Source organism: Sapajus apella, unplaced genomic scaffold (assembly GCF_009761245.1).
Source record: "Sapajus apella isolate SASKATOON/1434 unplaced genomic scaffold, GSC_monkey_1.0 scaffold122, whole genome shotgun sequence".
Classification (NCBI taxonomy): domain Eukaryota; kingdom Metazoa; phylum Chordata; class Mammalia; order Primates; family Cebidae; genus Sapajus; species Sapajus apella.
Window position 1 is genome coordinate 8,737,749 of NW_022437062.1, and position 71,032 is coordinate 8,808,780.

At 44.0% G+C, this 71,032-nt stretch overlaps 2 protein-coding genes, 8 non-coding genes and 1 pseudogene across 10 annotated transcripts; 3 read left to right on the plus strand and 8 right to left on the minus strand.

Moving 5' to 3' along the window:
• Positions 1-4,980: 4,980 nt before the first annotated feature.
• On the minus strand, positions 4,981-8,231 carry RNASE12 (ribonuclease A family member 12 (inactive)). Its single transcript, XM_032261121.1, has 2 exons — positions 7,578-8,231; positions 4,981-5,043 (listed from the first exon to the last, which is right to left on the minus strand). Exon 1 carries the CDS (start codon positions 8,138-8,140, stop codon positions 7,697-7,699), a length of 444 nt encoding a protein of 147 aa, XP_032117012.1. The 5' UTR covers positions 8,141-8,231; the 3' UTR covers positions 4,981-5,043; positions 7,578-7,696.
• Positions 8,232-19,457: 11,226 nt separating this feature from the next.
• On the minus strand, positions 19,458-19,529 carry TRNAP-AGG. The gene has a single exon. It is a non-coding gene; the product is annotated as a tRNA-Pro (tRNA).
• Positions 19,530-20,211: 682 nt separating this feature from the next.
• TRNAL-AAG lies at positions 20,212-20,293 on the plus strand. Its single transcript has one exon. It is a non-coding gene; the product is annotated as a tRNA-Leu (tRNA).
• A 3,258-nt stretch (positions 20,294-23,551) lies between these two features.
• On the minus strand, positions 23,552-23,623 carry TRNAP-AGG. The gene has a single exon. It is a non-coding gene; the product is annotated as a tRNA-Pro (tRNA).
• Positions 23,624-23,910: 287 nt separating this feature from the next.
• Positions 23,911-23,983, minus strand: TRNAT-UGU. Its single transcript has one exon. It is a non-coding gene; the product is annotated as a tRNA-Thr (tRNA).
• An 11,343-nt stretch (positions 23,984-35,326) lies between these two features.
• Positions 35,327-35,408, plus strand: TRNAL-UAG. The gene has a single exon. It is a non-coding gene; the product is annotated as a tRNA-Leu (tRNA).
• Positions 35,409-38,976: 3,568 nt separating this feature from the next.
• On the minus strand, positions 38,977-39,638 carry LOC116538806 (annotated as a pseudogene).
• Positions 39,639-41,768: 2,130 nt separating this feature from the next.
• TRNAY-GUA lies at positions 41,769-41,859 on the minus strand. Its single transcript is given in 2 exon segments — positions 41,769-41,804; positions 41,823-41,859. It is a non-coding gene; the product is annotated as a tRNA-Tyr (tRNA).
• A 612-nt stretch (positions 41,860-42,471) lies between these two features.
• TRNAT-UGU lies at positions 42,472-42,544 on the minus strand. The gene has a single exon. It is a non-coding gene; the product is annotated as a tRNA-Thr (tRNA).
• A 1,779-nt stretch (positions 42,545-44,323) lies between these two features.
• TRNAP-UGG lies at positions 44,324-44,395 on the plus strand. Its single transcript has one exon. It is a non-coding gene; the product is annotated as a tRNA-Pro (tRNA).
• An 18,457-nt stretch (positions 44,396-62,852) lies between these two features.
• On the minus strand, positions 62,853-64,250 carry LOC116538811 (olfactory receptor 6S1). The gene has a single exon (XM_032261355.1). The coding sequence runs from the start codon at positions 63,846-63,848 to the stop codon at positions 62,853-62,855; it is 996 nt and encodes a 331-aa protein (XP_032117246.1). The 5' UTR covers positions 63,849-64,250.
• Between the last annotated feature and the right edge of the window lie 6,782 nt (positions 64,251-71,032).

A 71,032-nucleotide genomic window follows, 5' to 3' on the forward strand; every position in this document is an offset into this window, starting at 1 on the left:
GTGCAACTTTAAAATAGGCAAAGTATTTTAACAGACATTTCAAAAAAGAAGATGTATGAATGGCAAACACATAAAAAAGATGCTCAAAATCATTAGTTTTTAGGGAAATGCAACTTAAAATCACAATGTGATACCAATAGGCACCTATCAGAATGGGTAAAATTAAAATGACCGACTTTAGTAAGTATTGGTAAAAATGTTGAGGAACTGGATTTCTCCTAGATCGCTGGTAGAATTGTAAATGGTAAACCAAATTGGGAAGCAGTCTGGCAATTTTTACAAAAAAGATAAACAACATCCACAATGAGATCCAGCCATTCCCTCCTAGGTATTTCCTCAAGAGAAAATAAAATTTTCTGCAGGCACTTTCTCACTTAGAGATTAAAAAAATAAAAATAAATAAATAAAATAAAATTTATGTCCATATAAAGACTTTTACATGAACACAGACAGTATTTTTATTTGTAATTGCCAAAACCTGGAAACACCCCAGATTTTTACCATTTATTCATTTATTCAGGTAGATGAATAAATAAATAGTGATATAGCCATTTAATGAAATATCACTCAGCAATAAAAAAGGAATGAATTATTGATACACACAACAACATAAATGAATCTCAGAATGATTAAGTGGAGTGGAAGAAGCCAGACAAAAAAATAGTATGTAGCATATTATTAGTCAATTTCTATAAAATGGGAGTTAACCTATAATGAAAAGAAAGTAAATTGGCCAGGAGCGGTGGGTGGCTCATGCCTGTAAGCCCAGCACTTTGGGAGGCCAAGGCAGGCGGATCACCTGAGGCAGGGAGTTCGAGACCAGCCTGACCAACATGGAGAAACCTCGTCTCTACTAGATATACAAAAAAAAAAAAAAAAAAAGTTCGCAGGGCATGGTGGTGCATGCCTGCAATCCCACCTACTCAGGAGGGTGAGTCAGGAGAATTGCTTGAACCTGGGAGGCAGAGGCTGCAATGAGCCGAGATCACACCATCACACTCCAGCCTGGGCAACAAGAGTGAAACTCCGTCTCAAAAAAAAAAAAAAAAAAAAAAAAAAAAGTAAATCAGTGGCATCAGTGGCTGCTTGGGGTGGGGACAGGAGGACTAACTCAAAGACATAAGGAAATTTTGTGGGTTTTGGATGTGTTGACTATACTGATTGCAGTTATGATTTAATGGGTATAGATATATGTGCTTTTGATATTAGACTATGTAAATATGTGCAGTTTATTGTATGTCAATTATACCTCAATAAAGCTTTTTAAATATCAAAATATGAAGCCATATAACAAATCTTGGGTGGTGATTTGCTGATCATTTGCCAAACTCTTAGAATTTTCAACTTGAAAGTCTTTGCCAGGGAGAGAAAACAAAGTCTTGGCCCCACAGAAGTTGAGGAGTTGGAAAAGGGATCACCATACAACTTGTGACTTTGAAAGATTTGAGGGCTGATCAAGAAAAAAAAAAATACATATACACACACACACATATATATATATATATACACACACACACATACACATATGACCACGATGTGGCAGTAGCACACAAGCTTTAGTTAGGTGGTGCTTGCATGAGTTTGCACATGAGTGAAGTCCCTCCCAGCAGATTTTCCAGTACTGGGGCACAGAGGGGACACTATTCAGAAGAGGGAAAGGGGAATCAGAGAGGACGATTATGTGTCTAGATGATGTCGCCCAGCAAAACAAAGTAGGCCCCCATGTTCCACAAGCCCTGCATTAGTGTGTGGACTATTCTCACAGGGGCTGAAACCAAGACTCATTGAATATTGGCCTTTAAATGAAAGTCTGATAATTGGCTTGGCTCCAGGAATCTGCCCAGCTTGTCACTTTATACCCAAACAGTGAGCGTAAATGCAGAAGACACACAGAAAAGAATACATAAAGTTGAATAGTGCAAAGCCTAAAAGGAAAATAAAATACGAAAGTCATGGCAGTGCACACAAGGGAGCTGTGTATTGAGGGCACAATCTAGTCAAGAGAAGAGAGCATGGAAATTGGATGAGGAAGGGATATAAAAGGACAAGAGGGAAAGGCAAAAATAGCTGGATGTGGTTGTGCGTGCCTGTGACCTCAGCTACTTGAAAGACTGAAGCGGCAGGGTTACCTGAGCATGGGGTCGAGCCTGCAGTGAGCTGTGTTTATGTCACTTCGCTCCAGCCTGGGGAGTAAAGTGAGACCCTGTCTCAAAAAAATAAAAAAGAAGAAGGTGAAAAGTATAAGGAAGGGGGAAGTGATCACACTTTGTGTGGGCAGGGTCAAGGGTTTATCTTCCCAACCCTGCCTAGAATCTCATATTCCTCCTCTAACAGGCATCTGTTTCCTGTACCCAGGAGAGATCTCCAAAAGGACATTTAATATGACAGGTCAGACAGCTCAGCCCACATTTCCATAGAGAACATGGGGTTCCTGGAACAGCCTGAGCTGAGGAGGATGAGGATAACACATGCATAGCAGCCTAGTCCAGAGCTCTCACATTCCCAGGCTCTGCCAGCTCTTGTGGCCATGTCCTCTGACCCTATGTGTGACAAGCCTCAAGGCCTGTTCAATCCTCCAATGAGGACATGAACTTAAAGACCAACCAAGTTGACTGAGGCAAGCCTCTTACCTAAAGAAGGTTTAGCTGCCGGGCGCGGTGGCTCACGCCTGTAATCCCAGCACTTTGGGAGGCCGAGGCGGGAGGATCACGAGGTCAAGAGATCAAGACCATCCTGGCCAACATGGTGAAACCCCGTCTCTACTAAAAACACAAAAAAATTAGCTGAGCGTGGTGGCACTCGCCTGTAGTCCCAGCTACTCGGGAGGCTGAGGCAGGAGAATTGCTTGAACCTGGGAGGTGGAGGTTGCAGTGAGCCGAGATCGAGCCACTGCACTCCAGCCTGGCGCCTGGTGACAGAGTGAGACTCTGTCTCAAAAAAAAAAAAAAAAAAAAAGGGTTTAAGAGGAGAGGGGAGTGTCAACAAGGAGGCAAAGCAGTTAGATGTGCAGAGGCCTGGAAACTAGAGTGGGGCTTAGCTCACATTGCTCTCGGGAAAGACAGCAAATGTACCAATTTGCTTTCCTGAGGGGAGTGCATGAGAATGTCCCCTTCCTGTACCTCTGCCCCTACTACGTTATATTTTTTATCTTATTTTTGTGGATTGGGTAGGTAAATATGATAGCCCATCGTTTAAATTTATATTACATTTACATCTTTTTCTTATTAAACTGATGACCTGTTTATATATTAAAGATATAGATCCTTTTGACATATTGAATTCTTTTCAATTATCTGCTTAGCACAGTGTCCTTATCGAGTCATAATTAAAATAATCATAATGGTTTACCATTTAATCCTGAAAACAATCCTGTCAGGTAGAATTTCTTCAGGAGCATTCTACCTTTATTTTTCTGCATGGTTATAAGCAAGTTTGCTTTTTTCCATCAAATAAAGATGAGTAGCTAAAAGTGTGGCCTACAGAATCAGACTGTCCTCGTTGTTCCTGGGGGCCCACCTATTATACATGTGACCTTGTACATTGCTCTAATCTCAATCTGCCTTTCAAGATTTATCTGCCATTATTTTGCTGTACAAACCTGCCCTAGTCAGTCAGTGTGACTGTCTCTTTTTTAAATATACCCTATGCCATTTCTCCCATTTAGCTTCTTTCTTGAATGGCTGTACTTTTCTGCCTCTTGAAACCCTTCAAAGCCCAGTTCAGATCTCATTCTTTATTTTACACATTTCATCACTGCTTAAGTCTACTAAATCCATTTCCAACTTCTCTGAGCTTCTTAGCATTCCCTTATTATACTTTTTATTTGATGTTATTATGTATAAACTTTTTAAAAATTAGATTTGAATTTAAAATGTCTATGTGAGAAACTAGAGCAAAAACCTAGCACCAAGAATACATAAGCTTTAATTGGGTTGATGGATTACTGATAGATTATTAAGAATTAAGTATATGTGTTCATGTGTGTACCTGAGGGTGCCTTGACCAAAGACGTGATGCATTTTGAAGGGAGAAAGTATGAGGGATTTATAGAGAATTGATTTTGTTTCATAAACTTCTATATCCTATATCATTGACATCAATCGTGAGGTAGTAATAGGGAAACAGAAAGACCAGGAGGAGAAAAATAAATAGAAGAGCAGGGCAGAGATTTCCAGTCTTTCTGAAACATGTATTTCAAGTGGGCAGCATTCACAGTTGCCTGGGTTTTATTTCAAACTGCTAAGAGGTGCCCGTTAAAAAATATATATACCTGGCCAGGCACAGTCACTCATGCCTATAGTCTCAGTGCTTTGGGAGGTCAAGGTGGGAGGATCACTTGAGGTCAGAAGTTCAAGACCTGCCTAGGCAACATACTGAGAATCCACCTCTATGACAACAACAACAACAACAACAACAACAAGCCAATTGTGGTGGCACATGCCTATAGTCCCAGCTACTCAGGAGGCTGAGGAGAGAGAATTTCTTGAGCCCAAAAGTTTAAGACTGCAGTAAGTTATGATCACATCACTGTACTTCATCCTGGGCAACAGAATGAGACTCTGATTTGGTATATCTGTAATATATATATATATTACATATTTAGATACAGATAGATAGATATAGATACACACACATACCCAAACTACAAATGTCCAAAATGTCACAATTCATTTGAATTTAGTGTTGATCCCTATTGAATGAAATTACTCTGAGGATAGATCCTATTGTTCCATCTCAGTTCTACTTTTATCTGCAAGATTTTATTTTTAATTAGAAAAGAGGAGGTTGGGGAAGGAAGGGAAGGAAAAGCACTGAAAAGGAAAGAAAAGACAGCAAAACTTAGGAAGAGGGATAGGAAAAGGAACCAGAATTCAGAAAATAGATGTAGAAACCTAAAGGATACATTTCACCCACTTCCAGGTTTTGCCCAGAAAATGATGTTACCAAGACCTAACAAATCATATGCTAGGGACCACCTACCTGTTCCTGTTCAGTTTCTATTCAGATGCTGAGGGCTCAGTTTACCTGGTAACACCCAAAATTCTATGAAGACAACAATGACCACAGAATTACCACAGAGAACTAGAAAATGAAATTCAGCTGAAAAATAGCCACCTAAGATGGAAGAAGCCATGAGATGGGTAAGCTTTGCCTACTCACAAGGTTGCAAAGTGCCCTTCACTTATGATTATACCCCACCCCCCTCCTAAATCTGATCAATCAGATAGAGCTTGATGGTTACAAAAGACAAAGCTAAAAAACTAGTATAGGCCAGGCGTGGTGACTCATGCCTGTAGTCCCAGCACTTTGGGAGGCTGAGGCAGGCTGATCACGAGGTCAAGAGATCGCGACCATCTTGGCCAACGTGTGAAACCCCGTCTCTAGTAAAAAACACAAAAATTAGCTGGGCGTGGTGGCCCGCGCCTATAGTCCCAGCTACTCAGGAAGCTGAGGCAGGAGAATTGCTTGAACCCAGGAGGCAGAGATTGCAATGAGTGGAGATTGCGCCACTGCACTCCAGCCTGGTGCCTGGCGACAGAGCAAGACTCTGTCTCAAAAAAAAAAAAACAAAAACCTAGTATAAGTGCACCTTCTTCTTTGATATGACCTTGAACTTCGTCCAAATAAGCAACGAACAGCTGAAGTCTCTCAACTGAAAAGATCAGGACAGAGAGTGCTCTCTAAAGCTTGTGACCCACTCATGCCTGCTCCAGGTCACTGGATGAGTCTCTGGCTCTCACTTCCAGGATTGAAATGCCATAGCTCAGAATTAGTGATGACATAATCTGGCCTCTACTTTCCAAGTACCCCTTATTTGTTACTATTTCACAATACAAATTCTCCCCTCCAACATTGGCTATAATATAGCCATTTTCTTTACTACCTAAGAAATAGAATTACAGACTAATAGACTTGGAAAGAACTTGAAAGATTACCTAATTCAAGATCCTCACTTTACCAATGAGAAAACTAATGAACAGAGAAAAAGAAGACTTCATGAAATCACCAGAATTAGGAGCCTCTCTTTCTTTTCCTTCTCCTTCTAGCTGTAAGGATACTACACCCATAGCTGAATGTGGGGAAACTAAGCAATAAGTTCAATTCTAAGAACTAAAAAGAGAAAGGAGTTAGTAGTCTGGCTCAAAGTCCTCTCTGTTCCTTCTAGAGATGCAAAGAGGAGATCATTGAGCTCTGAGAGTCTCAATCCCCTGGGAAATCCTTATCCATGCTGCTTTAAAGTCTTGAAGGGAAACAGTTTCAGACCAATCAGGCTCCTTGCTTTATTTCAAGACACAAAAATAGCTGCTGAACAGGAACAAATGCAGCTTGAGTTGTATATGCCATCTTTTAAAAAGACCCTAAGAGGTGTTCCCAGTTGCTTCTCCAGCTAGGAGCAGGGCTAGGATTAGGCTGAGGTTAATGAGACACTCATTCCAAGGCCAAAATTTAAGAGAGTACCACAAAACTCAATAATCAAGATAAATAATATTTTAATGCAACATTTTTAGAAAATAAATTTTGATTGATTTATTTATTTTGAGACACACTCTTGCTCTGTTGTCCAGGCTGGAGTGCAGTGGCATAATCTTGGCTCACTACAACCTCCACCTCCTGGGTTCAAGCAATCCTCCTGCATCGGCCTCCCAAATAGCTTGGATTACAGGCATGCACCACCACACCTGACTAATTTTTGCATTTTTGGTAGAGACAAGGTTTCACCATGTTGGCCAAGCTGGTCTTGAACTCCTGATCTCAAGTGAACCACCCACCAATCTCCCAAAGTGCTGGGATGACAGGTGTGAGCCACCACATCTGGCCAGAAAATAAATATAACACAAAAAAATACCTGATGAACAAATGCTAAAATTTTAAATACCAGGATCTGACCCTGCACTAGTAAAACTCATGTAAATCATCTTACCCTAATCCTAGCCTTGTCAGATTGGATCTTCAAAATTTTGTGATAGATATTTTGAGCATCCAAGATTTTTGCATTAATTTTGATTATTTAAAAATACTGAAATCAAGTCCAGGTGTGGTAGCTCATGCATGTAATCCCAGCATTTTGGGAGGCTGAGGCAGGTGGATCACCCGACATTAAAAGTTCGACACTAACCTGACCAACATGAAGAAATCCCATCTCTACTAAAAATACAAAATTAGTCAAGCATGGTGGTGCATGCCTGTAATCACAGCTACTTGGGAGGCTGAGGCAGAGAATCACTTGAACCCAGGAGACAGAGGTTGCAGTGAGCTGAGATTATGCCATTGCACTCCAGCCTGAGCAATAAGAGTGAAACTCCATCTCAAAAAAAAAAAAAAAAAAGAAATCAATTATATTTATCTAGGTTACTAGGTTTTTGGTTTTTTGGTACCCTCTTAAATTTTACACCTCAAGTGAGTATCTCACTTACTTTGTCTTAATCCCAGTTCTGTCTCTCATGAAATGACCAGAGACAAGAGACAAACAAATTAAAACACATGTAGAATTTATGGTTTAATTCAGTAAAGATTCTTTTATTGAAGCAGAATAAAACAACCCCAACTCAGCAGTACAGGAAGGATAAATTCCTTACCAGTGACTTCCCCTTCCACTCAAGGCATTGCCCCATGTCCATGTTCAGGTCTGCCTCAGGGACAGCCAGCTCCAATGCCATTGAGAAAAGAGAGCTCAATCTCCGGCACTGATCTTGAGTTATTTAACATAGCCCTGGAAACTCTCTGGCCCCAACTCATCACAAGTGATAAGAACAAACCCCTCTGTGGGGAAATAGCGGTAACTACAGGCAGGGTATCTTGTTCCTTCAATGAGCTGACAGACTGTCATTTTGAATTTTGTCTCACTCTGAAAGCAGAAAGTGGCCGAAAGGTTTTGACAAGCTACCTTCTTGGGAGAAGTGCAAAGACCATTGATTTTTCGAGGCCTCTCATGGATGAAGACATGCTCCTTTTTACAAGTGTGGTCGGGCTCCCTGATGATTCTTTGTATGATCATGTGGTTGCAGTACCTTGCCGGAACGGGAACACCTTCCTGAGGGTAGTCCACATGCAAGTGTTCTAAGGTTGATATCATTACTTCATTATTCACCTGATTTTCCCAGAACAGAAGCACCAAGAAAATGATCACCATTATTACCATCACGGGTGAGAGTGCCTTCACATCTTTGGCTTTAACTGCTGTTGAGTAAGACAAGACAGAAAGTAGCAAAGGACAGTCAGATTCCTCCTGCTCCAACTTCTGGCTGCTCCCCCATTTTTGGAATATTTTATTTCCTTCTCTCTGCTAAATAAAATCACGCTGACCTTGCAAGATCCAGCTAGAGGCATAGTTCCCCAAGAAAGCCCTTTCTGACCATTTCAGCTCTCAGACTTTGAAACTGAGCTGTTCTCTAAATTATTCCTGTTGTGTTTGTTTTGTTTCTACAAGTTCTTTGACAGCAGATACCACATCTCTTATTTCTCAAATCCTTCAAAGTACTCAACATAGAGCTGGACATATAGAAGGTGGTCAAGGTTATTCAAATTCCTGAATAACCTTCTTTCCCATTATTTTCTCAACCCTAACTCCACCCAATTGCACATGAATTTAGTACCTTCTACTTATCTGTTCTTCCCAATTCCTTCCAAGTCCCTCCCTCTGTCAGTCCTGCTTGGCTCGGTGCTAGCTCTCTCACCTGTCATTTTTCTGGTGGTTCTCACAGGTAACATAGCCTTTTGATCATGAATTTGAGAAAATCGCTTGTGTCTTGCTGTTCCCTGAAGATAACTGATAGAGAGCCAGTTGAATATGGGGAGGGCCAAAGTAGAAAGAGCAGAAAGGAGGGACCTGCAGAGGGTGTGCTTAGGCACCACTGTGGAGGAAGAGAAGTTACCTTCAGCAGGAGAGTCAGGTAAGGAAGGTCCTGAATGTGTCCTCATTAAACAAGTGTGGACTTTTCAGAACATTTAGTGAAGTCCAGTGTGTACCAGCCACAGTGCTGTCTGTTTTCTAAATTTTCAGTCAGTCCTTATGACAAATACATGAAAGTTTTCATTTCATTGACAAATAAATGAGCTGCAGAAAGGTTAAGGTGGAGATGGGAAGTGAGAAGGAAAGCAAGAGTCCCACCCTGTCAGTGCCAAACACTTGAATTCCAGTGTTAGCAAGTTTCTTTCCCACGTGGTGTCCAGGACAGGACAAAAGCAATTCCCTGGTAATAACATTAATCTTGATAAAGCCTTGGTCTTCTGAGGAGCATGGAAATAGTTCCCAAACTGCTGAACATTGGAATCAACTGGAGATTTTTTAAAAATTGTGGCTTCCACCTTGATACATTCTGCTTTAATTGATATTGTGGGTGACCTGGGTTGGGGATTCTTAAAGGATTCCCAAGTGATTCTAATATACAGCAAAATTTGGTAACCACTAAACCATGGTATACATGGGAAACCTACATGGGAGATTAGTGAATAGGGCTTAGTAAAAAGACAGTGGTTCAAGGTATTGAGACAAGAGAATTCTTTTTGTTGCTATCATCTCCCAGTGAGTTGATATAGGAATTGGCAAATGGACTGAGTTTTACTACTTCATGCCCTGAAGTCATTTCTCTACTGGACCAATAGCTACAAAATCTCCTCTGTGCATATCTGTATCTTTCTAATTGGTAATAAGAAAATGATTGCAGGGTAAAAAATTATTTAGGAAAAACAGAATCCTGGGGAAGCCTTCAAAGAATGCATCCCTTTCTATACAACAACGAAAGCAGAATTTCAAATTGTGCAAATGAGCAAAAATGTCCATTCTGGGTGTCCTTTCAGAATTCAGACTATCCTGTTTTGGATATGTGTTGCCCAGTGCTACGAAGTTATAAGTGCATGCTTAATTTTTGACATGATTTTCAATTAACAAAATTTGATTTTGTACATCTTGCAGTAACATTTCCAATGTATAAAGAGAAGTATATATGAACAGTAACAGGTTCATTATTTCCTGCCAGAACTTCCAAGTAGCTGAAGTACAGATGCTTTACTAAGTGTACAGGCAGAGAAGCAATCCCTGTTACAAAGATTTTCCCCAAAGGAGGCAACTAAACCTATCCCTAGAGTATTACACTGCAAAAGGAGTTGAGACTGAGTCCAAATGTTAACTAGTGTGGCAACTTGGAAGAAAATATTTGCAATATCTAAAGCCACCTAAGAATTAGTATCTACATATAAGGAGCTCCTTCATGTCAGTCCTAAAAAGACAGGAAACCCCAGGGGGAAAAAAATTCTCAGAGAAAAGCCAATTTCAGAAGATGAAGCCAAAATGGGTAATGAGCAATGCTCCACTTCATTAGTAATCAAAGAAATGGAAGGTAAAAAAACAAAGAGAGACTTTATAACCATCAGATTGAAAAAAAATGATTATCAAGAATTAAAAAAACAGATAATATCAAGTACTGGTAAAAACATTGCTGGGCATAGAAACTGGTGTGGCAATACTAGAAAGTAACCTGGAAATGTTTGGTAAAATTAAGAATTTGACCTGAGATCTTGTAATCCCACTCCTGGGTGTAGACTAAAACCAAACATCACAGTATTGCTTCTATACCAAATCAAAACAAATTCAGAATGGGTGCAGTAGCTAATGCCTGTAATCCCAGCACTCTGGGAGGCTGAAGCAGGCAGATTGCTTGAGGCCAGGAGTTTGAGACCAGCCTGGGCAACATGGTGAAACCCTGTCTCTATAAAAACACAAAAATTAGTGGGGTGTGGTGGTGCATGCCTGTAGTCCCAGCTACTCAGGAGGCTGAGGTGGGAGGATCACTTGAACCCAGGAGGTAGAGGCTGCAGTGAACCAAGATCATGCCACTGCACTACAGCACTGCACTTCAGGGTGACAGAGTGAGAGTTCATTCCACAAAAACAATTAAAACTAAGTTTGAGTCTTTTGGTTACTATATGTAGAGATGAAGTAGACAGACTAGGGCCTGTACTTTTCCAGAACAAGCTGCCCCTGATCTTGGGCAGGACATGTTCTGATGAAGCCATCAATCTCAGCCCTGTAGTTATAGCCCTGTGCTATGCACATGGGAGGTCCTGTTCCCCCTTGAGGGGTAAACAAGTCATTTCTTGCTTTATAACTTTCCTCCTGTGTCTGAAATGATTGCCGCCAGGCAATAGCCCAAGGAAGACCAGGCTAAGGGACCATTTCCTAAGCATGTCGTTCTAATAACTTCTGGGTAGGCCTGTGCCTTCAGTTTTCCACTTCTGAGACTACTTTGATCATAGCTTCTCCTGTGATCATAGCTTCTCCTTTGATCATAGCTTCTCCTGTGTGTCCCCAGGCTCAGCCCTCAACACTTCCCTTTGAATTCTCCTTGGGGAACAACCATTAGCCAGCCTTCCCCTATGGCACCTCCTAGACATTCACATCTTTCATCGCACTCCCAGGCTAGAAATAACGTGAATAATTGTACCCTGACCCCAAATAATCACGAAAGCTCTAAAGAACCCAGATGTGTTACAAACAGAAACTCACTTTTCAGAATCACCCAACTGGAGCAGAATGAGCAGTGAGCTGAGAGTCGTGAAAGCTGGATTCCTGGCTTGACACCGGTCCTGCCACTAACTAGCTCCATGACCCTGAGCTTCACCCCATGGGCCTCACTGGCTTCCTTTGAAAGTAGCCGGGAGTGGCAGAATTGGTGGGATGGAGGAGGTGAAAACAACTCACAGTTTTAGAGGTGAAAAACCACCTCAGACCGTACCATCCTCTGAAGCAGGGCTCTATGCCTGTGTATTGGAAAGCTGAAACATGGCTCCCAGGGGCTTACTGTCAACCTTACCTCACCACAGTCATCTTTTCAAAACACAGATCCAGTTACGTGCCTGTGACATCCCCTTTCTCCATCTAAAATGTGTCAATGACTTTTCATTAGTCTTAAGAAAATGACCACAGCTCTCACCTCTGCCTACCAGGCCTTGCATAGACAGCCCCACCACAAACCACTCTCCTTCTGTCTTCATATTCCTGCCACACACTCCTCTTTTTAGTTCCCTCAATTCCTCAGGCTTCCTTCCAACTCAAAGTTTTTGTTTGTTTTTGTTGCTGTCGTTTGTTGTTGTTTTGAGATGGAGTCTCGCTCTATTGCCCAGGCTGGAGTGCAGTGGCGTGATCCCAGTTCACTGCAACCTCCGCCTCCTCAGATCAAGCGATCCTCCCACCCCTCAGCTTTCCAGGTAGCTGGGATTACAAGTGTGCACCACCATGCCCAGATAATCTTTGTATTTTTACAAGAGATGAGGTTTCAACATGTTGACCAGGCTGGGCTCAAACTCTTGACCACAAGTGATCCACCCACCGTGGCCTCCCAAAGTGCTGGGATTACAGGCATGAGCCACCGGACCCAACCCAACTCAAGGTTTTTTCTTTTTTCTTTTTCCTTTCTTTCCTTCTCTTTCTTTTCTTTTTTTTTTTTTTTTTTTAACATATCTGGCTCTCTCACTATGGAGTGTTTCTTACTCCACTCACCTTCCCCATTCTGCCTGGGTGAACCTGTAAATCCTCCCTCCCTTCCTTTCCTTAGACGGGTCTTCCCAGAAAATCCAGAATAAGTGAAGTGAGGTCTGCTTTGCTTGCATAAAACCATGTAATTTCCCTTGTGGTCCTTGTCACTAACATAATAAATTTATTGTATTTCGTAGCTTTAAAAAATCATCTGACTGTTCCATGAGGGCAGAGACAACATCTGTCTGGTTTCCTGTAGAAATCTCTGTTCTAAGCACAGGCCTGGAATACAATAATTTGCTATTTGCTCAATAAATATTGAGTTCCTGAAATAATGTATTATGATGGCCTAAAAGAGCTATATTTTGCTCTTTATAATATCAGAGAGCTTTTCTTTACAAAACTCATTCATCTTTTTTGAAGTTACTTTAGTGGAACCAAATAGCTTCCTATGGACATAAGATCAGAAAGATCAATAAAAGGAAAGAAAAATGTAGATTAATTCCTCCTTACTATTCAAGGTCTTAAATCTAGTATTGTAGAATCTTTAACAGCTGAATCTCTTTTCAGCTGTTATAGACCCGGTCAGGACCGGGCGCGGTGGCTCATGCCTGTAATCCCAGCACTTTGGGAGGCCAAGACAGGCGGATCACAAGGTCAAGAGATGGAGACCATCCTGGCCAACACGGTGAAACCTCGTCTCTACTAAAAATACAACGTGCTGGCATGCACCTGTATTCTCAGCTACTCGGGAGGCTGAGGCAGGAGAATTGCTTGCACCTGGGAAGCAGAGGTTGCAGTGAGCCAAGATCGGGCCACTGCACTCCAGCCTGGTGCCTGGCAACAGAGCAAGACCCTGTCTCAAAAAGAAAAAAAAAACAAAAAAAACACAAAAAAACACAAGAGCCGGTCAGGAGTTTGGCCAGTGGCTGTCAGCTCTGCTCTGCTTTGCTTTGCTTCTATATCCATGAGATGCCATCTGCCTTCCTAAGCAGTTCAGCCTTGTTGCAGGAGCACCGCTTCCCTGGACAACAACACAGCTCTCTTTCGTAGCTCCATCCCCACCCTGTGCACACAGAGAATCAGCAAAAAGTAGTGAGGCCCCTGGAAATTGGCAATTTCATCTACAAACTCTCCGAGACCTTAAATGGAAGACCCACACAATACCTGCTTTATCCACAAGGGGCAGATTCCAGGTGAAGAGTGCCTAAAGCAGAAACTCTTGCCCTATTCACACATATTTTGTGACCTGTCCCTGTCCCATACATTCCTCCTTCTATCCTCCAAGCACACTAGCAATGTTTTCTTAGGACTCACACTTATCTTAGATGAATCTTGGGACTCATCACTTATAGTGACAGATCCATCATCACAAAACCCTGGTGAAGTGAGGTTGGTGAGGTCCTGTTGGGTTATCCATGCCCTTCCCCAGCCTTGGTTTTCCTCTTCCTCTCTTGTCTCCCTATTTGTGGGCTTTTGGTCCTCATCTTGTTAAGTCAGTTATCTGATAGATTCTTATGGAATGGCTCTGCTATGTGCAACCCCGCTGTGTGACCAAAAACACCATCGGGCTCACTGTTTGCTTAAAGTCCTAAGAGCCTGATGCAACCCCATACTTAAGCAGCTCTGCATACAGGAAGTTTGCACCAAGAGTCGTTGGCACTCATTCCCAGTTGACAGCTCTCGAAAGCCTACTTTGTGCCTTTTTATGTCCAGTTGGAAGAACTAGTTAGTGCTTCTTCAGGGCATTTATAGAGCCACGCTGTGGCTGGAAGGAGAGCTCCTGCAGAATAGCATCCAGGCATGCCCGTCCTCCCACGCCTTTCCCTGAAGGTGGTAGTTCCCACACAGCAAGAGCCCTCTGATGTCAAGCCCCCAATGCTTCCACACTCCTTATCTCCCCCAGTGTCCCCGATCAGTTCTCTCTTAAAAGCCTGTATAACTTTTCTATTTAAAACAATTCACACAATTCATTAACCAAATATTCATTGTGTATCTATTAGGTGCTAATAGCTTTTCCAGCCTCTGAGCCTTCAGCTGTAAACAAGACGCTGATCTAAAGGAGCTTCCTTTCTAGTGGTGGGGGAGGGAGACTTAACCACAGCAGCAGCAGCAGCAGCAGCAGCAGCAAAATTCAGGTGGTGGTATGTGCAATGAAGAATCAAAGTAGAGAAGGAGGGAATAGAGAGTGAAGTGGGTGGCTGCAATTTCATATGGAGTGGACCGAGAAACCATCTCTGATGGGTGGAATCTGAGCAGAGATCTTATAGAAGTGAAGGACTGACTCTTGCAAATATGGGAGAGATAAGACTCAAGGCAGAGGGAAGAGCAAATACAATGGCACCGTAGTGAGTATTTCTGAGGGCAGCAGAGGCTAATGTAGTTGGAATGGAGTGAGCAAAGGGAGACAATAGCAGGAGATAAGGTTAGGGAAGTGAAGAATCCAAGAGGTGGCAAAATCACGTAGGGATTTTTCTAAGCCATGGCAAGGGGTTTCAATCTTAGGCCGAGAGAAATTATGCTGATTGAAGTAGAGATTGTAAGGAACATGGCTGTGCTGCAGTCAGGCAGGCATAGGGCAGCAGGCATGGCCGAGGTAAACAGCCTGGATGACTCAGCGGGATTGGGGCGCAAGCGCACAGTCCCATGTCTTATATAATTATAGCCATGTGGACACAACATAGAGAAGCTCCCCACTTGGCTCTCAGCCACTATTGTCTTTGTAGTGTGTAAATGCAACACTGACCCTGTGAAGGGGCTGCTGACTGAAGCCATGTCTCATTTACCTTCTGTCTTTTGAGTGTTCTTCCAGGTCCCTGCCCCATGTCCACCCACTCCCCTCATCCCTCAGCTGGGGCTGGAAACTAACCCTTAGCATGGCAGAGATGCACAGAGCGTTGTAAGCAGAGAAACAATGAGCTCCTAGGATCTGACAGGATCATTCTGACTACTTTGTGGAAAATAGATTTAAGGGCACAGGACAAAACAGAGAGAAAAAACAGAGACCTGCTAAAGGCTGCTGCAATAGGGCAGGTGAGAAGTGGTCACAGCGTTGACTACGCGGTGGCGGTGGAGGTGGTGAGAAGTGTTTGAATTCTGGAAATAGTCTGATGATAGAGCCAACATCATTATTTAAGGGATTGAACATAAATTGTAAGAGAGAGGAATAAAGGATAATTCTAAGATTATTTGTTTCATAGTTCTTCTAAATATCTGAAGAGGTATCAGAAGTTAAATACTCAACAGTGTCGCTAGGAGTGAGGTGAAAAATACCTGTGATTTCTAGCTCTTGTTCATCAGATGAGTCAGGACACATCTGGCTGAACTGTAGGATGTAAACACTGAATATCCCACTGGTAGTGGGAGAACGGAGATGAAGAGGGTGTTCTGAGGGTCTAGCCATTGTGTAGAAAGTGAAAGCCCTCCTCCCCCCAACACACACAGCCACATACCCCTCTCAAACAAGCGGGATGAACCACTAGGTTGTCTTTTTCCTCTTTGAGTTTCCTGCTTGTAGGGTAGTCCATTTCTGTGGCTTGGGAAATTAAGGAGGATTGCAGAGCTAAAATAATTTGGCACACAGTTGTACCCAAAAGAAAACATAATTAGGGAAGATCAGGTACTGTCTGGAAGCGGGTGATTCTGAGGAACACAAAGTAGGACGCAGGCAGCCTAGATGTAGTTAACACAAGTAACCATGCAGGGCATGATCTCCAGCTGTGGCTTGTAGAGCAACTTGGTAGCATCTGTAGCTCCCAGGGCAATTCCAATTACATCTTGGGAGCTTTTGAAAAATCACCATTCCCAGGCTGGGCAAAGTGGTCACGCCTATAATCTCAGCACTTTGGGAGACTGAAGCGGGTGGATCACCTGAGATCAGGAGTTTGAGACCAGCCTGGCAGCATGGTGAAACCCTGTCTCTACTAAAAATGCAGAAATTAGCCAGGCATGGTGGTGCATGCCTATAATCCCTGCTACATGTGAGGCTGAGGCAGGAGAATCACTCGAACCCAGGAAGCCGAGGTTCCAGTGAGTCGAGATTGTGCCACTGCACTCCAGCCTGAGCAACAAGAGCAAAACTCAAGGAAGAGAAGAGCCAAGGGAGAGCGCTTAAAACACTGGTACGAGTGTCTGAAAAATAAAGACAAGAAGATCAAGCGCTGGCACCAGCTACAGAATGAGAACCATGTGTCAAGCAATTAGGCTAGTGCCCAAGTCCCCAACTCCATGTCCTGCCCCAGCTGCCCACCGCACCCTGGTCTCTCTTATCTATGCCTACCTCCCCCCATCCCCTGCTGCTCTCCCTGAGCCTGCCTTTGAGCCCCCCGTCATGTTGGGCACTGCTGCCAAAGACTCCCTGCTCCCTGATGCTGGGATGTGGGCTCTGAATACAGCTCCTCTCTGGTCCCTGGGATGGAGCAGTGGGGATGGGGATGGGGAGATGTTTACAAAGAGGTTGCTCATTTAATAACCCCTCAGTTTGGGTAAATTACAAAGATTCATCATTTAGGACTGTTTTTAGACCTTCCTGGCCTTGAACACGCATACGCGCACACACACCCTTTCGTTCCCTGTGTCGTGTCTCTGTGTACCCTCAGTTGTCAGCAGACCCGGACAATGCTGTGAGGACCAGCATTGGGGCAGAAACAGAGGCTCCAGGCTCCCACTGCCCCCTGAGACACACACCCTAATTTACAGGAAAACAGACCACTGTGTTCAGGAACACACCCCGCCCCCGGCTGGTTCCAAGTGCACCAAGACACAAAGGCACAGAATTCACCAAGGGGCTTGGACACTCTCCTCTTTCCGAATGTCACCTGTGTGCTTCCTAGCAAAACAAAAACAAACAACAGCAAAAAACCCTTCCTCTGTCACCTTTTCTCCCCCTCCCTCTTCTTTTCCTTTCATCACAGTAGATTCTCCCTTTCTCAGCCTCTCCCCTCTTCTTTCTCTCCCTGCCTCTCTCCCCTTTGCCTTTCTCTCTCTCTCAAGCAGTAACACAGCAAAAACAACAGCAAAAAAGTGTATCTTAACCCAGCCTAACCTGTTCACCTCCTGCCACCAGCCTGACCAGGAAACTGAGAAACAGGCCCAAACCTGAGGTTCCATTTGGGCCCGCATTTCTTAAGTGAGCCACTTCTCCTGTTGGCAGAGCGAGATGTTCCCAGGCCTTGGACCAGTGGCTGGCACTGCCCTGGGTGCACGGCAGCATCCCTCGAGCTGTGTAGATGCCCGTAGAGGGGCTCTCTCATCCACGGGCTCCCCAGGTGGGCACAGGAGGCACTTAGAAGACCAGGGCATATGGGTCTGAAGGAGCCTCATCTAAAGCCCCCAGCCTTTCTCCTTTCTCTGCTCTTAGGCAAATGAACATGCTACCCCCTCCCCCAATGCCCTTTGACTCCGTTTCATTGACTCTCTTGCATCCTGTCTCTTACTCAGAACCACCTGTATTCTCTCTCTCATCGTCTCTCTGTCCCCTTCACTCTCTTTACTGAGCTTCCTGGGAGAATCAAATAACATCATGGCTATGAAACAGTAGAGTGACAGGCTCTGATGTCGGAGGCTTTGGGTTCATCATCAATCTTTCACTAAAAAAAAAGAAAATAATAATAATTTTAAAAAGGGGTAAAAGGCAATGTGGGCAAACATTACAAACTTGAGGTTGAGGTCAGGCGGTCTTCAGTGCCCTGTGAGAAAGGTTTGATTTTCCCAATTTCGATGAAGTCTTCCCTCATGAAAACCACCCCAAGTCATCCCAACCCCCCAACATTCTCTGCAGAAGCATCAGACAGATACTCAAGCTCTCACTTTCCCCCAAATCACATCTCTTAACTTTTCAATGCCCTCGGCTCCCTGCACAATTCATGGGAGGACTCATTTCTTGCCTTGAATACCATTTTCTAAACATCAAGCTCTTTGTCTTCCCCAAGGTGGCCAACAGCTTCCTGGCCGCCATCTTTCCTTTTGACCCCCTCTTTCCCCATTAGTCCCTGGTGGCACCTACCCTCAGCCCACCTCCCTCCCACAGTTTCCCCTTAGGAGAGAGCATGCTGGCTGTGTCGCCCAAGCCTGATGCTGGTGTAGGTGCTGGAATCAGCATGCAGCAAGCTCACAGTGCCCCTCGTCGGGGTGCACGCTCTCCCCAACAAATGTAGCCGCCTCCCTCACGTCCTCCGGTGCATGCACAACCACCCAGCATCTTTCTTTGTGATGATGTAGCCAAAAATAAAGTAGGAACATTCAGGAAAAAAAAAAAAAAGAGAGAGAGAGAGCGCGAGAGCGAGAGCCATTCCCAGGATCCCATCCTCAGAGGTTACAGTATGATTGTTCTGGGATTGGACCCAGCAGTGAATGGTTAAAAAGTTTCACAGGTGAGTCTAACATGCAGATACGATGGCAAATCTCTGGTGAGAAGTTCATTCCCAAGACGCTACACCACCTGAGAGTTCCCCACCCCCATGCACACGCCACCTGAGAGTTCCCCACCCCCATGCACACACAGAAGGGCTCAGTGAGCTCAGGCTTGAACGAGGGAGCCTAGCCTTTATTATGTGACAAGACCTTCACCACATCTGCTACCTTCTGCGCTTACAATAGAGGAAAAGTGAGGGTTATGTGAAATCTTAAAATATATCTGTCCTGAATAACAATTCCTGGATAATAACTAAGAACTGCAAAAGAGAAAAGCTGGTTGATTTAAAATAATGATTATGTAAAAGAAATACTACATTTGTGATAGCACCTGGTATTTATCCTCCTAATGTAATACCATGACAAAGCATTTTTGCCTAAAGAGTAAATACATATATTTGAAATAATGAAGCATTAGATGGTATTCACATACTAATAGTAACTACATAAGGTGCTAACTTTGTGCGATGGCGTTTAACATGAATAAAGTTGTGGTCTCATTGGGGTGTGCACTGACAGAAAATCTGATTTTATGGGGGCCGGCTGACTGCGCGAAAGAAAAACCGGGCCACCTGGGCTCGTCCGGGATTTGAACCCGGGACCTCTCGCACCCTAAGCGAGAATCATACCCCTAGACCAACGAGCCACCCGTGAAGAGTGCTTGGGTTACTAAACTTCAATAAGGAAAGTTTTAGCCACGTCTACAGTTGGTCACTGTCTTTTATAATTATGGGCATGGGTGACACCTAGTGGATAAAGTAAATCACTGCAGGCTTTCTCACCCCGATTCCGGAAGGCGGCGCCTCAAGACTGTAGATCTCTTTCAGGCGTCAGCGGGAATCCTTTAGCTGCGTGTTTTCACTTCCGAGTGAGCCAAAGGTGCTGCAGGACAGAGGGCGGGCAAATCAGGGACCGTCCCGAGTTATCCGGTGGCCGGAAGGCATCTCGTTTGTACAGGTACCGACCGCCGTGCCCGCGGCCCGCCTGGGGAAAGCTCCGCCGCAGGGCGCCCTCGGTGGAGAGACCCCGAGGCCGCAGAGGGCCCCGAAGCTGCTGGATCACCCGCCTGTGCCTGGCACGGGACTGGAGCTCCGAACCGTTAGACCTGACAAGGTTGCCCTCCCTCTCTCGGGACACCTTGCAAAACCCGTATTATAACTCTTTCCACCAATCTCAAATATTGCAGCTCAAAAGAGGAAGGAGAGGTAAACAAACCAGAAAGAAAAGAAAAAATCCAATAAAACTACAAATATAAGGTCATGAAGTTGGCGGGTGAGGAGGGCAAAAGAGGAAAGGGTAGAAAATATGCTTCCCGGTGGTAACCGGTGGGTAGCGTGGCCGAGCGGTCTAAGGCGCTGGATTAAGGCTCCAGTCTCTTCGGGGGCGTGGGTTCGAATCCCACCGCTGCCACATATGCTTTTTTTTTTTTTTTTTCCCCCTTCTCTTTTCTTGAACCATCCTTGTATCACGAAGACTGTACTGGCGCTACCACGTTAACACAGTCTCTTCACCTTTCTCTAGCACCCAATCTCTTCTCTCCAGTTGGTAAAGAAAGTAGCTGGGTGCTATTTTGGAGCGTCTCTTATTTCTGAGTCTTTCATAATGTGAAGTACTTCATAAAGACAGTAAAACCCTCTCAAGATCATAAAGATGCTGTTGAATCCATGGTTTCCAGAAGAAGGGAAAGTGCTAGGACATTAATATCATTAACGCGTAGCCTTCACTTTGCCTTGAAGTGGACGAGCATATGATAAGCGCGTTGCAAAGGCAAAAATAAACGAGCTTAATTTGCACTGTTGTTGAGGAGTACAGAAAGATGAATAAAATAATGCCTGCCCGCAAGGGAAACTCGTAGTCTAAACGGGAAAAATGAATGCTACCATGACCAAAAATGGTCTTGAAACATTGTATCACATGATTGAATAGAAAACAAATGCGGCATAAGGACGGTAGTGCAGTGATGTGGGAAGGATGATGAAGGGTCCGTGGGCTGGGCTGTTAGAATGCAAGCCGTGGCAATTCTCACATTATTAACTGTGTGACTTCAGCAAGCTGCTTACCTTTTGTGTGCCTCTATTTCCTCATTTGCACAATGGAGATAAGGCATACCTCTATTATGAAAATTAGTGAATACGTGTGAGATGCTTAGTGTATAGTCTGCAGAGACAAGAAAGATCAATTTAGGTTTCCATTTGTAACTAAACCCCATAGCCACGGCTATTATCCCTGGGAAGATTCCAGTCTAACTCTACAAAAACGGGCAATAATAACTCTCCAACCACCACCCATATCTCAGGGGTAAATAACTTGCCATTACATGTGGCCTCTGGAGACCAGCAGATGTGCCCAGGAGTGTGGTCATATTCATCCACCTATTCATCTATTCATTATTAATTGCCAACTACATAGTACACGTTGCTAAGTGCTGAGGGTGCAAAACGGAGCACAACAAAAGGTTTGCCTTCCTGGAGCTTATATCCTAGTAGGGGAAACAGAAAAAGAAAAGAAGGAAGGAACTGCATGTAATCATATTAAGTAGTGATAAGTGCTGTGAAGAACAATAAAGTAGTGTTGGGTATATTGGCAACTGGAGGCGATTTTAGAAAGAGTGGTCAAGGACAGTGTCTCTAAAGAGGTCACATTTGAGCACAGAAAGAGTGAGAGACAGAGGGATACAAATATTTGAGGAAACAATGCTCTAGGCAAAGGAAACAGCTAGTGAAAAGTCCAGAACATGAAACAAGGCCCATGGATTTGAGAAACAGTGGGAGGGCCAGTATAGCTAGAAGAAAAAGAGTAAGAAGGAGGAGGAGAGGTGAGCAATTGAGATCAGAAGGACAGTTTCCACCAGAACACACTAGGGCTCGATCACAGATTCTGTTCTAAATATGAGAAGTTATTGGCTGCTTTTACGTTGAGGAGAGTATTATTTGGCACAATTTAATAGGATCATTCTGGCTGTTCTCTGGAATAGTAAGTAGAGATGAAGTAGGAAGATGAGTTAGAAGGCTATTGTGGGATTTGTAAGAGACGAAGGCGAGTCTAGAGTAGGGTGATAATGAGTGCCTTGGGAAATAGATGAAGATAGAACAGTGGATTGGATGTGATGTATGGAGAAACTGGATAAATGATGGATCTGTTCCCAAGGTATGGGTGGTGGTTGGAGAGCAACTGGGAGAGGAGTGGCAGGAAATCAAGGCTACTATTTGAGACAAGCAAATTTTGAGATGCCTATAAACTCATTCACACACTGGGGCAAGCAGGCAACTATATCTACAAACCTAGGTGGAAGCTTATGAATAGGGATCATCAGTATAGAATGCTATGTTAAGCCTCATGATTTGCTGAGTATAGAGATATAAACAAAACAAAACAAAAGGGTGAGGGGAGAGCAAGATAACACTCAAATATTGAGGGGTCAGGATAGAAGGAGCCATCAAAAGAGATTGAAAGGTAGGCTTCTGAGATGAGAAGCGAAGTGGGATGAAGACTGAAAAGACCTTTAGATCTGGAAACATCAAAGTCATTGGTGACCTTGACAAAAGCCATTTATTTCAGTGGCATGGAGGAGAAAAAAGGCCTGATCATAATTGGTTGAGGACAGAGCATGGGGGAGGAAGTTGAGATAGATAATGCAGAACTTTTAAGAACATTGTGTTATCCATACAGAAGAAAGAGAATTGGTGTGATAGCTGGGAAGAGTGTTTAAGGATATTTTTTTAAGGATTGGTGATACTGCAGCTATTTGGTGTTTGTATGCAGATGGGAATGATCGGCACACTAGGGGAAATAGCTGCTGTGTGTGTAGTTAGGGGATTGGGGGTGGAGGTGAGGAGGTAATGTTGATTTCAGAAACCAGGTCCTTACCTAAAGGAGAGGAAATAGAAAATTAATCTGATGTGAAACTAAAGGTGTTGCCCTTAAATATGAGAAGTGAAAGATGGGCCTTGAAATAGGACAGAAGACAGAGAAAATGAGTGTTGATATGGGTAAGTTAGTCCATCTGCTGCCAGGAAGGGATATAGTTCACTTCTGATGGAATTGTTTTATTTTGTAGTGGTTATTCACACAATAAAGAAAGTTGCTAAGGGTCCACAAAACATTTTTTTTTAACTTAACATTTCAAAATTTGTCTTTAGAGATACACTTTCCCTCATCACTTTATTGCTCCACTGGAGTTAACAGAATTCATTGCCTACCTCACAGAAAAAACAAAACAAAACAAAACAAAAAACCAGAAAGGGTGGAAAGAAAGAAAGAAAGGAAAAGAAGAAGAAAAGGCAGTATTATGTAACAATACATAACCTCCTTTTTAAAAGATACACCTCATACAGTTACACATGGTGATGATGTTGGTATGTGTCAGCTCCCAATTCATTCCCAGGAAAGAAAGCAGCTCCTTGTGTTTACCAAGGGCTAAAGTTTCCAAGCAACTTCACGTACACTTTTATTTGACTGAACAGGATTGCTAGAGGTAGGCAGAGAGAGGAGGATGTGTTACAGTTTGTCAGAGAGAATAAAAAAGATAACCTGGGACTTTCTCTGCTTTGTTGTTTCACATCCCCGGGAAGTCTTTGGCTGCAATTTTTCAATGCATAGTGTAGAGAGAGAGCAAAATGCAGTCGGAAAGTTTTCAACCAGATATACCTTGTTGAAGGGCAAAAAAGAGGGCTCGTCCGGGATTTGAACCCGGGACCTCTCGCACCCTAAGCGAGAATCATACCCCTAGACCAACGAGCCATGGCGCAAAACCTCCTTAGTCTTGCTGGAAGACTCTTTAAAAGCTCCTTGCCTTCTATCGGCAGGAATTCATGCCTATTTGCGCAGCAGACGTAAACCACAAGCCACCAGAGTCATTCAGATTGGCAGCTTCTAGTAGTATGTGTGAAACCGCCTAGCCCAGCTGCCGAAGTGGCGCCGAAGACAAGCAGATGTGCCAAGGGAAAGCCACGTTGGTGCCGCGTTGTCCGGCCCCAGCTTACCTTCTGATGTGGCAGGGAGGAAGAAAAAAAAAAAAAAAAAATGTAAGGCCCCAGCGAGATTTGAACTCACGACCCCTGGTTTACAAGACCAGTGCTCTAACCCCTGAGCTATGGAGCCCTCGCCTAAACGCTGCTCCTCTACCTTTCATGTTATAGATTTGCATTGTGCCTCTTTTACTTTAAGTCAATTCCAGGACATTTCCCTACAACATGAGAACATTTTTGTGTACTGTAAACCTCACGAAAAGATTCTGCTTTGAGCAGAGTCACTACCAGGCTGTCTTCCCGTTCCTCACCCTGATACTCTGTGGAGACGTTGCCTACCGTGCCTCTGGGGTGCATGGAAATGGTGCAGATACAAGAATTTCAGATCTTTGGGTACAAGGGAGACGCTCCCCCTGCAGCTCCCCGAAGGCGACTATGGAGGGTTTCTGATGGACAAGGAAATTGTAGTACACTCCTTCCACTTAATATGGTAGTAAAATCCAGGAATGGAGGTGAGAAGAAATTTTCCACGGTTTTATTCTTTCTGAATCTAGAGCCCCAAACCTCTAAACTTGCCTTTCTGGAGTTAGTCCCTCTCTCTCAAAGGTCCAGGGGTAGAAGCAAACAGGGAAAAGGGGTATTAAGGAAGAAGAGTTTAATCCTTCCCTAAAGACATACACAGATTTTCAAATAGTTGGTATGAAAATAATACAATTTTTTAGAAAAGATTGTTTTTAATTTTTAGAAGCCTTGTTTATATAAGCTGGTGAACAGAAACCAAACATTTCTTTAACTAAGAAAGACCTCGTACCCATTTAAATAAGCTGTAGAAGAGAACATTGAGAAAAAAGCACTGATTCATGCAACCCCAAGAAGTGAACCGACTCTACTTAGGAAGATTTAGACCCTCTGACCACAGGTCTGCTCTTACACTCACAATTTTTTAGTGCTTTCATGTCCAAGATCACAAAATTTGTAAGAAATCTGTAAGGTTATTATGATTCATTGTCTCCTTTAATTTTCATTATTTAAATGAAAAACATGATGCTGTTGGTCTTACACATTTTCAAGGAAGAAAAGTGCTTTATTTAGATAGGCAAAGTAAGGCATTTGTGGCAGATATTCTTGGATTAGGGATGAGTCAGGAGCAGTCCTCACAATGTTGTCCTAAGGTGAGATGAATACTATCTTCTGTAGCCTGACAAGGGCTTCTCCTTCCAAAACTCCTGGACGTTTAACCCTCAGTCTCCTGCTCCAAAGGAGCTACAAGGCTTTGTTTTAACTGACTGAATTAAGAATTGAGTTTCTATACTCTATTTGCCTATGCAAGACACTTCATTGGAGAAAACCTCTAACATGATCTCTTTGTGCCTAAAGACACCCTCACAGCTTAAGGAAATGGCAGGTTGCCTACCTTTTTTTTTTTTTTTTTTTTTTTTTTTTTTTTTTTTTTTTTAAACGGAGTTTCACTCATGTTACCCAGGCTGGAGTGCAATGGCGCTATCTCGGCTCACCGCAACCTCCGCCTCCCGGGTTCAGGCAATTCTCCTGCCTCAGCCTCCTGAGTAGCTGGGATTACAGGCACGCACCACCATGCCCAGCTAATTTTTTTTGTATTTTTAGTAGAGACGGGGTTTCACCATGTTGACCAGGATGGTCTCGATTTCTTGACCTCGTGATCCACCCGCCTCGGCCTCCCAAAGTGCTGGGATTACCGGCTTGAGCCACCGCGCCCGGCCTACCTTTTGTTTTTTAATATCGGGGGACACAAGTAGGTTTACCTTTTTTCTAGAGCAGAAAAAACAAATTAAAATACACTTTTCGTCATAGATGACGTGTGATTGTTGGCACGTAGAGACATAGAGTATTATAGAGTATTTAGTACAGTGGTTAGAAAGAACCTAAATCAGTTATTTAACTCTGCCCGGTCTCAAAGTCCCTGTTTTGGAAACAGGTGTTTATTATTACCATCATAGTTAGTATTCTCTGCATTATTATTATTTTCAGAGAGACTGGCCATAGGCAACATTACTGGGCAGTGCAAACGGCCTTCTTTTTTGCTGTTTCCCCTCCTCTCTTTGCTTGTCTTCTCTGATGGTATTCTTGCCTCCTCGCCTCCTCTTAGAATCTGTCCCCTCGTCCTCACCCTGTCACAATTTGGCAAGCTCACTTCTTTCCCTACATGAATTGATTTCTTCTCTTCTAACCACAGACTGTTAAATGTTTAAGAATAATTTAAAATATTCAAAGAAGTATGCGAAGGAGAGAAGCCAGGGGGACAAGCATGGATCTGATGTTTTTCGTTTCTTCTAGACAGAGGCTGGCTTTGCAGAGAGGGTTCTCACTCCTTTATTAATACAAATAAATCTTTGACCAATTGACCCCATCCACATTCAGCCTACCTCCTACCATCAAAGGTTGTTCCAGGACCTTATGTTATACTCTCAACTTCCAGCCTCTTAGTCCACAATTCATTTGAGTTAGCCTGTCTGACTCTAGGAAATTCCAAGAGCCCCTTCTGCTGGTTTATTAAACTTAGAGAGCAACATCAAACATGATTGTGCTCCACTGTGTTCCGGCCCATCCTGAGCACTTCTCCTGCTGAGCAACTTGACCCTAGTTGTAATCTTAGCAATATTTTTAATTGCTTTTTTTTTTTTTTTTTTTTTTTGAGACAGAGTCTGGCTCTGTTGCCAAGCTGGAGTACAGTGGCATGATCTTGGCTCACTGCAACCTCTGACTCCCTGGTTCAAGCGATTCTCTTGCCTCAGCCTCCCAAATAGCTGGGATTAGAGGCATACCCCCATGCTCAGCTAATTTATTTTTTGTATTTTTAGTAGACAGGGTTTCACCATGTCGGCCATGATGGTCTCGATCTCCTGACCTCGTGATCTGCCCACCTTGGCCCCCCAAAGTGTAGGGATTACAGGCGTGAGCCACTCACTGGGCCCAACCTCCCCTCAACTTTTCATTTGGAAAAACTTTAATTCTGATGTGAAATAAATGAACACGAGCTAAGTGAGACCAAGCAAAGTTATTATTTTTCTCTAAAGGATAGTTTTTTTCTTTAGTACTTACTCACCTTCTTATATGGACTTTGGTAGGGGTCCTGTGGCAGCACCCACAGGCTTGAATCAGGGTGGGGGTGTTTGGTCCTTGCAAGCCTCACCAGATTAATTCCTGTCTACCTTGCTGTGAATGACACAACTCCCACAGTAAAAGATTTTCACAAACAACTTAGGAAGCCCATAGGCACCAAAGATACTAGCTTCAGAAATGTCCCTGACAGGTGCAGTCTCTACTATGTTTTGAATGATGAACTTCTTAATAGCCTTGCCTTCGGGTGGGCATCGGGCATAGTTCATGCAGCGAATAGGCCATGGCCCTTTTTGACATGACCATTGTTACTTCTTTTTTTTGTCATCTTGGAAGTGATGACCTGAAGGAGCGTCACTTGTGACTTGGCAGAGACTCAAAGGCAGGCAGAGGAGTGGGAAAACTTTATAGTGGACAAAGGGAAGGCTTCAAGTGTGCCCTGACTGGAGGCTGTGGCATGGGGAAGCGGTGGGCAGGCCAACTAGAAGCGGGGCATCCCATGTGATTGGTTAGGGATGCATATTTGGCCTTCTGTGGTTGATCCTAACATAGAAACAGAAACAAGTAATAGGAAAGCCATTAATTCTTCATAAATTACCAGCCATTTGGGTCTGGATTTTACAGAGATTATTTGGCTTCCTGGGATGGATGCTTAGAGATAGTGGTCTGACTTTCTAGTAGTTTGGCTTAAAGATAATTGGCTGGCTTCCTGGGCTGGTCACTGTGGGTTGGCTTCCTGCACTGGCTGTTGTAGGTTACTACTGGTCAGAGTTCTATTTTTATGTATGTTCTGGCCCCTGTCTGTTTGTATAGTTATACCCTAGGCAAAAGTTTAAGAAACAGTACAATAAAACCTGTATACTCTTTACCTAGAACATCAATTATTAGTAACATTTGCTTCCTCCTTACCTCCCCATCCCCCTGTTTACATATACTGTCCAAGAGCAGAATATTAGTACCATATCCCGCCTAAGAAAATTCATAATTCCTTATATTCTAATAAACATACAGTCCATATTCAAATTTCCTCAGTTACCCCCTTCCTATTAAAATAATTTAAATTCTAACAATGTTTCTCACTGCATTTAGTTGTAACATCTCTCTGGTCTCCTTTAATCTAGAAAATTCCCCTCCTCTTAGACTTCCTTTTCTCATGGCAATTGTCTTATAGGAAGTCTCACATTCTGAATGTGATTATTTCCTCATATAAGATTCAGTTTAATATTTACTTATTTCCTCATGATTAGATTTAGCTTAAATATTTTTGTCAAGAACACTACTACTAATTTTCCAAGATAGGTTTTCTAGGGTCTAGGTAGGACTGAATTTCTAGTAACCCAAACAGGAAGAATGAAGTCTAATGAGTGTTACTTATTTACATAAGAGTGCACTATTTCAAGGAGCTTCTCTTCAGAAAAGGAGACTTTAGTGCCATCCTTTGGGAGAGACTTTGTAATTTTCAGCTTCATTGGCTATAGAGTATTTTTAAAGGTCAAGAATTTATATCCCAGAAAAGTAGGCACAATTACCAGGACCCAACCAATTATTCACTATAATAACATCCAGGAACACCTATGGACAGGCATATTGGTTTCTGAGATACATAGGTTGTATATCTTAGATCAAGGAACATGGCTTTGTAAAGTTTTAGACACACACACACACACACACACAAACACACAGAGACACGTACTTGCCTTGATTTGTACTTTCTCAAAGTTATTTTCTTTAGATTTCTACAGACATTTACCTTCTGGAAACTGAGGCTACATTATGGTGATTATCAGTTACTACTTGTATTGCTATCTAACTGTAGTGTGTGTGTCTGTGTGTTTGTTCATTCTTCTAGGTTTTTACTACATGTATTGTAAAAGGTGAAGATATTTTCTTTTATTCAAATTCAAGTTCCCAATGAGCAAGGATAATAACCTTGTTTGTCTTCAGCCCCTCCCCAAACCTGATCAAATGGTGAGCACAGATTTATTTGGTGGATGTGAAGTGAGCAAAATTCTATTTCCAAGTCCCAAAAGGCCTCCTGGCAGATGCACCCCACTGGCCTGCAAATGTTTAAACCCATTATAAACACTCCTGTGTGTTCATTGAGAAGCTGACCATGTTTTGAGCACTTGGTACATTATAAAATTGAAGTCAGGAACTAGGAAAAGCAGTAAAGGGAAATCAAAGAAGAAATTAAGTTACACATCACACATGATCCTTTTAAACCCAAAGCACCAAGACTATTATGATATTTGTGGGGACGGAGTAGGGGAAGGAGGACAATATACTAGCTCCAATAGAGATCCATCCCCCTATTGGCCTGAGAACCCCTGTATGTGATATAAAATCTTGCTTCAAACTAAATGCTACATTTAAATTAAATAATGCTTGTGATGACTGCATCAGATAGTCAATGCTTTCAACATTTATTGAACACCACTTACATACTTAGCTCTGATATGGTTATCACATTGAACATCATAGTAATGCAAAGTTCTGTGATGTACTTAGGAGTTTTCTAAAGTAAATGCTCACAGAAATAGGAGGGATGGCTCTTTATCAGAGCTTCAGAAGAAGAATGAACAGAAATAAAGAATAAAGAATGCCTCATATCCTTCCCTTTTCCATTCCTTTTGATCATACCATAGTTCAAAGTTTGCATTTCTTTTTACCTGAAGCCTGCAGAAGTGATTGATTCCATTGAATTGCTCCATAAAGTCCCTCTTGTCCCATCTCTCCAGTGAAGTTCAGTGAAAAGCGTAAAGACAAATACAAACTAGAAATAAAAGGCTTAAATCTCCCTGCTGAATACAAAGAAAAAAATGTAATTTTCCCTTTTTTCTTTGAGCACTTACTTTAGAAAATGTCTAAGTACATCACAATACTTTGCATTACTGTCATGGTCAATGTGATAACCATATGAAACCATATCAGAGCTAAGTATGTAAGTGGGGTTCAATAAATGCTGAAAGTATTGACTCTCTGATGCAGTCATCACAAATATTATTTAATTTAAACATAACACTTAATTTTAAGCAAGATTTTATAGCACATAGAGGGGTCCTCAGGCCAACAGAGAGATGGCTGTCTATTGGAGCTAGGAATAGAGCTTTACATTGCAATGTAGTACATGTCTTCTGCTGCAGATTGATCCAGAAAGATTCTGGTGAAAACGTTCAGATGATCTAAATAAGCATAGAACATTTGATACAGAAGTTGGTACATAGAGTATTTCTCAAAATTTAATGCATACTTTTGGAGAGCTTGTTAAGATTCTGACTCAGTAGGCCTGGGATTCTGCATTTCTAATCTGCTACCAGAAGATGCTGATGCTGTTGGCCCCCAGTCACACTTTGCATATTAAGGCCTTAAAGTAAATCTCTTGCTTATCTCTAAATTTTCATCATCTGGACTATTAACAAGATATGAATAGCAGGAAATTCAAGGTTAAACTTGCCGACAATATCATAGAATGCTGGAGCCCAGAATAACAGTATTCTGTGCTGAAGACTGAAGGAATAGACGTGTGCCACCAGGCGAATTCATTGCATGTATTTGTATCAGGCATCTTTCTGAAAGAGTGGTTATCCATTTGCTTTAGATGCTGGACAATTAAGTATGCAGCAAAGTCGGCATTCCACTCAGAAGGTTGAGACACTTGGCTTATAGGTCTCAGGGCGCTTCCTGTTTGAGCTGTGCAATCCAACTTGTGATCCACTTCTTGAAAGGAAGAGACCAAGGCTCCTCGCTCCACTGAAGGATCCAGTGAGCACACAACAGGAAGCTGGTGCTCAAGCAACTTTCGAGATTGAATAGGAGAAGCCATGCCCACTTGATACTAAAGGAATTTTGGCCAGGAACAGCAGAGTGTGGTAATTTCTGTCTTGAAAACAAAGTGCTCGGACACCTGTCAGTTTGAGGAATTTGAACCTGCAACATTCCAGGATCAAAGAGAGCTCTGCTGTGATGACTAGGTTCTTTCCTGTTGACTGGTTTCTTTTATTGCCTGATCTGGCACTAAAAAAGATCAAGATGGGCTCAGATCACTTCCATGACATGAGAATCTTCATATTTCAAAAATAAAAGAAGTCAACATATAGAGAAAATGTGGGTTATTTAAATAAGTATTATGATTATTGTCTTTTATTTATTTATTTATTTATTTATTTATTTTTGAGATGGAGTCTGTCACCCAGGCTGGAGTGCAACGGCACGATCTTGGCTCACTGTAACCTCCATCTCCCAGATTCAAGCAATTCTCTTGCTTCAGCCTCCTGAGTAGCTAGGATTACAGGCAGTGCCACCATGCCTGGCTAATTTTTGTATTTTTAGTAGAGTTGGGATTTCACTATGTTGTCTAGGCTGTTGTCAAAATCTTGACCTCAAGACCACCTGCCTGCCTCAGTCTCCCAAAATGCTGAGATTACAGACGTGAGCCACCACGCCTAGTCAAATAAGTATTGTCTTTGTACATTTTGTGTTGCTGTAATAAAATACCTGAGGCTGAGTAATTTAGAAACAAAGGTTTATTTTCCTCACAGCTCTGCAGGCTGGAAATTAAGAGAAGCATGTTACCAGCATCACTCAGGCGTCTGGAGAGGGCCACTATACTAGGTCAAAACATGGCAGAGAAGGCCAAAGGGGAAGCAGACATGTGCAAAGAGAAACAAAACAAAACCGAGGGGCATCTTGGCTGTATAACAACCCACTCTCCCACTCTCCCAGGGAACTAACCTATGCCCAAAGGAAGTAATCCAGTCTCACTAGAACCAGGACTCACACACTACAGAGAGAAGGGGACCAAGGCATTCGTAAGGAATTTACTACTGTGATCCAAACACCTCCCACTATGCCCCATCTCCCAACACTGCCACACTGGAAATCAAATTGCGCTGTGAGTTTTACTGGGTACAGATTAACCATATCCAAACCATAGCAGGTATGTTCATCAAACTAGCACTTAAACACAAAGAGACATAAAAGTGCCTGTAAAATCTCCTCTGGAGATCTCATCAAAAGTTTCAATATGAGGCCCATTCATGGGCCTTAAGTCTCTTATTTGCTCAATACTAGGCATAATAGTTCAACAGGTATTTAAAATATTTGTTCTCTCCCCTCCCGTTCACCCTCCACAGCTCTTTCAAGTCACGAAGAGCCCCAGGCTCTTTTTTTTCTTTCAAGCTGATGCTTCCCAAACCTACACATTGAGATGGTAGCCCAGGATTCCTAGGATTCTCTCCAGCTTAAGAAGAACTTCAGTCTTTCTACTTCTGACCCTGGCAAAGACTTGCATGCACTGATGGAGGCACTAAGCTCACATTCCCTTTTTTTCTAAGGTTTCCTCCAAAGCCTCAAAACACAATGTGAAATTTCTTAGAAGTCATACATTCAGCCAAAGGGGCTGGCGACGGGTACTTTAATCTCTCCGTCTTAAGTGATGCGTAGGAGGCCATATCCTTGATCATCTGGCTGGATTCAAAACTTAAGAGATGCTGCCTGTTGGCCTTGGGTGCTCATCTCCTCCTTCTAGGGAGTAAGAGACCTGATCAGGGCCAACAGTGGGTACCCAGTGAGTAGACTGCCTGTGAGTTGGAGGTTGGGGAGGCGGGTGCTGACGCCAAACGGCGACAAGGCGCGAAGAGGGGGTGTAACACGGGGTGAGTTTGGGAGGCACTGCGGGGAGCCGTGACTAGAGTGCGTAGGGGCGCGGGAGGAGAGCCGTCTGCGACCACCGAATGTCCGGGCCCTTTCCTCTGCCGCCATCGCTTCTCTGCCTGGGTTCTACATTTATCTGGTGTTCCCTGAGCCCTATTTTAAAACTGCTTTCTAAGAACTTCCTTTGGGCTAGCCTCCCCCAGCTCCTGGCCTCGGTCACCATGAACTCGCAGGATTTCGCTCCCGCAAAGGCCCGGGGAAGAACGCTTTGTTCCTCTCTATTCACCTTCAATCCGACCCTGTGGGCCGCCAGAGCTTGGGGAGAGACCTCAGAGGCCTAGGGCCGGGAGAGGCGACAGAGGGTTGTGGGTTTTTATGGTGATCGATATGGGGGACAGAAGGAGCACTCAAGACTCTTAGGAGAATTTCTGGATCCACAGACCAAGAAAACGGCCAAGTGGAAACAGCAAAGAATATAAATAATACGTAATCCAGTGCTCTGCGCCGAGTGGGGTTGTTGGCAGATCAGTGATTCCCATTTTGGGTGCGGGAGAGAGACCCCAAGTATCACCTCTGAAACTGTTTTCTAGCTTCTGTGCTCCTTCAGAAAGAAAAGGTACAACACTCGACTATCTCAATAGATGCAGAAAAGGCTTTCCGTAAAATTCAACATTCCTGCATGTTAAAAACTCTCAATATTGTAGGCTTTGAAGGAACATACCTCAAAATAATAAAAGCTGTGTATGACAAACCCACAGCCAACATCATACTGAGTGGGCAAAAGCTGGGAGCATTCCCCTTGAAAACAGGCATAAGGCCGGGCGCAGCGGCTCACGCCTGTAATCCCAGCACTTTGGGAGACCAAGGCGGGTGGATCATGAGGTCGGGAGTTCAAGACCACCCTGGCCAAGATGGTGAAGCGCCATCTCTACTAAAAATTCAAAAATTAGCAGGGCGTGGTGGAGGGCGCCTGCAATCCCATCTACTCGGATGCTGAGGCAGAGAATTGCTTGAATCCGGGAGGCAGAGGTTGCAGTGAGCCAAGATCGCACCACTGCACTCTAGCATGGGCGACAGAGCAAGACTCTGTCTCAAAAAAAAAAAAAAAAAAAAAAAGAAAAAGAAAAAAAGAAGAAGAAAAAGAAGAAGCTGATAAGCAACTTCAGCAAAGCCTCAGGATACAAAATCAATGTACAAAAACTGCTAGCATTCCTATACACCAACAACAGGCAAATAGAAAGCCAAATTAAGAATGAACTCACTTTCACAATTGCTTCAAAGAGAATAAAACACCTAGGACTACAGCTAACAAGGGAAGTGAAGGACTTCTTCAGGGAGAGCTACAAACTGCTCAAGGAAATCAGAAAGGACAGAAACAAAGAGAGAAAAACAGCCCATGTTCATGGATAGGAAGAATCAACATCATGAAAATAGCCATACTGCCGAGAGAGACGAGAGAGAGAGAGAGAGAGAGAGAGAGAGAGAGAGAGAGAGGAAGAAGGAGGAGGAGGAGGAGGACGACGACGACGACGACGACGACGAAAGGGAGGAGGGAAGGAATTAAGGAAAGAAGGAGGGAGGGAGGAAGGGAGGGAAGGAAAAGAAAGAAGAAGAAAGAAATTAGAAAGAGGCCGGGAGCGGTGGCTCCCGCCTGTAATCCCAGCACTTTGGGAAGCCAAGGCGGGCGGATCACGAGGTCAAGAGATCGAGACGGTCCAGGCCAACATGGTAAAACCCCGTCTCTCCTAAAATATACAAAAAAATTAGCTGGGCGTGTTGGCGCGCGCCTGTAGTCCCAGCTACTACGGAGGCTGAGGCAGGAGAATTGCCGGGACCCGGGAGGCGGAGGTTGCAGTGAGCCGAGATCGCACCCCTGCACTCCAGCCTGGCGCCTGGGGACAGAATGAGACTGTCAAAAAAGAAAAAAAAAAAAAAAAAAAAAAAAAAAAAAAAAAAAAAAAAAAAAAAAAGAAGAAAGAAAGAAAGAAAGAAGGAAAGAAAGAGAACAGAATGAGCAGCTCCAGGGCTACAGGGAAGCCTGGGGTTCACCCTTTCTGTGCTGGGGATGCCCTTGGAATGTGACCTCCCTCTGGAGGTCGCTTCAGTCCCTATAAAAGGGAGACGCTTTAGGTGCTACTGCTGTGGGCCTGGACGTCAGTCTACCTCAGCGTGCAGTGCGACCTTCTTCCTTAATTACTGATCACGGAGCCCGGCAATTACACCCAACCTCGCCATGCTCTAACTGCGGGAGAAAGCGACCAAGGAGTTTCCTTTGAACGTCGTGACAGGCGTAAGCAGGTCTCTGAAGCAGAGGGCGCCTCATAAGTGACCTGAACTTTGATCCCACGACACTCTAAGCACTATTTGTATCCATACAACAACGCTCCAACAGCAAGGAGTTCTTATTCTTCAGTCTTCTCGAATAACTTGCAAATCACCAGTAAGATTTTTAGTTTCCGTGTTTTTATTGCCTAGGTTAAAGAAAAGATAAAGGTCTTCCAAAGACATTCACGCTAATAATCGTTGATTACCTGCTAGCCCACTTCCCAGGGCGAGTGAGAATGCAGTAATTCTTCCTTTCCTCGGATTTGCTCAGATTCCTAAGGATGGATAAAAATGCTAACAGGAGCTCTGCTTCCGCGAAGAAAAGCCAGAATTTTGCACTTGTACACTGGTGCAAAATGCTGAGAGAATGAAGAATGTAGTTACAAACAGTTGTGTTCGGAGTGGTAGTGTGGCCGAGCGGTCTAAGGCGCTGGATTTAGGCTCCAGTCTCTTTGGAGACGTGGGTTCGAATCCCACCACTGCCAATGGTATGTTTTAGCACAGCAAGGATTCTGAAGTACTAACAGACTGTAACCACTAAGGGTTTTAAATCCTCTTTCTCCCGGCTCACGCAGCATCAGTTCCTCTGTGTTCGTGATTCAAATCGCCTCGGCTTCCAGCTGAATTCCTTCGGTTAGGCAGGGTCTCCTGCGGTTTCCTATGCATACTTGTTCGTTATACTGACTTTCTGGATGCTGGCTTTTGCACCATTTGGGTTCCGGCAATCAGGAGAGCTTTCAAGTTCTCTTCTAAAATACACGCTCATATTGAGTCATCGTCATTTCTAATTTAAGCATAAAGTGGTCAGGACGTTCTGCCGGAAACTGTCCCAATGGTCCTATCAGCCCGCGGCAGGCGCTGCTTTAGGAGTTGCAGCTCTGTGCTTGCCAGATATCCTGCCCAGACCCTATTTTGGTTCTAATCACATTACTTTTGTAATTGAACACAGTGAATGGATGAATGAATGAATGCAGAAAGCAAAAACTCAGCGGCCGGGTGCGGTGGCTGAAGCCTGTAATCCCAGCATGTTCGGAGGCCAACGAGGGGCGATAACGAGGTCAGGATATCAAGACCATCCTGGCCAACATGGTGAAACCCCGTCTGTACCAAAAAAAAAAAAAAAAAAAAAAAATTAGCCGGGCATGGTGGTGTGCACCTGCAGTCCCAGCTACTCCGGAGGCCGAGGCAGGGGAATCGCTTGAACCCTGAAGGCAGAGGTTGCAGTGAGCCAGGATCACCACTGCACTCCAGCCTGGTAACAGAGCAAGACTCTGTCTAATAAATAAATAAATAAATAAATAATCGCAGCAAGATTCATGCTCTCATTCAGGCATCATTACTTCATGGGGAATGGGGAGAAGATAAGTTAACAGTTATTTTGATTTTGACTTTGCAGATGGGTTTGTGATTCAAAAACACTTCAAAGCATATTCTTGACTGACTCCATTCATTGGGCCTAGAGGGCATTTGTGAATGTTGTGGATTTAGCCACCCTCCTGCCCCTTCCCAGTGAATCAGGTTAAGGTGGTGGCAACTGTTCAGGTTTCTGAACTACCTAGCGACAATGCTGGGGTAGAAACTAACCCACTGTGGAAAACAGGAGGGGATACACTCAGGGCCCATTTAGTGGTAGCGTCTCAGAATCATTGTCCCACTGCGTTTTTCAGCCACTACAGCCCATCACCTACAGAAATATTCATGGATTTGGCCAGGCAGCTTCCTCCAGGAGATATTTCACTGCCATGTCATGAGGAATGAATGAAAGAAACTGAGCAGAGAACTGCCACTCAGGCAAGAACCAAGTGTCATGCCACTTTTAAAAGACAGGGTCTCACTCTGTCGCCCAGACTGGAGTGCAGTGGTGAGATCATTACTCATTGCAGCCTCGACTTCCCGGGCTCAAGCGATGCTCCCACCTGTCTCCCAAGGAGCTAGGATCACAGTTCCGCACTATCGCTCCCACGCCCAGCTGTTTGTGTAGAGCCGAGGATATCGGAGGGGAGAAGAGAGGAGGAGCTGATAGTGGTCTCCCTATGTCTCACAGGCTGCTCTCCAACTCCTGAGCTCCCAGACTCAGTCCTATGCCACTTCCTGACTCTGCCCTCTACCCCTACCCCCTGAGACAGAGTCTCACTCTCTAACCCAGGCTGGAGTGCCGTGGCATGATCTTGGCTCACTGCAACCTCTGCCCACTGGGTTGAGGCAATTCTCCTGCCTCAGCCTCCCAAGTAGCTGGAATTACAGGTGTGTGCCACCATGCCCAGCTAATTTTTGTATTTTTCATAGAGACGGGGTTTCACTATATTGGCCAGGCTGGCCTTGAAATCCTGACCTCAGGTGATCCACTCACGTCGGCTTCCCAGAGTGCTGGGATTACAGGTGTGAGCCACTGCGTCAGGTCTGCCCTCCTTTCTATATCTTCCTGCCTCCTTATTCAAAATCTTTTTCCATGCACTTCCAAACATCTTCCATTTCACATTGATGACTCCTCCAGATCCGTTTCCTTCCTTTTCACCCACCTATCACCAAGAAATATCTTAGGCCCCCAAGATCTTCACAACAGGAGACTTTTGTTTTGCTTTGTTTGAAATCAAGAGACAAGGCATATTTTGCTCTCAGTGCCTAGTCGGGGGAAATATCTCTGTATCTGTGGATAAATTGGACCTTCCTGGCACTTTTATATAAAATTCCCTGGTTACATAATTTCCATATCATTGTCCTTCGTTTTTCCACAAGGCAATTGTTCTGTCTTCCAATTCTGTTTTATGAAAATAAATCAAATGTAAAAGCTGCTGGAAACTCCACCACCACCACCACCACTGCCACAACACTCTAAGCCTTCAGAGAGATGTGACTGTGATCTGAGTCACATATGGTTACAACTTCTGTTCTCAAATTACAGATTCGCTTCCTTATTGTTCTTGTTCTGTGTGTACAATGACTAGAGAGAATTAAACAACATTAGGAACAAAAACCTACAGCCTTCTTAATTAATGACCCTTGTTATAGATGAATTTCCTTTGAGTTGTCTGGCTTTGTTTGCTTAGACCAGATAACAGAAAACCCATGATTATTATGCCCTCTGCAAAAAACGTTAAATGTACCCTTGCCAAAAAGAAACACTGCCTATAACCAATCAAATGGCTGTAACTATGTGCCAACCTTGTATGAATAATGTTGTTTGAATAGTGAATAATGTAATCCTGCTAAAAACTCCTCTGTCTCTGCCTATATAAACGAAACCTCAACTTTCCTACTCCAGAATGCTGACTCTATTGCTTTGGAGTTGGTGTTTCTGGGTGGCCCATCCTCACACTTTAGGCTTTAGTAAACTCTCTTTAAAGTAGATTCTGACCCTTTGATTATTTCAGGCTTACAGTTTGTCTTCCCTTCTTCCTGAAATTGAATCATGTGCTTTATCTTGAGACTGAGTTAATTTTTTTCTGTTCATCTCCCTCTAGTGACTCCCAGAAACGTGATCTATGTAGCTTGATGTTTTCAGCTGCCTAGAGGCCGTCAATTCCATTCAAATGAAGTGAACTGAAACTTCCTCCATTCCTTCTCCCACTCCTCAGTCAGGCCAGCATTTTCCACATTCCAGCATTCTCTGCATCCACGAAGGACACTAGCATTCCCCAGATTTTCAAGAGCACCACTTGGGAGTGTTTTTGTTTTTGTTTTTGTTTTTGTTTTTTTTTTTTTTTTTGAGACGGAGTTTCGCTCTTCGCTCTTGTTGCCCAGGCTGGAGTGCAATGGCGCGATCTCGGCTCACCGCAACCTCCGCCTCCTGGGTTCAGGCAATTCTCCTGCCTCAGCCTCCTGAGTAGCTGGGATTACAGGCATGCGCCACCATGCCCAGCTGATTTTTTGTATTTTTAGTAGAGACGGGGTTTCACTATGTTGACCAGTATGGTCTCGATCTCTTGACCTTGTGATCCACCCGTCTCGGCCTCCCAAAGTGCTGGGATTACAGGCGTGAGCCACCGCGCCCCGCCGGTTTGTATTGTTTTACTGTTTTTCTTTTTTCTTTCTTTTTTTTTTTTTTTTTTTTTTACAGATAAACAGTTTTTTTTTATTCCTCCTCCTCCTCCTCCTCCTCCTCCTCCTCCTCCTCTTCCTCCTCGTCTTCATCTTCCTCTTCTACTTTTTTCCGGGCAACTTTAGCGGGACCCTTTGCACCATCAAACTTTCCTTTCGACTTATAGTCAGCAACATCCTTCTCACACTTCTCCTTCAGCTTTGCCGCCTTAGTGGTGTAAGGCTGCTTTTCGCTGTCATTTAGGTTATTCCACATCTCACCCAGCTTTTTTGCCACGTCTCCAATAGAGATGCTAGGGTTTGTGGCTTTGATCTTCGGGCGGAATTCTGAGCAGAACAGGAAGAAGCCAGACGGTGGCCTTTCGGGGGCATTAGGATCCTTCTTCTTCTTGCCTCCCTTAGCTGGTCCATAATCCTTCATTTCCCTATCATAGCGCACTTTATCCGCCTTTGCCATTTCATCAAATTTAGATTTCTCTTTCCCGGACATTGTCTTCCACCTCTCAGATCATTTCTTGGAAAATTCTGCAAAATTGACAGGGACCTCTGGGTTTTTCTTCTTATGTTCTTCTCTGCACGTCTGCACAAAGAAGGCATAAGCAGACATCTTGCCCTTTGGTTTCTTGGGGTCACCTTTAGCCATCCTGACTGTATTGTTCGCTAGTCTGGGCAGCGCAGGGCACCTGTTTTACTGTTTTCACTTAGTTTCACTTTGTCTTAGTTTCAGTGAATTCCCTCTCCTGCTGATGGAAGAATGCTGACTTGCTTCTATCTCCATCACTCATGCCACTCACCATCCCTGCTTTTTTCTGCCTCCATCACCTCTGCCACCACCAAAATGACCCTGAACCCCTATCCTTCCTTCTGTCCCCTCCTCTTGTTTCTTTTGATAGTCCCAGCCTCTCCTCCAGCTCTACTCTACCCCGCCCCCCACATCCCCTACCTGTACTCCTCTCAGGCACTCTAACTGGCACTTTCCCCAACACACACACGTACCTGAAACCTCCCTTACTCACTTAAGCATGGATCAATATTTCTGTCAAATTCTGGCTCAAAATTCAACTTCAAGAAGCTCTCTTCAGTTAGTCCCTCCTCACCATTCTGATCACTCCGTTTCATTGTCCTGAATGTGCTCCTATGTCGTTTTGTAAATGTTTATGGCAGTAACAATATATCAACACAGCATTATCTATTTCATTACTTCAACTAAACTGTGAATTACTTAAGTCACCAAGTTTTTAAAAATTAATAGATTTTACATCCAAGAGCAGTTTTAAGTTTACAGCAAATTGAGTAGAAAGCACAGTGAATTCTTACATTCTGCCCTCTGTCCCCACAGCCTCCCTCATCAAGGATATCCTGCACCAATATGGTACATTTGTTACAACTAACAATAATACACCATTACTAAACAAAGTCTGTAGTTTAAATCAAGATTCACTCTTGGTGCTGTACATTCTATGAGTTTGAACAAATGCATCATAATCATGACATGTATACACTATTATAACACCATACAGAGTAGTTTCACTGCCCTCAAAATCTGTGCTCCACATGTTCATCCCTCTCACCTAACCCTTGGAAACCACTGATGTTTTTACTGTCTGCAATGTTTTGCCTTTTCCAGAATGTCATATAATTGAAATCATACAGTATATGGGCATTTCAGATTGACTTCTTTCAATCTGAAATTCAATCTTAGTAATATTTCAATCTTAGTAATATGCATTTAAATTTACTTCCATGTCTTTGTATGTTTGATAACATATGTATTCAAAATGCTGATTAATATTTCATTGTCTGGATATACCACAGTTTATCTATTCACCTGTTGAAGGATATATTTATTGCTTCCAGGTTTTGGCAATTATACATAAAGCTGCTATAAACATTAATGAGAAGGGTACTGTGTGGACATACGTTTTCAACTCATTTGGGTAAGCACCTAAGAGTGTGATTGCTGGATTGTATGAGAATATATTTGGTTTTGTAAGAAACTACAAAAATTGTCTATCATAATGGCACCAGGTATTTTAAAACTTCATTTTATAAAGTAAAAACTGTTTTTTTAATGTAATGTATACAAGTGGCACATTTGAAAAATACATAAAAGTCTTAAGAGTATCAATCACCCACAGATAAACAGATTTAGGCATACATCCTTTTTCATTTTTGAATAATAAATTTCTAAAAGTAGAAATAGAATACTTGATTAAATACAATATCTTTTTAGAGTTTTTGATATAATGCCCAAGTGTCCTCCAGAAAGCAGACATTCTACAAGAATGTTCTTGTCAGTATTGGATATTAATGAATAGTTTCTAATTTGATTTCTTATTAAGGAAGGAGTATTTTATGGAAAATGCTGACCTTTTGCTTATTCTCGGTATTGTTTGTTTAGATTCTTTTGAGGAGCAGGCCTTTCTGAAGTATTTCTCCTTAAAGTATGGATTGTCTAGTATGAATTATTCACAATACTGTGCTGAAAAAGTGTAGGGATGGGGGTGAGGTTGAGGGATGTTACCCATTATTCACTCAGTGTAAACTACTTTTACAGATTAGGTGATGCATTCAAGTCTAAAAAGAACATCATTAATTCATACCTCATGAGTAAACAGAATCACATCTATTGCAGGATCACAGAGGATGCATAACATTAAGGTTCATGGTCAGCAAAATGTTCTTTTGTTGCCTGAAAATAGAATTCAAATTAGAGCTTCACAGTCTTTGGAAGTCTTTATTAGGAGGATACACTAATAAGACCTTGTGCTGTTTGAGTAGACCGAAGCACAAAAATATGCCACTGCTCCTTCGAGGCGGAATCGAACCACCGACCTAAGGATAACGGTAGCTGCAAACCTCTACAGTCCTCCGCTCTACCAGCTGAGCTATCGAAGGGGCTGCATGACAAGTGTTAGCATAGATTTTTGTGCATTGATTAGCGGCTGACTTCTTTGTATTTGGTCTCAAATTAAAGTTGAAGAAGTTTCCAGAGAGCCAGGTCTATGGGACTGAGTCCCGAGAACAACCCTGAGGCAGCAGAAAGTGATTTCTGAGTCCCGGCTTGGGGTGAATCTGCGTAGCTTCTGAGCTAGGCTGCCCTCAGAATAATCTGCGATCCCGTTTTCGCCACAGGAGCCGGGAACCGACTGCCAAGCAGACTACAAGTGGAGAAGTGCGCAGGATTCCAGGGGTCATGGCTGTTAGCAGGCTAATTAGATCTCTTCCACAAACACGGAGGTATGGACCAACTCTAGCATTTTTCTCCCAGAGACGTGAGCAATCTCGTTTCTTCCTTGCTTACCGAAAGGTACAAATACCTATTTTCCCGGTATCGTTCATAGGACCCCGAGGCTGGACCTTTCGTCTCAAATCCAGGATATAGAAAGATCGTAAAGTACTTCCTTTCTTCACTAGTCTGTTTTAACATTGGAAAAGGTAAAATGCTCCTTACCTGTGGAAGGTAAAATCTCCTAATCCCTGGGGAAAGAGAAAAAACTCCTGTGCTTAAGGCCCCAGCGAGATTTGAACTCGCGACCCCTGGTTTACAAGACCAGTGCTCTAACCCCTGAGCTATGGAGCCAACACACTAAGAAAATGTTTAACAATGAATTAATTATGCAGATAAAATCGTAGGTAACTGGTATTTATGTTTAAATAAAATTTAAGAGATAAAAGGAATTTTTGAAGGATGTGCCTCTTATGTATAAGAAAGAAACATTTTCTTGACCAGGCCAGGACTGGAGTTCAAGTCACTGTAAGGGTAAAATGGGGAATAACAACATTATTTAATAAAAAGTAATGATTATTTATTTCAACTTTTAAATTCTGGATTATTTGCTTCTTTGGAGATAGTTGCATTATTATCTTTTAAAAATGGGTCTGTTTTTATTAAGATGCTTAAATGTATATGTTTCGATAGACAAATGGCTTATGTTCTTTAAAAGAGATGAATTTTCAGTTTGCTTATTCATCAAAAACAAAACAAATCATAAAAGACACGAGCATTTAATATATGTTGTTATCTTAACAACGCTTGCTCCACGGTACATGCTCCCCAGCATCAGGCTTGACAAGTCCCAAAGCTCGAGTAACGCCAGGGTCAGTGTGCATTTCATTACAGAAGAGAATGCAAGACTGATCAGAGCCATTATCCCTAACCCGCTTGGATTCTTAGTCCAGGTCTCTTAGTCTGAGATTGGGGCTGTTTTTAAAATGGTGGCAGCTGTCTTCAAGCACAGGACGGTAGTACCCCTCGGACCTTCAGAGTTTGGAGGTGGAGACAGTGAGGGCCCCAAGGCTTCCAGATCTCCCCCAGACTGTCAGCGGAGTCAGGATCGGTCACAGATTCCTCTGTTGCCTGAAGCAGAGGCGGCTAGAAGGGGTCTATCCCTTTCCTTGGTCCTTTAATGTTCGTCTTCCTACCAACTCGGAGTCCGTCGGTAGCTACTTCTCTTTGGGCCTCCGGGCTTTTCTAAGCCCCAACTTGAAGTCCAGAAAGGATAGAAGTGGCATCGTGGCGTGGGAAGGTTGGGGAGGAAGAGTTTCTCCTCTCTTCTCTCCTTTGGTGTCAGACTCCTAGGAGGCTCAGTCATTCACTGGACAGCTCTTGACCGGGTGTCTCCCACCGGCTGGGAGCGAACTCGGCTCAGGGTAAGCAATGAGGTCAAGGCAGACACTGCTCCGCCCTGGGGAGGTTAGGGCGAGAGCCCGGGAGCTTCGTTTCCCAAGCAGAAGAGGCTGCAGAGTAAGGAGAGCCCCCTCCCCTCGCACCCACCCACCACCTTTTGAGTGCTAGAGAAATGGGCTTCTGTAGAAGAGAGTGTGGGCGAAGAGCGACTTTTCCTTGACGGCACCTCTTGGACATGCTTGAAAGATACCTTAAATCTAAACCTATAGTACATAGGTAATCAAGTAAACCTGAAAGGAAACGGCAAAAGCACACGCGTGGGGTGTTGGGTGCTGTAGGCGAGAGGTCTGAGGTTTAGAATTCAGCCTCTTTGGGAGCGTTGGTTCCACCTTTTCCCCTGCCACTCCCACAGGTGGCATTCATCGCTTGGTGAGTAAAATCGGTCGTTCTTGTTTTTCCTGGGTCCTCCAGCCACAGGCCACCTGAGACGGTTCTGGTCCCTTTGAGTACCCAGACATTTTCGGTCCATTGACCGACTCACAGCTCGGCCCGGATCCTGAAATTAATGTTTCTACCTAAGAAACGCTGGGGCTCCGGTCCTTTTGAACCCGCATGTTGACTTTCCCGGAATCTGGAGAAAATCACTGGACTGGAAAAGAATCAAAACCATTCAAGTGCGCTACAACTAAAAAATAAATGAATAATTTGAGAGGAAAGCACTTCTTCAGTTGTGGCTCGTTGGTCTAGTGGTATGATTCTCGCTTTGGGTGCGAGAGGTCCCGGGTTCAAATCCCGGACGAGCCCTGTCTTCTTTCATCTTTCTCTCTCTAAAGCCAGTACTTAACAAATAATGCAATCACCGCCAAGGTTAGGTCCACCTAGCTTGAAAGCCTCTTGTCGACATGTTGGGGATGAGATTGTTAAGTGAATTTGCAGTTTTGGCTGAAAGAGTCAAAGACAACGAAGATACTACCAAGGCCCAAGGTCTTCATCACAGACCGGGGCTCCCAGACCGGCTCTGACAGACTTTTTTGTCAGGAGAGGGTTCAGGTAGTTCTTACCCAGTATTTTGTGTGGAACAAACTAGTGCACTTCTCACTAGGTAACTTCGTATGGAAAAGATTGCTACCTGAAGACGTGTTGGGGTCACAATGTCCCGATAGAACCCTCTTTCTGAGTCCTGACTGCGCAGTGACCTAGCCGCGGGATGGAGTCTAGCCCCTGCCCTGGCGTTGGCTCCTGCTCCGCAGCGCGCCCTTGCGCTCTTGGTTGTTGTCGTGAGATTGCCTATCCCGCAGTTGCACGTGCTGTTGCATCGTTCGAATGCAAAGTTGCAGCCTTGGGAACCTGAGGAAGAGGCAGACATCCATTTTGTTCAAGGAAGAGCAATTGAATTATTTCCGGGTGTAATTTTCGAAAACACAGTATAACATAGGAATAGTTGTTTTTGCCACTTCCGGCAAGAACCCATCAGATCCTTTAGTGCTCTTTGATTCACCGGAAAAATCAACAGGCAGTACTGTTTGGTGTCTACCTACAATCTTTGAGTGTGGTTTGATTCTGGAGTGTAGAAGTGGCCCTAACTATGAACTACTGGGATGACGGTTGCTTCAAACTTGTCTTTCTAAACTGCTTGTTTAGAAAGGAATCTTCAGGCAGGGTGCAGTGGCTCATGCCTGTAATCTCAGCACTTTGGGAGGCTAAGGTGGGTGGATCGCCTGAGGTCTGGAGTTGGAGACCAGCCTGATCAACATGGTGAAACCCCATCACTACTAAAAAAAACAAAATTTAGCCAGATGTGGTGGTGTGCACCTGTACTCCCAGCTACTCGAGAGGCTGAGGGAGGAGAATTGCTTGAACCGGGAGGTGGAGTCTGCAGTGAGCCGAGATTGTGCCATTGTACCCCAGCCTCGGCAACAAGAACGATTCCGTTCCTATAAAAAAAAAATAATAAAATAAATAAATAAATAGAAATCGTAGGCTGGGCGCGGTGGCTCAAGCCTGTAATCCCAGCACTTTGGGAGGCAGAGGCGGGTGGATCACAAGGTCAAGAGATCGAGACCATCCTGGTCAACATGGTGAAACCCCGTCTCTACTAAAAATACAAAAAATTAGCTGGGCATGGTGGCGCGTGCCTGTAATCCCAGCTACTCAGGAGGCTGAGGCAGGAGAATTGCCTGAACCCAGGAGACGGAGGTTGTGGTGAGCCTAGATCGCGCCATTGCACTCCAGCCTGGGTAACAAGAGCGAAACTCCATCTCAAAAAAAAAAAAAAAAAAAAAAGAAATCGTTGACAGGATTTCTGTGTAGCACAATTATATCTGTCCTTTCTGAGGTTTCTCTTGGAAGAGTTATGTGTTTTGAGGAAAATAAAGGCTTTCGTGATTGGTGATTAGAGGAAGGGAGGAGAAAAGGAAGAATCTGCCAATATGCTCTGTCTTCTAGATTGGTTGGCGGGTGGGAAAGGTGAGATGTCTAGCTTGGGACTTTGTCTTTGCTGAACGACTACCAGTGTATATGCCTAATAGGAAGTTGGATATAAAGTCTGTGATACATCACATAAACATAATTAAAAATAAAAGTTATGTGATCATCTCAATAGTTGCAGAAAAAGCATTTGATGAAATCCTTTATGATCAAAACCATCAGCAAAATCAGCATAGAAAGGGGCATATCTCAAGGTAACAAAAGCCATCTATGACAAGCCCATGACCAACATCATACTGAACCAGGAAAAGTTAAAAGCATTCCTCCTGAAACAAGGCAAGGATGCCCATTTTCACAACCTCTATTCGACATAGTGCTGTAAGTCCTAGCCAGAGCAATCAGACAAGAGAAAAAAATAAAGGGCATCCAAATTGGAAAAGAGGAAGTCAAACTGTTACCGTTTGCTGATCATATGATCAAATACCTAAAAAACCCTAAAGACTCATCCAAAAAGTTCCTGGATGTGATCAATGAATTCAGCAAAGTTTCAAGACACAAAATCAACATACACAATCAGTAGCACTTCTACACACCAACAACAACCAAACCGTGAATCAAATCAAGAACTCAATCCCTTTTATAACAGCTTCAAAAATAAAAAATAAAATACTTAGGAGCATACTTAATCATAGAGGTGAAAGATCTCTACAAGGAAAATTACAAAACACTGCTGAAAGAAATCATAGATGACACAAACAAATGGAAGCACACCCCATGCTCATAGACAGATAGAATCAATATTGTGAAAATGACCATACTGCCTGCCAAAAGCAATCTACAGATTCAATGCAATTCCCACCAAAATGCCATCATAATTCTTCACAAAACTAGAAAAAAAATATTAAAATTCACATAAATCCAAAAAAGAAACTGCATAGCCCCCAAGCAAAAGAACAAATCTGGAGGCATCACATTACCCATTTTCAAACTCTGCTGCAAGGTTATAGTTACCAAAGCAGCATGGTACTAGTAAAACAAACAAACAAACAACAACAACAACAAACCATGTAGACCAATGTAACAGAATAGAGAACCCAGAAAAAAAACCAATTACTTGCAGTCAACTAATCTTTGACAAAGCATACAAAAACATAAAATGGAGAAAGGACATCCTATTCAACAAATGGTGCTGGGATAATTGGAAAGCAGTATGTAGAGAAATGAAATTGGATCCTTATCTCTCACCTTATACAAAAATCAACACAAGATGAGTGAAAGACTTAAAAACCGGAAACTATAAAAATTCTAGCAGATAGCATCAGAAAAACTCTCCTAAACATTGACTTAGGCAAAGAATTCATTACCAAGAACCCAAAAGCAAATGCAACAAAAATAAAAATAAATGAGTGAGACCTAATTTTTTTTTTTTTTTTTTTTTTTGAGACGGAGTTTCGCTCTTGTTACCCAGGCTGGAGTGCAATGGCACGATCTCGGCTCACCGCAACCTCCGCCTCTTGGGTTCAGGCAATTCTCCTGCCTCAGCCTCCTGAGTAGCTGGGATTACAGGCACACGCCACCATGCCCAGCTAATTTTTTGTATTTTTAGTAGAGACAGGGTTTCACCATGTTGACCAGGATGGTCTCGATCTCTTGACCTCGTGATCCACCCGCCTCTGCCTCCCAAAGTGCTGGGATTACAGGCTTGAGCCACCGCGCCCGGCGAGTGAGACCTAATTAAGCTAAAAAGCGTCTGCACAGTAAGAGAAATAATCGGCTAAGTAAACAGACAACCCACAGAGTGGGAGAAAATATTCACGAATTATGCATCCAACAAAGGATTAAAATATCCAGAATCTACAAGGAACTCAAAAAAATCAGCAAGAAAAGAGCAAATAATCCTATGAAAAAGTGGGCAAACGACTTGAATAGACATTTCTCTTTTTCTTTTTTTTTTTTTTTTGAGACGGAGTTTCACTCATGTTACCCAGGCTGGAGTGCAATGGCCCGATCTCGGCTCACCGCAACCTCCGCCTCCCGGGTTCAGGCAATTCTCCTGCCTCAGCCTCCTGAGTAGCTGGGATTACAGGCACACACCACCATGCCCAGCTAATTTTTTGTATTTTTTTAGTAGAGACGGCGTTTCACCGTGCTGACCAGGATGGTCTCGATCTCTTGACCTCGTGATCCACCCGCCTCGGCCTCCCAAAGTGCTGGGATTACAGGCTTGAGCCACCGCGCCCGGCCTCTCTTTTTTTTTTTCTACTTATCTTCTTTTTTTCCATGGCAAACACCTTTCCACAGATACAAGAATAGAAATTTCTCAAAAGAAGATATACAAGTGGCTAACAAACATGAAAAAATGCTCAACATCACTAGTTATCAGAGAAATGCAAATTAAAACCACAATGAGATATCACTTTACTCCTTATTTAATTATGGCAAGAATGGCCATAATTAAAAAATCAAAAAATAATAGATGCTGGCATGGATATGGTGAAAAGGGAACATTTGTACACTGCTGGTGAGTACGTAGACTAGTACAACCACTATGGAAGACAGTATGGAGAGTCCTTAAAGAACTGAAAGTAGAACTACCATTCAATCCTCCAATCCCACGACTGGGTATCTACCCAAAGGAATAGAAGGCATTATATGAAAAAGACACTTGCACAAAAAGACAGCAGCACAATTTGCAATTGCAAAAATATGCTGAAACCAGCATAAATGTCCATCAACTAACAAATGGATAAAGAAAATGTGTTATATTGGCTTGACATGGTGGTTCATGACTGTAATCCCAGCACTTTGGGAGACCCAGGCGGGTGGATCACTTGAGGCCAGGAGTTCAAGACCAGCCTGGCCAACACGGTGAAACCCCATCTCTACTAACTGGCTGTGGTGGTGCACGCCTGTAATCTCAGCTACTCAGGAGGCTGAGGCAGGATAATCACTCGAATCCGGGAGGCAGAGGTTGCAGTGAGCCGAGAACGCGGCACTACAATCCAGGCTGGGTGACAGAGTGAAACTCCATCTCAAAAAAAATAAAAAATAAAAATAAAGTGGGGCCGGGCGTGGTGGCTCATGCCTGTAATCCCAGCACTTTGGGAGGCCGAGGTGGGTGGATCACTAGAGGTCAGGAGTTCAAGACCAGCCTGGCCAATATGGTGAAACCCCATCTTATAAAAATAAATAAATAAATAAAATAAAATAAAGTGGTACGTATATGCTGTGGAATACTACTCAGCCATAAAAAGGAACAAAATAATGGTACTGGATGGAGTTGGAGATCATTATTGTAAGTGAAGTAACTCAAGAATGGAAAGCCAAATACTGCATGTTCTCACTTATAAGTGGGAGCTAAGCTATGAGGATGCAAAGGCATAAAGAGGATAGAATGGACTTTGGGAAAGGGTGGGAGGGTGGTAAGGGATAAAAGACTCCATATTGGGTACAGTATACACTGCTCGGGTGATGGGTGTACCAAAATCTCAGAAATCACCACTAAAGAACTTCTCCACGTAACCAAAACCACCTCTTCCCCCAAAACTATTGAAATAAAATAAATAAATCACAAAGAACACACTATTTCAAATAAGACAACAAGACCAGTTGGGCTAAACTCTGCCAAGTATAAAGAGTAAAATACACTTGCTGAGCTTAGCATCATTGTCATTATTGACAAAGTCATTAAGAGCTTTATTTATTTATTTTTTTATTTGAGATGAAGTCTCACTCCTGTCGCCCAGGCTGAAGTGCAGTGGCATGGTCTTGGCTCACTGCAACCTTTGCCTCCTGGGTTCCAGTGATTCTCATGCCTCAGCCTCTCGAATAGCTGGGATTACAGGCTCCCACCACCAGGCCCAGCTAATTTTTTTGTACTTGTAGTAGAGATGGGGTTTCGCCATGTGGATCAGGCTGGTCTGAAACTCCTGACCTCAGGTGATCCACCCACCTTGGCCTCCCAAAGTGCTAGGATTACAGGTGTGAGCCACTGCGCTCGGCCTATTTATTTAATTTTTGAGACAAGATCTCACCCTCTGGCCCAAACTGGAATGCAGTGACATGATCATGGCTCACTGCAGCCTCTAACTCCTAGGCTCAAGGAATCCTCACTTGCTGGCTTCCCAGCGTGCTGGGATTATAGGTATGAGCCACTGCACCTAGCTTTATTAAGAGTTTCATATGTGAAGTGGTGCAAACAGAAGCATTTTATGCTTTTTCTAAATTAAGTATATTCTGTCTTAACTGTATATTTAAAAAGAAAATATAAATTCACATCAATGAAGGTAAAATCTTAGAAAGGAAAGCTTAGAAATAAACATCAATAAACAGACTTTTATTTTTTCTTTTTTTTAATCACAAACTTTCTTTCTTTCTTTTTTTTTTTTTTAAAGACAGGGTTTCACCATGTTGGCCAGGCTGGTCTTAAACTCCTGACCTCAGGTGATTCGCCCGCCTCGGCCTCCCAAAGTTCTGAGATTACAGGTGTGAGCCACCATGCCTGGCCTAATCACAAACTTTCATGCACACACAAGTTTTTATCACTGTTATACTCATGTACACACGCATATGCACACTCAATGTACACATACCATCATACCAAAATTTCAGGCAAATTTATTTCATATAAGAGTTTGAATAAAGACACTTGTCAAGGTACTTTTATAGAAATTCTAGACAGTACATGTGGCTTTCCTGTTAACTCTATGATTACCAACTTGATTAGTCAATGTACCATTAAACCAATATATTTTTTATACTAGGGGAATGGCTAATTTCACCAGATTCATTTTAATCTGGGCAAAGTAAAACATTTACTTTTTTATTTTATTTTATTTTATTTATTTATTTATAAAGACAGGATTTCACCATGTTGGTCAGGCTGGTCTTGAACTCCCGACCTCAGGTGATCCACCCGCCTTGGCCTCCAAAGTGCTTGGATTTACAGGTGTGAGCCACCACGCCCGGCCTATTTTATTTTTTTGAGACAGAGTCTTGCTCTCTTACCCAAGCTGGAGTGCAGTGGCACAATCTCGGCTCACTGCAACCTCAGCCTCTCAGGTTCAAGTGATTCTCCTGCCACAGTCTCCCGAGTAGTGGGACTACAGGCACACACTACCATGCTCAGTTAATTTTTGTATTTTTAGTAGAGACAGGGTTTCGCCACGTTGACCAGGCTGGTCTCAAACTTCTGATCTCAAGTGATCCCATCCCCCTCAGCCTACCAAAGGGCTGGGATTATAGGCGTGAGCCACTGCACGAGGCCAACATTTACTTTTTTATTAATCTTTGTTCCCCTATGTCCAGAGTATAATAATTAGCTCATTAAATAAATTCGTGGTCACATTTACCTTCTCAAAAATAAATAGAAATTTATTTTCTCAGATACAATACAAAGAATTCATACTTTTTAAAATTTTGTTCCCTGGTATAGTTTTTATTGTGATATTTCTCTCCACAATCATGTTCAATTATCTTATGCTTTGTTAGTAAAATGTCATCTTGTTAGAGTCACTTTAAAATTTTAAAATGGTCTTATTACGCTTTAGCCCACAGTCCCATATGTGTAGATAGATCGATAGATAGATGATAGATCGATGTGTGTATGCATATATTTATATATTCATATGTATTATGTCTACCCCAAAAGTCTATGAATTCCTTGATGGCAGAGGCCAGTATTTGTACCTCTACATATCAACTTACTTCCCAGAATACGATATTCAATTAATTTTATTGAATTAAATTGAGCCCAAAGTTATTTTTCACAATGAAACAAATGTTGAAAATGGATGCTTTATTGCCATAGCAGGGAGAGGGGGTATTACTTCAAGAAATGCTATAAATTGTTACACAAATTCCTTTTGTTGGCCAGTGGTTGGGATGGACTTCAGATTTTATGTTTCATAAAACCAGTTAATTTTAAAGGCAATACTTCATCTCCTCTCTGGGAAACACTTGTAGATCACTCCAGAAGACTTCTTTTCCCCCACCGAATCAATGATCATTCTTTCCATTCCTTTGGTACTACTCAGAAATCTTTTGGAATAAAATTATCTAGTGTGTTTGCATGCATCATGAATAGAACTAGATTGAAAACATTTCTATTTTCCATGCCCACTGAAGCTTGTGGCTGACTCTTTTGATGCTAATACTCAGTTTGCCAGTTTTGCAGCACTATTTTGGTTTTAGTGTGCCGTCTATACCTTGATATTTTTGTGTTTTGTACAATGTCCCTATGTACACAAACACACTCCAATTTGACAATTCCTGTTTAATGAATGATAGCTGTAAGGGTTATTGCCGAGTTTAAAATGAGGAAACTGAGGCCAGTATAAGAAAATTAAATGCCAATTTATTCACCTCCCGGGCGAGGTTCCATGGTCGCGGGGAAAGCGGCCAGAGAAGTCGCTTGTGGCTTCCCGAGGCGTGGGGTTTTATAGCAAGTGAGGATGCCTTGATTGGTTATGAGGGAACAGGACGTGGTTGGGGCAAGCTGCTGTTGGTAGGCGGGATTTCTGGTGAGCAGGCTGCCCAGGGGGAGTGGGACCTGGACGGGGCAGAACGCTATTGAGCAGGTTTTGGCGGGGCTTCTTTTAAATTTTGGCGGGGGTTTTTCAAGGGCGGGCTTGGTGCGGAGCGCGGAGTGGTGACGTAGTTTTCAGGCGCGGAGAGGGATGGGCGCGTCCGAGCTCCCAGCGAGGCAACCCGCCTTACATTCCGACCCTTTTGATGATATAGGATGCTGCTTCTTTCTGGCTACTTCTTGCTGAGTAGGGGCGGAGTGGGGGTGGGTCAGTTGGCTGGTGCCTCGGTTGGGAGCCAGGCATAGGGGTGAAGCAGCATTTGGTTTACGGCCGCCCTGGAGATTTTCCTCATGGGGGCCTGTAAAAACCTGAGGAAAAAAGGGGCTAGCATTAGCAGAAGACAAATTACGATAATGGGAGTGATAATAGGGGTTAGCCAGGTAAGCATGGGGGATTGCCACCCGTTGAGAGGCGAGACTGATGCATTTTGCTTTTTGCAGAGGTTTTCTTGGAGGCAATAGAGAGCGCTGACGTTTTCTTCCACAAGGCCTGTTTCATTGATGTAGCAGCACTGTTCCTGCAGAAACAGACAGGTACCTCCTTCTCCGGCTGTTAGCAGGTCAAGGGCCCGTCGGTTCTGGAGGGTTACCTGGGCCAGCGACGTGATTTGTTGCTGTAGGGAGGCCAGGGAGGTGGCTGACGCTTCAATAGCCACATGGAGCTTGTCCTCTAGTCGAGTGGCTGAAGTGACACTGTAGCCTAGGGCACCGCTTTCTAGCCCGACCGCCGCTAAGGATGCTAGAGAGAGACCAACGACCATTGGGAGGAAGACTGCTCATCTGTTTTGGTGATGAGGGGAAGGTGGAAGGAGGGATAGGAGTTTGGCCTGTCCATATACTTCTAACTGCAGGACTAAGGTGACAGGCACACAAGGGAAAGGGAAGGAGGTTCTGAAGGGTTAGGGGGCGATGGGTTGGGGCCATGGGTGAGGCAGAGGTCAGTGGGGCCCAGGGGTTCGGATGTTTAGTGATTATTTTGGGGGGCCAATTTGAGGCGGGACACATGGTACCATGGAGTGTGACCTAGGAGTTTGGCTGCTGTGGGGGTGGTTAGGATAACAATGTGGGGTCCCGACCACCTGGGTTGCAAGGATCCTGGTTTGAGTTCTCGGAGGAGAACGCTGTTGCCCAGTTGGAGAGTCGCCGCTGGGTGGGAGTTTTCTAGTCCTGGAACAACAGGGAGGGAGCGGTCCGTGTGCTCCCTTAACAGGTGGCAGAGGAGGGAGAGGAAGGGAAGATAGGAAGCCAGTGGAGGGGGGTTTACAGGGAGGTTTTGAGAAACCAGGAAAGGCTGGCTGTACAGCAATTTGAAGGGGCTAAGGCCCATTGGCCCCCGTGGGGTGGCCCGGACCCGGGCCAGGGCAAGAGGTAGGAGTATGGGCCAAGAGAGTTTTACCTCAATAGCAAGTTTGGCCAAATGGTCTTTGAGGAGGATGCTGTGAGTCCGTTCAACTTTACCCAATGACTGAGGGAGGTAAGGGATGTGTAGTTTCCAGGAGATGTTGAGAGACTTGGTGAACAGCTGGACCACCTGGGCTATAAATGCTGGACCGTTGTCTGACTGGATGGTTGCAGGCAAGCCGAAACGAGGGATGATTTCTTGAGTAAAGAGGGAGGCCACCATGTCTGCGGTCTCCCTGGAGGTGGGGAAGGCTTCAATCCAACCTGAAAAGGTATCTACAAAATTTAGGAGGTAGCGGAGCTTTTGTGAGTGGGCATATGAGTGAAGTCAATTTGCCAGTCTTGGGCCGGTAGGCTGCCACGCATTTGGTGAGTAGGAAACTGTGGCCTTAAGCCTCCCTGAGGCGAGACCTTAGAGCAAGTAATGCATGCTTTGTGTGCCTACTCAATTGTCTGTTGTAGATCTGGTGAGAAAAAGAGGGGCTGCACAAAGTGGTGCAATGCCTTGGGCCCTATTGTGTAAGGCTTGGTGGATTTCAGCAATACTTTTAGGGGCCTGTTCCCATGGAAGGGCAATCCTGTTGTTTAGGAAGATCCAGCCCTGATCAGACTCGGTTCCTCCTCTTAATATGAGGGCCCGTTTTTCTGTTGGCGAGTAAACCGTCAGCATGGCTGTGGTGAGGAACGGGACCGGAATGGGGGCTAGCCTGGTACTGGTTAAGGATTTTGCTGCCACATCTGCCCTCGTATTGCCCTGGGAAACGGTATCCTGCTGGGCCTGGTGCCCTCGGCAGTGGATGACCACAACTTCTTTGGGCAGTGATAGGGCCTGCAGGAGATTAGAGATTTGGGTAGCATTGATTATGGGGAACCCTTTCGTAGTAAGGAATCCCCACTCTTTCCAAAGGGCACAGTGGCAGTGGGTAATAAGAAAGGCATACTTTGAGTCAGTATAGGTATTCACTCACTTTCCCTGTGCTAGCGTGAGAGCCCGGGTTAAGGCAATGAGCTCTGCCTTTTGAGATGTGGTTCCATCGGGGAGGCGACGTGCCTCGAGGGTGGCTGAATCTGTGACTATTACATAGGCTGCTTTTCACCGCCCCTCGGCTGTCACTACTGAACTCCCAACTACATAAAAGGTAAGGTCTGGGTTAGATAGGGGAAGGTCAGACAGGCCCTACTGAGGTTTATCAGATGCATCTATTAGTTCAGGGCAGGAATGGGCAGGGGAGGGGGAATGGGATGGAAGGGGAAGCAAAGCAGCCGGTTTGAGTGGAGAAGTGGGATGAAGGCTGACTGAAGGATTTTCAATAAAGGTATATGAAACTCCTGTAGGCGAGAGTGTCCTAGGTGAGCAAGAGATTTGTGAGAGAGAAGGTCAGTTAGCCGATGAGGAGAGAACACTGAGATGGGCTGGCCCAAGGTAAATTTTAGGGATTCCTTGGTAAGTTCTGTTGCCCCTCCCAGGGCCCGCAGGCAAGGCTGCCATCCCCTGACTGTGGGGTCCAGCTGTTTTGATAAGTAGGCCACAGGACGATATACAGGAACCAGGAGTTGGGTTAAGACCCCAACCGCACTCCCTTGTTTTTCGTCAGTGAACAAGTGGAAGTGGTGGTTAAGATCCAGCAGTTGGAGTGGGGGTGCTGTGGACAAGGCAGTTTGTAGGGTTTTAAAAGATTGTTTTACAATCCCAGGGTGGGAGAGGGGTCCTGTAGATGTGTCCTTAGCCACCACATACAGAGGTTTAGCTAGAGCGGCAAAGCTAGGTGTCCAATGATGGAAGAATCCTCCAAATCCTAAAAAGGAGAGAATCTGGTCGGCAGTTTCCGGGGGCTGCAGTGAAAGAAGTGCCTACCGGCGATTTGTTGTTAGGCCCTTAGTTTTGGGGGTGAGGCGAATGCCCAAGTAGACTACTGAGGTGACTGACAACTGTGCTTTGGAGGGAGATACCCGGTACCCCTGAGATCCAAGAAAGTTAAGGAGGGTGGAAGCGTGCTGCTGAGACATGGAGAGGGAGGGGCTACAAAGTAACAGATCATCCACATACTGGAGAAGGAGACTGGGTTGGAGGGGGCAGGAGCTAAGGTCAGCTGCTAAGGCTTGTCTGAAAATATGGGGGCTGCCCCTGAATCCCTGGGGCAGCACCGTCCAGGTGAGCTGCTGTGACAGGTTGCTGTCAGGATTGGTCCAGGTGAAGGCAAAGAGGAAGTAAGACTCAGGATGAAGGGGAATGGTAAAGAAGGCGTCCTTGAGGTTAAGAACCGTAAAATGAGAGGTGGTGGAGGGGATGTTGGATAATAGGGTGTATGCATTGGGGACCACCGGGTGCAGGGGTACCACAGCTTCGTTGATGAGGCGCAGGCCTTGAACTAGGCGGTAGTCACTGGATGGCTTTTGGACCAGTAAGATAGGAGTGTTACAAGGGAAACCGGTGGGGATAAGGAGCCCCTGGGCCAAAAGTCGGGTGATGATAGGCTTTAGGCCCTCGCTGTGGGTTTTTGAGATGGGAAACTGAGGACGTGAGGGAGAGTGGGTAGGGTCTTTGAGAAGTATTTTAACTGGCGTGTGATGTCTGGCCACCACAGGCTTGGAGGCATCCCATACCAAGGGATTAACTTCATTAGGAGGGATAGGGGGTTGAGGAGAGGGATTAAGACAGGGCGCGGTGCTGGTTAGTAGTGGCAGTAGGAGGTGGGCGGATGATGGGCTTGAGTGTGGGGTGCCAGTGAGTTGGAGAGTGGCCCCCACAGTCTGGAGAATGTCTTGTCCTAAAAGGGGGACTGGGCACATGGGTATGATTAAAAAGGAGTGGGAGAAGGGATGTCCCTCGAGGATATAGGCTAAAGGGTGGGTTTAATTAGGACAGGAAGGCTTGCTGTTAATTCCCATGACTGAAACCTGAGAAGGTATGCTAGGTCCTAAGTAGGAAGGCAATACAGAATCGGTAGCCCCCATGTCCACTTAAGAAGGAAATGGACTTGCCCACTGCCTGCAGCGTTACCCTGGGCTCGGCAAGGGTGATCGGTGTCTTCGAGTCTGGGCCTTATCAGTTGTCCACAAGCCAAGAAGTTCCAGTGACGGGACCACCTCCTGCGGAGAGGCCTGCCCTCTGCACAGAGGTGTGGGGGGTGAGCCTGTAGTCCGGGATGGGCAGTCAACCTTCTAGTGTTTAGCCTGTTTGCAGCTTGGGTAGGGTCCGGGAGGTGGATGAGGACAGGGGCACTGTTGTGCCCAGTGTCCCTTTTGGCCACATTTGAAACAGGGCCCGGCAGGACTCTTGAAGAATTTTGGGAGGGCTTTGATGGGCCCCCTCCACCAGACACTCGGTGGGCTGCTGGCCTCAGGGCTGCTACAAGAGCTTGGGTTTGGAGGCTTGCCTTTTGCTGTGAACAGGCCTGGTGGGTGGCCCCAGCCTTTTCCTTTTGGCCATTAAAAACTTTAAATGCCATGTTTACCAGGTCTTGTATGGGAGTTTGGGGGCCCTCCTCAGCCTTTTTAAGTTTTTTTTGTTTTGTTTTGTTTTAATGTCGGCTGCCAACTGGGAAATGAAGTGAGTGGTTAAGACTGTAGCCCCCACTAGGGAGGTCAGATCCAGTCGAGTATGGAGAATTATAGCGTTAGTTAATTGGTCTAGGAAGGCCGTGGGGTTTTCAGTAGGGCCCTGAGTTATTTCCCTCAGCTTATTATAATTAACCACTTTCTGAGCTGCGCTCTGCATGCCCACTAGGAGGCACTGTAGCATTTGGTCTCGGTGGCAGCGGCCATCTTGACCAGTTTGATAGTCCCAATTAGGGTCGGCCTGAGGGACCGCTGCCACGCCTACTGGCATTTTACTGTTGGTTAGATGTACCTGATCAGCATGTGCCCTGGCTGCTGTAAGAATTCGGTCTCGCTCATCCGGGGTGAGGGTGGAGGATAGGATTACATATGTGTCATGCCAGGTTAGGTCATATGCCTGGGTTAGATTGCGGAACTTTTTGGTGTAGGCAGTTGGGTTAGTGGAGAAAGACCCCAGGGGCTTCCCAATAGCCGATAGGTCAGAGACAGAAAACGGAACATGCATTCGTACAACTCCCTCGGCCCCGGCTACCTCACACAAAGGGCAGAGGAGTGGGGGGTCATGAGAGTGGGTGCAAGCACTGACAGGGGAAGTTATATTAGGGCTTTGGGGAGGAGAAGGAGAAGAGGGAGGAGGGAGTTGAGGCCCCGCATAAGGAGGAGGGTTGGTAAAGTGGGCGGGGCAGGACAGGTCTTCCAGGTTTTTGGAGATCACAGAGCCAGGTGGGGCTGAGGGCACAGGTGGGGTTTTGGCTAACTGGACCTGGGCGGAGGAACAAGAGGAGCAGAAGGCGGGTCGGGAGCGCAGATACCAAAAGGCCTGGACATAGGGGACCTCCAACCACTTGCTGTTTCTTTGGCAAAAGTTATCTAAATTTGTCAGGACATTGAAGTCAAATGTGCCCTCTGGAGGCCACTTAGACTGGTTGTCCAGAGAGTACTGTGGCCAGGCCACGGTGGAGAGGAAGAGCAGCCTTTTCCTTTTTATGGAAAGGCCCAGTTTGGGTAAATTTTGGACTAGACATCCCAATGGCGACTTGGGGTCTAGGCGGGACTCCTGATTACTCATCATTTACTCTCTGTTTCGGGGTAACTAGGGGTGAGGAAGGATTATAAAAAGATATTATATCCAACATGGGCAGAAATACTCCTGTCCCAGAGGGGGTGGCCCAGAGAATCTACAGGCTACAATGATTATAATAAGAGAATAAAAAGAGACAGGCCTAGGGCTATTTGCCACATGGCAAAATTAGAGGAAGTGAGGCCTCAGTAGTAAAGGAAGAAGAGGAGAAGGAAAGAGAACAGAGTTACTTTTAGGAGCATGAAATCAGTAAAGGTCCCCTGCAGCTAGTGGTTTGTCACCCACTGTACAATATTTTCCACTCCAAGGGAAGCAGGCCTGAACCACTGTATATCAGCTAACAGGAGTCTAACAAAACCGGTGAACCGGGCCAGGAGCGGTGGCTCAAGCCTGTAATCCCAGCACTTTGGGAGGCCGAGGCGGGTGGATCACGAGGTCAAGAGATCGAGACCATCCTGGTCAACATGGTGAAACCCCGTCTCTACTAAAAATACAAAAAATTAGCTGGGCATGGTGGTACATGCCTGTAATCCCAGCGACTCAGGAGGCTGAGGCAGGAGAATTGCCTGAACCCGGGAGGCGGAGGTTGCGGTGAGCCGAGATCGGGCCATTGCACTCCAGCCTGGGTAACAAGAGCGAAACTCCGTCCCAAAAAAAACAAAAAAACAAAAAAAAAACTGGTGAACCTACAATAAAGACAGAGCCACATATGGGATTGACAGACAAAGGATGGGTGCTCCCCAGATGGGAGACCAGTCTGATGCCTTCCCAGCCACGTCCCTGAAGGGATATTTCAGGGCGTCTTGGTTAAGGTGTACCCATATAACCCCCCGGCCTGGTCACCTTCAGATTCCTGAGGTGAATTACCACTATGCCTTATGACGTACCCGTGGAACCACAGATTGAGGCCACAGAAGCCCTGTAGCCGTCAGGCTGTGGGACTACACATAAACTCACTCACTCACTCACTCGTGTTGGGGTTAGGAAGAGAAACTGAAGCCCTCCCGGGTTTCAGCACCAAATGTAAGGGTTATTGCCGAGTTTAAAATGAGGAAACTGAGGCCAGTATAAGAAAATTAAATGCCAATTTATTCAGCTCCTGGGCGAGGTTCCATGGTCCCGGGGAAAGGGGCCAGAGAAGTAGCACGTGGCTTCCCAAGGTGTGGGGTTTTATAGCAAGTGAGGGTGTCTTGATTGGTTATGAAGGAACAGGATGTGGTTGGGGCAAGCTGCTATTGGTAGGTAGGCAGGATTTCCGGTGAGCAGGCTGCCCGGGGGAGTGGGACCTGGACAGGGCAAAATGCTATTGAGCAGGTTTTGGCGGGGCTTCTTTTAAATTTTGGCGGGGTTTTTCTTTTTTTTTCCTTTTTTTTCTTTTTTCTTTGTTTTAATGAGACGAAGTTTTGTTCTTGTTACCCAGGCTGGAGTGCAATGGTGTGGTCTTGGCTCACCACAACCTCTTGGCGGGGGTTTTTCAACAGCGGGCTTGGTGCTGAGCGCAGAGTGGTGACGTAGTTTTCAGGTGCGGAGAAGGATGGGCGTGTCCGAGCTCCCAGCTAGGCAACCGGCCTTGCAATAGTCTCTGCGAAAATTTTTCTAACAAGAAAATACACTAGGAAGAGTAAACCATTTTTTTTTTTTTTTTTTTTTTTTTTTTGAGAGAGAGGGTTTTTCTCTGTTGCTAGGCTAGAGTACAGTGGCACGATCTTGGCTCACTGCAACTTCCGCCTCCCAGGTTCAAGTGATTCTCCTTCCTCAGCCTCCCGAGTAGCTGGGACTACAGGCTTGTGCCACCACACCAGGCTAATTTTTTGTGTTTTTAGTAGAGACAGGATTTCACTGTATTAGCCAGGGTGGTCCCAATCTCCTGACCTCATGATCTGCCTGCCTCAGCCTCCCCAAGTGCTGGGATTACAGGTGTGAGCCACTGCACCTTACTGTAAACCAATTTTTATAAGATCTCCAGTGTCCTTTTGTGAACCCTTAAATCATTATTTGTCTCAATTCTCCCCTTTAAAGTTCAGGCTGCTCGAGGTTAGAAACAATTTATTCTTGTTCATCTTAGCATATATTCGTATATCACAGTGTTCAACAAGAATGCTTCACAGACCTTCATTGAATGAATGAATGAATAAATAAATAAATATTTGTTTCCAAGATTTCCAAAGGCACCACGAATAAGAATCCCCATTCCCTTTTCAAATGTTCAATGCAGTAGATAAAATTTACTACAAAGTTTGGTTCTTGGTAGACAAAACAATATGTGGCATTCTGTTTTTGTGGTTGTTTTGTTTTGAGATGGAGTTTTGTACCTTTTCACCCAGGCGGGAGTGAAGTGGCACAATCTCGGCTCACTGCAACTTCCGCCCCCTGGGTTCAGTGATTCTCCTGCCTCAGCCTCCTGAATAGCTGGGATTATAGGCACCCACCACCACATCTGGCTAATTTTTGTATTTTTAGTAGAGACAGGATTTCGCCATGTTGGCCAGGCTGTTCTACGAACTCTTGACCATCTCGGCCTCCCAAAGTGCTAGGATTACAAGCCTGAGCCACCACGCCCAGCCCATATGGCATTCTTAACTCTTTAGTATTAAAGCTCCTGGGCTGAGCGTGGTAGCTCATGCCTGTAATCCAAGCACTTTGGAGGCCAAGGCGGGCAGATCACCTGAGGTCAGGAGTTCAAGACCATCCTGACCAACATGGTGAAACCCCGTCTTTAAAAAAAAAAAAAAGCTTCTTATCCCAATCTTGATTTTACTAAAAACAAAAGAAGATTTAACACAACTGATATAAGAATGTAAAAAGATGAACAAAGGAAAGAAACATGATTCAATGACAAAACAGGTGGAGAGGTCTTTATCATTGTAATAAAGTACACACTAGAAAAATACAGTAAATGCCATTATTCATGAAATCTCTCATTGATCTGCTTTTCCAAGGGAACTTGGAATTACCATAGAGAAGTAATTAAATCCAGGCGCGGAGGCTCATGCCTGTAATCCCAGCACTTTGGGAGGTTGAGGTGGGCGGATCACCTGAGGTCAGGAGTTCGAGACCAGTCTGACCAATATGGTGAAACCCCATCTTTAAAAAAAAAAAAAAAAAAGATAGAAGAAGTAATTAAGTCCCTTTATTAAATTTGCTTAACCTCTTTTTCATCGAGTAGTAAATGTAGTTTTTTTCTAAAAAATACATAAAAATATACAGATAATCTATTTTTATTTCTTTTTATGTATATAAGAAAGTTTTTCTTAAAATTCTTTATTTGCCTAAGCAGTTGGAAGGCTCTACTTAGACTTTTAATCAGTTTTTAACTTTTGAGGTGAGGGCACACATGGATTTAAATGTTGAATTAAAGCTGTGGTTCCTCTTCCCAAACAAATGCATATATGTTCAAGCACATAAAATTTAGATACCTAGCAGGCTTATAAATTTTCTGAAACCTATTCTTAGATTCCCTATGTGACTTTGGACCCTTAGGTTAAGACTCACAGGTTGGAAGGTCTTAGGAAGTGGTGATGGTATTGATCATGATGTATCAATAATAATAATATGTATTATTATTATTAGGTATAATCTAGAATCAAGAAATTTAGCCTGAAGGAGAAGAAGGGTGGACTTGATGACCTTGGAATTCATTAGTAGTTCCAGAATTCAGTCTTTTGGTGATATCCATGATGATGATGGAAAGGAGCATGACAATGAGAATGTTTGGACTTCAAAATATTATTTTAAAAAATGACAACAAGGCCGATCATGGATCCCAGCACTTTGGGAGGCTGAGGTGGGTGAAATCACTTGAGGCCAGGAGCTTAAGACTGGCCTGGCCATTGTGGCAAAACTCTGTCTGTACTAAAAATACAAAAATTATAGCCAGGTGTGGTGGCTCACGCCTGTAAATCCAAGCACTTTGGAGGCCAAGGCGGGTGGATCACCTGAGGTCGGGAGTTCAAGACCAGCCTGACCAACATGGTGAAACTCCGTCTTAAAAAATAATAATACAAAAATTAGCCAGGTGTGGTGGTGGACACTTGTAATCCCAGCTACTTGGGAGGCCGAGGCAGGAGAATTACTTGAACCCCGGAGGTGGAGGTTGCAGTGAGCCGAGATCACACCACTGCACTTCAGTCTGGGTGAGAGAATGAGACTCTTTCTCAAAAAAAAAAAAAAAAAAAAAAAAAAAGATTAGTTACTGAGTCTCTTCACTTTCACCTTACTGTTTTCTCAATGAGACACTTATCAAGTAAAAGATTCCCTAAAAAGTCTGCCACTACCTTCCTAAACACGTCCTTCAAAGCTTCCTTGACTTGCTCATTACGTAAGGCATAGATGAATGGATTCAGCAGTGGTGTCACAAATGTTGTTACTACTGTCACTGCCCAGTTAGTGTCCACTGAGCCACTCTGTGATGGCCGCACATAGAGAAAAATGGCACTTCCATAGAAGAGGGTCACCACTATCAAGTGGGAGGTACAGGTAGAGAAGGCCTTGTGACGGCCTGAAGCAGTGGGGATGCTCAGGACAGCCAGGACAATGTGGCCATAGGACACAGCAGTAATAAGCAAGGAGGATACAATGACAAGGGAGGCCAGGACAAAGTCAGTCTCCTCCAGCTTCTTGGTGTTGGTGCATGCCAGGCGAAGCAGCGGGCCACTGTCACAGAAGAAGTGCTGCACCACAGCACTCTGCTTACAGAAAGGAAGCAAGGCCACAGCCACTGTGGGACCAAGCACAGGGACAAAGCCCCCCACCCAGCAGGCCAAGGCCGCACGGAAGCACACAGCCCCACTCATGAGCAAGGGATAGCGCAGAGGATGACAGATGGCCAAGTAGCGATCCACAGACATGACAGCCAACAGTAGGAACTCGGAGGCCCCGAGAAAGAAGTAGAAATAGAATTGCGTGATACATGCAGCAAAGGAAATAGTGTGTTGCCTTGAGAGGAAATTGCTCAGCATCTTTGGAATGATGACAGAAGTCAGCAGAATCTCTAGGCAGGACAGGTTACCCAGAAAGAAGTACATGGGGGTCTGTAGTCGAGTATCAGCTCTTACCACCCCTACAATCAACACATTGCCTGTCAGAATCAGGAGATAGACAAGAAGAAACACAGAAAATAATACCACTCTTGCACTGTTGAGATTTGGGAACCCTGCCAGGATGAACTCTGTTGCATCACTACTCTGGTTCCCATCAGGAGTCATTATCTTTTCCACCTGTGCAAGAACAAAAACACAGTCCTGGTGAGAGCAGGTCCTCTCCTTACAATCCTAAAGTGTACTTTATCATAGTATGGCACACACATCCCCAGTTTCTCTAATTGCAGGTCCTGTTATGATCTGAAGCACTTAAGGTCATTATCTGATTAATTTTAGTGCTGGAGAAGATTTTCTATAAAGGGTAACAAAATGTAGGTATGAAAATGCCAGGAGCATCTCGTCCATCTTCACATCTCCTGTTCTCAGATCTTAAATAATGAGATCTCGTTATTGTAATAGCAATATCACTGAGCATCTGAGCTGAGCAAAGATATCTGAAAAATGACTGTGAAGAATACGATTGCCATTCAACTCGGATCAGGACTTGAGTCAGACTGCCTAGTTTTAAATGCCTGCATCTACACTTACTGGCTGAGTAGCCTTGGCAAGTTTACTTACCCTCTCGTGCTCCTCAGTTATGAAATGCTGTAAGGAGCAAATGATGTAATAAGGCAAAGAATTTAAGTGTTTCGTGCCGGGCACGGTGGTTCTCACCTGTAATCCCAGCACTTTGGGAGGCTGAGGCGGGCGGATCACAAGGTAAAGAGACTGAGACAAGCCTGGCCAACATGGTGAAACCCTGTCTCTACTAAAAATATAAGTTAGTGAGGCATAGTGTCGGGTGCCTGTAATCCCAGCTACTCAGGTGGCTGAGGCAGGAGAACCGCTGAACCCGAGAGGTGGAGGTTGCAGTGAGCCAAGATCGTGCCTCTGCACTCTAGCCTGGGTGATAGAGTGAGACTCTGTTTAAAAAAAAGAGTTTTCTAGCACTTAACTTAAAAATTATGTGGCAGAGGAAAGCCCCTGGCTATAAGTTAGGACATCAGTATCTAGGCTTGGCTTGCCATTACCCTTGGAAGACTATCAATTTGCACTTTAACTGTCCAACTGTATAATGAGTCACAGGAATCAAGGCCATCGGTATGCCTAATGAAATTACATAAAATTACCCTTTTCTGCAGGGCGAAGTGGTTCACGCCTGTAATTCCAGGTCTTTGGGTAGCTTGAGGGGGGCGGATCACTTGAGGCCAGGAGTTCAAGACCAGCCTGGCAAATATGGCGAAATTCTGTCTCTACTAAAAATACAAAAATTAGCCAGGTGTGGTGGTGCACAGCTGTAGTCCCAGCTACTCAGAAGACTGAGGCAGGACAATCACTTGAACCTGGGAGGCAGAGGTTGCAGTGAGCCGAGATCACACCACTGCACTCCACTGCACTCGCACGGAGACTCTGTCTCAAAAAAAAAAAAAAATTACCAGCCAGGCACGGTGGCTCATGCCTGTAATCCCAGCACTTTGGGAGGCCGAGACAGGCAGATCACGATGTCAGGGGTTTGAGACCAGCCTGACCAGCATGGTGAAACGCAGTCTCTACTTAAAAATACAAAAATTAGCCGGGCATGGTGGTGCACACCTATAATCCCAGCTAGTTGAGAGGCTGAGGCAGGAGAATTGCTTGAACCCGGGAGGTAGAGTTTGCGTGACCTGAGAGTTTGCCATTGTACTCCAGCCTGGGTGACAGAGTGAGACTCCGTCTCAAAAAACAAAAACAAACAAAAAAACCTTTTCATGAAGAATCCTTCCAACAACCAGAAGGTCTAAATTAGCTCAGATTGTTACAAAGAATTTGCATTTCTAAAGCAAGTTGTGCTGTGTGGGAAAAAAAAAAAAAAGAACAGGAATAAACTATACTGATGTATTGAATTAATTAGTCAGTTTTCCATAATAACTGCTCACTTAATGTCAACTTCTAGTTAAGTATTTTGGGGAATTAGATTGAAAAAAGCCCACATTTATCCTGTTGAACTACCGATCAAAGGCCATTTCACAAACTCGGGCTCTATTAATTTGTCAGAGCCAAAATTGTGAATTTCTGACTGTTAATAAAATTTAAAATGTTGTTATTTTTTTATTCAAGTCCTCCCCGTTCTGAGGACCACCACCAGAAAAATCAAGTCAATTATATTCAGAAAGCTTGTTTAAAAATGCCTCAGGTATCAGGAGAATCTTTATTTCCTTTTGACAGCAGGAGCACTGTAATCTCAGACAAACACCATCACTTTAAGTTCCAGCTCCTTTTCTAGCCTCATGCATTTCGAAGAAATCACTTCTCTTCTAACTACCAGCAGCCAGAAAGAGCAGACAGTAAAACACAGAAGACAGCTAGGACACAGAGGGAGGTGGGCGGAAATTCTCTTGGGTAACCACCAAACTTCATCTTCATACAGTGGGCCCCAGTAAAACAGTTAATAAGTACATTCCTTTGCCTTCAGGTGCACTAAGATAGGGAAGCTAAATGCAGGCTGGGGATGTGCCTGCAGCTGCAGAAAGATGTGTGGGAGCAGACACACAACTCTCCCTCTTAGGTAAGCATAACAAAGAAAGAGAGAAGCAGTTTGAACCTCCGATAAACTCTCCTACCCGGAATCCTTAAAAACTCAGTCTGAGGCTGAGCACAGTGGCTCACAACTGTAATCCCAGCACTTTGGGAGGCTGAGGCGGGTGGATCACCTGAGGTTAGGAGTTCAAGACCAGCCTGGCCTACATGGTGAAACCCCGTCTCTACTAAAACTAAAAAAAAAAAAAGTAGCCAGGCGTGGTGGTGGACGTCTGTAATCCCAGCTATGCCGGAGATTGAGGCAGGAGAATTGTTTGAATTTGGGAGGCAGAGGTTGCAGTCAGCCAAAATATGCCATTGCACTCCAGCTTGGGCGACAAGAGTGAGACTCTATTGTTCTCTAGTCTACCCCAACAGTCTTTGTTTTCAGCAAGCATTAGGCTCTTTCCTTGCAATTTCTTTCCTGTGGATCCGGCAGGTCCAGACAGGAAAATGTCTGGACGTTTTGTCTAGATTAAAGCAGTACTGTGGTCTTTGTCCCTGAGAATTCATTCAGTACCTCCCCTCCCTCCAGCTTCCATAGAAATTGCCTGTTGTCAGTAAAGCCTTTCAACTTTTGCTTCATATTTATTATGTACCAGATGCTGCTGTACTTGGAGATTCAGAGATAGAACACATTGTCACTACCCTCACTGCCCACTAAGAATGACAGAAAAATTAAGATGTGTGACAGGTGGAATGTTGCAGGGAAGTATAAGGTACCAAGGGGAAACAGAAAAGGAACCAAACTGAAACTTAGAGAGATAGGCAGTATTCTGGAGAAAGGCAATGTCTGAAATGAATACTAGAAAATTAGTATGCATTTGATAAAGAGAAGGAAGCATCTTCAATGAAAAAGAGCAATGTTTAAACGTAGTACTTTTGGGCCACAGCAAAGAACATAAGGGGTGGAAATGTAAAGAGATGAGACTGGTCACCTCAAAGGGGACTCTGTCTGGCACTCTGTTCCTCCCTGTGAAAATCCACCATTGAGCTGAATCTATGCTATGTCTTAAGTGACAGGAAGATGAACTCTCAACTCTGAATATGGAAGGAATTCCTCCTACCTCCTCCTGAATGTCCTTGTTGTCTCCATGAGGGCAGAGGTCACCCTGAAAAAAATTTCTTCCCCTTTTTATGATTCAGGGTCCTGCTCCATCTGGGTGTCCTTCCCACACCGAGTACCGTAAAGCTGACAATAGGCTCACATCCTTGGGATTGGGGAGGATAGGCAAAGCATTTGGGAAAACATGGAGAAATTGGATAATCTCCTTCTTCTCTTGGGCTTTCCTCTCTGGTTTATTTCCTCAGATGTTGTCGTTCTGCCAGGTGAACAAGGTGGCTTTCTAATCCTAAGGAGGATGTGTCATGCCTTTTTATGGCCGTGCATAAGTCAGCCATCAGAACCCACCTTTCCTTCCCTCCCTGTAGAAAGAATGTCTTCCCCAATGTGACCACTGTCTTAGATTTCAACAGGCGTATTTCCAGTGAAAGACAATTATCTCAATTATCTCACAAATGAAAGACAATTATCTCACAAGAAATGTTACTACAAAAACAACACGGGGCTAGAAGGCTAGGGGCACATATGGAGGGGCTACACCATTTACCTCCTATCTTTGAAAGGACTTAGCACACTAAGGTAGTTTGTTTCATCTCTAGGTGTGGGAAAATGTTCCACTTAAAGCCTTGTGTTTACTTTTTTGCTAATGGGACTTTTGCACAAAGTATCAGTTTTCTTCTTTTACATCCCTACCTTCCCTGGCTCCCGTATTAGCCTGAGGGCAGGGAGGGAGAAGGCTGAAGTCACTGGTTTCGAACTAATCTCTCTACTGAAGGGTGGGGGGATCCTTTGTGCGTAAGTTTAGTTTCTAATGGAGATGTCTTTAGATGAGGACTAATCTGGACATCAGGAGCCCATCAAACAGCAGTGCTTTTTGGAGAGAGGTTAAACATGTGGTAAGAAAGTAAGACGTGAAAGAAAGAGAGAGAGAGAGAGAGAGAGATTTCTAAAAGACACAGGAGATTTGCCATTCAGACTCTGTTTAAAAAACAAAAACAAAAACAATTTAAATAGAGTCTAATTTCCTAGACTCTGTTTAAAAAACAAACAACAGCAACAAAAAAACCCAGCTGACCCTTCCTTCAAGAAAAGGTGATTAGGAATATTTCTGCATTTGTCTGTCAACTACATCAAGCCAGGTCACTGCAAAAATTTAGAAGCATTAACAATGAGAATGAAGGAGAGGATGAAGCTTGAGCTTGACTGACCATGGAAGGCTATGACCATCATCTACCTTTCTTCTGCATGACACCCAGGGGAAGTGTTTATATCCCAAGTAACACAGACATTGTGTTTTCTCCCTGATGACTTAAAATGAATTGGGAATCCCTCCCCTGGCTTCAGGGTTAGTAAATGATGGGAGCCCCATGGGCTTGATGAGATAAGGGACATTTCCCTATTTCATCTCTAGTGAATTCTACTGCTTCTCTCAGCCTTGCACCTTATCTCCTGGTGATAATACATATGTTCCACATACCCAAACATTCAGAATTCTGGGCCATTGTTCAAGTTTTTTCCATTTGTGTCCATTCTATGCCCCTGACTAAAATCTTGACTTTTTCTACTCATGTCCTAAGACTCAGTTTAGTCTAGTGCATATCTGGTCTTCTGAGAAGGCTTCCCCTACCCACCATCCTCAGTCCTACTACCCTACCCACTCTCCCGCCTGAGGTATGGTAGGTTATGTTGACCTCCATCGTAACATGTAATCCATTGTATTATAATGTTGCTTTCTGTCTGTATTCCCTGCTAGACTCTAAATTGCTACACCAAGAATATTTTCTTTTTTTTTCTTTTTTTTTAAAGGTGGGGTTTCACCAAGATGGCCAGGCCGGTCTTGAACTCCTAACCTCAGCTGATCCACCCACCTCGGCCTCCCAAAGTGCTAGGATTACAGGCGTGGGCCACTGCGCCTGGCCAAGAATATTTTCTTTCTGCAAGAATATTTCTAGCACCAATCACAGTGCCCGACACATATTAGGGGCTTGGTAAATGGCATGTGAACTAGACTGCTCTGAACCCCAGACTTGAGGAGCAGCTGCCCTTGTCAGATGAGCACCAATTAAGCTCTGAACTGAGCGGAAGAGTGCCCAGGGCTCCTGGGATTTAGTGTAGCTGAATTATATCCTTTCTAGAAAAAAGAAAATATCTAAATGGAAGTATGGATGAGGCATGAGAAGTGTCATCACTAGATTCTAAAGGAGTGAGAGCAAAGACTGGGAAAAACTGGCTGAGCTAGGACAAACAACAACAAAAAACTAAACTAGAAACTGCAACTCCTGTTTGTTGAGCTGAGGGAAGAAGGGGTCTGAAAAAGAGACCCATGACATCTAAGAACTAGTAAAGCACACTTAAGTCACACATGTTTTTAAACCTTAATCAAATCTTAAGGACTAAAGAAACTACAGAAATAGATGAGATCAAAGACAGGTAACTTGTTTAAAACAAGCAAACAAACAAACACGGTTTGGGCGCGACGGCTCAGGTCTGTAATCCTAGCACTTTGGGAGGCCCAGATGGGCAGATCACTGGAGGCCAGTAGTTCGAGACCAGCCTGGCCAACATGGCAAAAATGTCCTCTCTACTAAAAATATAAAAATTAGCTGGGCATGGTGGTGCACACCTGTGGTCCCAGGTACTGCGAAGACTGAGGTGAGAGGATGGCTTGAGCCTGCAAAGTGGAGGTTGCAGTGAGCCAAGATAGTGCTACTACACTCCAGCCTGTACAACAGAACAAGACTGTGTCAAAAACAAAAAACAACAACAACAAAAAACTATTTGCCCAATTGATACTGGCTTTAGTATTTAGCTTATAGTACTTTCTTTTTCTTTCTTTCGTTTGTTTTTTGTTTTTTTTTTTTTTTTTTTTTTTGAGATGGCATTTTGCTCTATCACCCAGGGTGTAGTGGCATGATCTCAGCTCACTGCAATCTCTGTCTCCCAGGTTCAAGTGATTCTCCTGCCTCAGCTTCCTGAGTTCCTGTGTCTGCCACCACACCCAGCTACTTTTGTAGTTTTAATAGAGACAGGATTTCACCATGTTGACCAGGCTGGTCTCAACTCCTGGCCTGAAGTCATCCACCTGCCTCAGCCTCCCAAAGGGCTGGGATTACAGGCATCAGTCACCGCAACCTGCTCCTTAAAATACTTTCAAACTGAATTGGTCATATGAATTTCCTAGTTTTTTAACATGAAAGTAAACCATGTTAGAAGAAAAAATTGTATTTATTTTTAAAGCATATTCACATGGTTCAAAACTAAAAATGTATAAATTTAACAGTTCTAGCCCCCACATTCCTTTTCACCCCATCCTGCCCCCTAATTAACCATTTTCATTATTTCATTGGTCTCTTTTCAGTGTTTTTTTGTATAAACAAGGAAAGGACAAAATGTTATTTATTTACTTGAGATTTTCTTACACTGTTCTGCACCTTGTTTCTTGTTTTTCCCTGGAAAACTCTCCCTGTCAGAACATAGAGAACAAGAGAAAATGTATAAACCAAGAAGACTACTAGAATGACCCATCTATTGGATGAATAAGTTGCAACATTCTTGAACTACATGTCTGCTTTAATTATTGTTTGATATCTCTTTTGGTTCAATTTTCCTTACTAGCAAAAATCCTATTTTAGTAGAAATTGTAACAAAAAATGTAATTGACACTTTGTAAATAAAAATGAGCTAGAGCAAA

What these genes read in the sequence shown, in the direction of transcription:
- RNASE12 (XM_032261121.1), bottom strand. Translation starts at nt 8,140, where the DNA reads ATGGTAATAATGGTGATCATTTTCTTGGTGCTTCTGTTCTGGGAAAAT.
- LOC116538811 (XM_032261355.1), bottom strand. Translation starts at nt 63,848, where the DNA reads ATGACTCCTGATGGGAACCAGAGTAGTGATGCAACAGAGTTCATCCTG.